General features: G+C 49.5%; 1 protein-coding gene across 1 annotated transcript; it reads left to right on the top strand.

The window, feature by feature from the left end:
- The first annotated feature begins 14,079 nt into the window (after positions 1–14,079).
- On the top strand, positions 14,080–47,878 carry LRRC38 (leucine rich repeat containing 38). The gene is made up of 2 exons (XM_027108298.1): positions 14,080–14,722; positions 47,581–47,878. The coding sequence occupies exons 1-2, from the start codon at positions 14,080–14,082 to the stop codon at positions 47,832–47,834; spliced, it is 897 nt and encodes a 298-aa protein (XP_026964099.1). The 3' UTR covers positions 47,835–47,878.
- Positions 47,879–71,614: the final 23,736 nt, after the last annotated feature.

A 71,614-nucleotide genomic window follows, 5' to 3' on the forward strand; every position in this document is an offset into this window, starting at 1 on the left:
TAAAGCCCCAGCTTGGAGGTGCACAGATCCCAGGGGAGAGCAAGGGGAGGGGCTGGGTTAGCCAGACTCAGCTTCTCCAAGCTGCTCTTCTTCCTCTGTGAGGGATGGGTGAACCCACTGAGGACAGCTCCCTCCAGGTCGCAGGAGACAGTGCCTACCATCAGCCACCGAGGGCTGTGGCCACTATGGCCTTGGCTGGTGTGCGTGTTGCATGGCCCCTTTCTTAGCCAGCCGTGAATCTGCGGCTCACCTGTCACGTGACAATGGGCATTCCAGCAGCTGGAACTGGAAAGGAGAAAGTCCCTTCCCACCTGCACAGCCCAGGAGCCGAGGAATGATTGTGTATTCACTTCTCAGCCCTTCCTCTCCATCTGCTTGGGAGGGTTCTGTCCTTTCTGTCTTTTCTGGGCTTTTGAGATATCAAATTGGGACCATGAGTAGAGACAAGCAAGAGACAGGACGGGAAAGGACAGGAAAAGCGAGCGGGCCGAGGCTTCAGAGTGCGTGGAGAGTGAGGGATTTGGAGGGTGGAGCGTTCTGCAACAGCTGTGCGGATTTTTGCTTATATGTGGAATCTAAAAAAAAAAATGGTACAAATGAACCTATTTACAAAACAGAAATAGAGTCACAGATGTAGAAAAGAAACTTATGGTTACCAAGGGGGAAAGGGGGGGAGGGGATAAATTGGGAAATTGGGATTGACATATACACACTACTATATATAAAATAGTTAACTAATAAAAACCTACTGTATAGCACAGGGAAGTCTACTCAATACTATGTAATGACCTACATGGGAAAAGAATATAAAAAAGAGTGGATATATGTATATGTATAACTGATTCAACTTGCTGTACAGCAGAAACTAATACAACATTGTAAATCAACTATACTCCAATAAAAATTAATTTAAAAAAAAAAGAGAGAGAGAGTTGGGGAGAAGAGAACCAGGGAGAGATTTCTAAAGAGTTGCCCTGGCTTGTTACTTAGATCCCTTTAGTGTCACTGGAGAAGCAGCAGCAAGGACTGAACCTGTACTGTAATTACTTTCAGGGACAAGATGGTGCTTCTTTGAATTTGACACCATAGAGACTCTTTACTCGTATTCCTGGCTTATAACTAAGGTGCCCTAGATAATAAAACGACAGGCCTCTACGTGCCAGGAGCTGATGGTTAGGATGAGTCTTGGAATCTCTCCTTACAAAGCTCATGGTTTCATGCGAGAGACAGACAGGTGAGCAAATAATAATTGTAACTCAGTGAGGCTAGAGTTGCATCTGAGGATTTACCAAGGGCCAGGAGGACACAGGTGAGGGAAGGAGCCATTCTATCCTGGGGAGCAGTGCAGGTCGAAGGGGGCCCTAGGAAGGAGGTGATACAGAGCAAGGAAGAGCATTCAGCATGGAGACAATAGCGGGATAGAGGCACAGAGGGCCAGTGACCAGTGTGTTTAGAAGCAGGAGGGAGGGTGGCTGGAGATTAGGGTGGAAAGACCCCCCAGGATGAGGTCACATCTGAACACTGAAAGCCTCGACATGTGCTCAGACTTTCTCTAAAGACAAAGGTAAGCCATCAAAATTTTTATTTTGATTTCAATACCCTTTTCCTCATTATAAAATGCCAGTTAGAGATAAATGGTTTTATTTTATTCTTTTTTCTCTGTGTGCATGTCTGTAAAACAAAATTGGGACATAACGTTTTGTAAACTGCTATGTTCACTTAATATTTTCCATGTCACTGAACAGTCTTCTAAAATAAGATTTCTAAGAGCTGCATAGCATTTCGTTAGGTGGACATTTATGTAACGAATCTTCTATTGTTGGATATTTGCCATGGTCTGAATGGTCCCCCATCAAATCATATGTTGAAATCCTAATCTCCAAGGAGATGGCCTTAGGGGGTGGGACCACTGGGAGGTGATTGGGTCATGAGGGTGGAGCCCTCATGAATAGGATTAGTGCCCTTATAAATGGTCCCACAGAGCTCCCAGCCCCTTCCACCATGTGAGGACATAGCGAGAAGAATGCCATTTAAGAACTGGGAAGCTGGTCCTCCCCAGCTATGGAACTTGACCCTGTGGGCACCCTGATCTCAGACATTTCCTCCAGAAATGTGAGAAATAACTTTTGTTGTTTATAACACTGCCCTCCCACTGCCCACTGCCCCGGTCTCTTGTATTTTGTTATAGCATCCCAAATGGACTAAGACAATATTTCAGGTTGTTTCTAAAAAATTTATGTCATTATAAATAACAATGTAATGAACGTCTTTGTGCATATCTCTTGTCACCAGAAGGCTATAGGCAAAAGTCAGCTCTCTTTTGAAAGATCACAGCGATAGGAATGTCAAGTGTGATTTAGGTTGAGGCAAAGCCTGGAGACAAGAAACCAGTTAGAAGAAGAAATGTTTTCCAACCACCGAGAACGTGAGGGCAACATTCCCAGACCAGGACTGTGGTCAGCTGGGAAGTAAAAGGATACAAGGAAAATATGAAGCAAATCTCCAGGACTTGGTGTTAATGGACATGGGAGAAGCAGCAGCAGCCAGGGATATAATAGTGAAAATGGTGGAGACAATAATAATAATAATACAACTCATACTTATCAAGGGTTGCTCTAAGCTTATAGTATTTCTTTCCATCCTCACACAACCCTCTGAGGGAGGTACTATGATTCCCATTTTACAAATGAGGAGAACGAGGTACAGACTGTTTAAATAATGAGCCAAGATCACACAGTTAGTTATCGACAGCCTGGGACTCAAATGCAGGCAGGTTGACTGCACAAAATGCCAACCTAGCCCTGTGCTCACTGTCCCCACCCGGCCGTCCCAGCCTGGACCACACATGATGGAAGTGGTCCAGCCTGGACCACACATGATGGAAGTGGTCCGGCTAGCACGAGAGAGGAGGCATGGGGAAGAGCAGGCCTGCAGGCATTTTACCCCAAAATGGAGCACAAAGTCTCCGTGGCCCTGAACCAGCTTGTAAGATACCTGTTCACCCCACCGAGGGCAGAGCCTAGTACCTGGTTTACAGAGCAGGTATTAGGTAAAGATTTGTCTGACGAGTGCATGACCAAGTGACCAATGATGGGCTCTGCCCAGAAACCAGGTGTTGCTGGAAGAAGACAACTCCTGACTGGGACCAGCTGGGCTGCAGGCTGGGTCTGCAGGGGTCCAAGTGTATCTGCAGAACCACATTCACAGAGCGCCACGGGACCAGAAGACTCAGGATGCAGCGGTGGGCAGCTGTCCCAGGGCTGTGGCTCTCACCGTGACGGCGGCTGGGATGAGATGCCGCAGAGGGAAAATGCCATCAGCCAAGCAGCTGACAGGTAACTTCCAGCATCTCCCTGCATCTTTGTCTTCCTTTTCTGCCCCTACCTCCTGCCGGGGAGTGGGGGTCAGCCATAGGTACAGGTGAAGTAGGCAGTCACTGGAAATGCAGTGACCTCCAGGGACACCCAGGAGCTTCCAGCCCCCAATCCCCCCACCCCCTCATCACTGTTCCATCTTCATCTTCCACTGGCTCAGATTCTGCTCTTTCCAGCTCCACTGGGCAGCTAGAGGGCTGCTTCCCAAAGTTCCTGCTGTCCTCACCAGTGTCAATATTGGCCATTTCCTTCTATGTGCTTAACCGTTTTCCTTACGTAAACTCACACTTTTAAACCCGATTACCGACTTCTGCTTTGTGGTAAACAGTAAGATCTGTGAAATGCCTAACTTGCCTAACTAAGTTGTGGCGTGTGGGTTTTCTCTCTCTAGTTGTGGCGCGTGGGCTTAGTTGTCCTGCGGCATGTGGGATCTTAGTTCCCCGACCAGGGATCGAACCCGCGTGCCCTGCATTGGAAAGCGGATTCTTTACCATTGGACCACCAGGGAAGTCCCCCCGTTTGCCTTTTTATCCCAGTTTCTTGGCACAAAGGAGTTCAATGTAGTATGTTTTCTAACTGAACTCATCATTCTCAAGTCTCAAGCTCCCCCATTGTCAAAGGAGGATGACAGTACCTGCCCTAAGTACCTTAAAGGCCTTTTAAAAAGAGAGTAAGATGACTGATAAACAAAAATACCTCAGTAAAAGGCATGAGGGACTCTATGAAGGTCAAATCCAGTCACCTCTTGCTTAGCCAGAGCCCCTGGTTTCTCAGCTGGACGTGAATTGACTTTATTTGGTTCAGGGAGTGCTTGAAGCTCTCCTAAGCCTAACCCTCACTGCGAGCACGGGTGTTTGTTAAGGAGAGCGATGAAGAGCTCATGACGGTCTAAAAACATGACCCTCCAGCCCCTTCCCCTGTTTTGTTTTTCTTCACTGTGCTCATCACTCTCTGACATTATCCAGTAGAGTCCTTTGCTTGGTGGGTGTGGTTCCGCGCAAAGGCAGACGGTTGCCCACCCAGATGCATCCTCTCCTCCTCCTTGGTCCCCGGCCAGACCCTGATCCCTAGCCCCTCTTGAAGTTGGATGTGGCCAGGGGCTAGGCTTTCACTCCCAGAGAGGAAACGGGAGCGATGGCTACCTTCCCCTCCCACACCCCCAGCCTGGGCTTTAGCTGGGGTGGCCCCTGCATGTTCCCTTCCACCCTCCTTGACAGCTACACAGACGTGGCAGCAGCCCAGCTCCACTGAAGCAGGAGAGGACAGTATCGTAGGTGCTTGGCAGAGCAAGGACTTGGAAGGAACCTGGGCTCTCCCCAGTGACCAGGTGGAGCAGGGCTGCCCACCAGCCTGGGACACACATCTTAAATTACTACTGCTTGAGAGAGATTTACTTCTTTGTTCTTTAATTTTTTTCTTTTTTTAACTTTTTGGCTGCATCCCACGGCTAGCAGGATCTTAGTTTCCCGGCCAGGAATTGCACCCAGGCCCCAGCAGTGAGAGCACCGAGTCCCAACCACTGGACCGCCAGGGAATTCCTTCTTTGTTCTTTAATTTAACGAACGTTGGGGTCTTTTTGTTCAGCAATCCAACCTCACCCTAACTAACATATCCTGATGCTTTCTAACAGCTGGGCTTTGTCTTCTTTGTTCACTGCAGTGTTCCCAGTGCCTAGAATAATACCTGGCTCGTAGGAGGTGCTCAAACTAATATTTGCTACAGAAACGAACCGAGCCAGACTGCCCGTGCTTGAGTCACTAACAAGACATTTGACCTTAACCCCATGGAACTCAGTCTCCTCACCTGTAAAATGGGGATAGTTATTGGACCTTTTTGATTACTGAGATTAATATATTTAGAGCTCATAGAGCCGTGCTTCAGACACAGGAAGCACTCAGTATGTGTTAGATATTGTTAGCATGATTATTGCATAAATGTTGTGTTTTCCTTTGAGGTCTTCAGCAATTCTGAAAACAATTTCATGTTAAATTAGAAGAAACTTCAGGGATAAAGAAGCCGTGGCAGCTTGGATAGTAGATGTGTCCATATCTGCCATTGGCTGGCACAGATGAAGTGGATTTACCCATTAATTGTTCATTTCATGAACTCCGTGTGATGGCTTTGGGAAATGCATGCAGGTATGTATGCAAATTACATGCAAATCCACATAAAAGTAGCCTGCTTTGTGCCTCTGCATTTACTAGCAAGAATGCTGGTGGCTTTATACTCTGTTCGGGTTATGTCACGTTCCGTTCCTCATGTGCACTCTCAGGAAGACACACCTGGCTGGAAGGAGGGAGGCGTGTGCAGGTGGATGTATGCCTGTGGGGCTGTGTGCACGTCTGTGGGATGGAGGGCAGAGGTGGCTAGTGAGGGCAGCTGAAATACTGCTCTGCAATCAGATATATGTGGCTGGTCCAAACTAAACGTTAAAATGCCAGGCTCTGAGGCCCTGTATCCAATCAGTCAGCAGCCATCCTACCACCACCCGTTATTATTAAACAGCTCCCTCTAGACCACAAGAGCTGCAAAAGGAGCACAGGAAACTTGTTCCTGGAGCGGGAATGTCAAATATCCTTAGAGTTCCCCAGCCGTGCAAGCTGAGTAATCAGTGAGCCATCTGAGGCTCAGTTTCTGTAAAATGGACACAATGACGCACGGCCTGCGTACCTGACAATTGCTTTGAGGATCAGCTGGGATTATGGGTGTAAAGGGGCTTTGCAGTCCTGTGAATGGTTAATGAGAGGGCTTGGGGTCACCATCATTGTTACTGGGGAAGGGGGAGGGTTTGCAAGGAGCAGCTGCCACGGGGCCACAGAACAGCGTTTAGTATTTGTGGGGCTGAATGAACGGTTTTGTAGTATAATTCCAGAGACTCATACCTCTTGAGCTTTCCAAAGCAATTCAGACTTCAAACAGTCTTCGCCCGCTTATCATTCCACACGGCAGAGTCATTCATTCATACAGGCATGTACTCATTTGTTCATCTAGCAAAGACATTGAGCATCTGCCCTGGGCAGAGTCCTGTGCTGGGTTCCAAGATTAAAAGATGGAAAAGACACGATCTTTGCTCACAAGGACATTTTCCTGCTGTCCTTGCTCCTAAGGACCTTTTTTCTTACACCAGAGCTCACGAACCATCCAGCAGGGGAGACAAACATGTCATCAATAAATGCCACACCACATGCAAGGGACAGTGACAGAAGCCTGGGGAGCAAGAGAGGTGAAGGGGGCTGCACTTCAGAAGGTCAAGGCCACCTGGAGAAATGCATGGTGTCTTGAAGGGCAATCAGGCGCCTGCCAGGTGGACCAGCGGAGGGAACGCTGCGTATGCCAGGGTACAGAGCATGAAGCCACATGGCCACATGCTCCGAAATCAGATTTGGAAAATATGGTTCATGGTGTCAAGAGGTACATTTTCCAGTCACACCAGTCCAGGCATCCCTGACTCCTCCAAATGCCTGTGACATTTATAAACTCCTAAGTCTTGTTGGCAGTCATCGTACACAGTGAGTCCTTGAATTGTCTGCCCTCTGCTGCTGCTGTGTGTCCCATCTCTTCAGAGAGATTGTGAGTCAGCTGACAATGAGACTTTCTATTCTATCTTTAGCTCCCAAGAACCCAGGTCAATGCCTTTCTTGTGAATATTAAGCAGGCAAAAGATGTTTGTTGCAGGAGGCAGCCGAACGGATGACAGCACCGGGATGCTGCTACTTTTGAGCACCCACCTGGATGTTGTGCTACATGCTAATTTGTACACTATCTCATTTAATCCTCGCAGTAACCCTAAGAGGTGGATACTATGAGTGTCTATTTTACAGATGAAGCAACTGAGGCTGTGAGAGATTACTTGCAGAAGAGGTGCAGTCTAGAAGTGATGGAAGTAGGATTTGAATGCAGGTTGACTGGCCCAAGGGCTGCTTTTAGCTCTGACTCTAGCCAAATTTACTGCCCCTATTTCAGTGTGCTTAATAAAGCAGTGTGAATTGGAGTTTTCAGGCTGACGGGTAAGTCCTGAGCTCTAACCAAATTGGGATTACCTCTTCCTATGGCTGCCGCCTAAGCCAGGCGCTCCTTGAGCATGGGGCTGTGCTTGCTTCATCCTTGTACCCCCATACCTAGCATAGCATCTATTCTCCTAGGATGGATAATAAGGGGACCAGGAATTTGTTCAGAGCAACTCTGGAAGACTCCCTGGAGGAAGCCAAGTTTCCGTGAGCCAAACTTGGAACATAGTGAGAGGCAAGCTGGAAAGAGAGTGCGTGTGAAGGCTTGAGGGTGGATGTGTTAAAGCGATTTATGGGTTGCTGTGGGCTTTGATGGAGTAGAGAGAAGCTAGAAATGTGTTGGGGGGAGCCCCAAACACCCAAGCTACTTCAAGGGTACAGCTGGCACACTTTGTGCTCCACACATGAATCCCTCCCCCTCCATGGGCCCAGAGCCAAGACCACCTTTGGAGGGATGAAGGTCCTTGCTCCCCTTAGGAGGTAGATAGGCATCTCCAGGTGAGATACCACTGGAAGCTGTTGGGAAACTGGTGGCCTAGTTGAGAAGCATCATTTGTAGGCGGCAATTAATTAATTAAACATTTTTCAAATGCCTATTATATTTTTGGGGCGATTCTAGCAACTGGGACAATGTAATGGTTCTCATAGAAGTTCTATTTTAGTGCCAGGAAGTAAAGCAAGTAAGTAAACTAACAAGCAAGCTAGATAATATCAGGTGGTAACAAATGTTCTGAAGAAAATAAAACAAGGCGGTAGCACAGAAGTGATGGCGGGGAGAGGGAGGTCAGTGGAGGCCAGTCAGAGGAGGTGACATTTGGGCTGAGAAGACCTGAATGACCAAATGGCACCAAACATGCCAAAAACTGGGGGAAGTGGGGGCGGGAAGTATTCCAGCCAGAGGGCACAGCACAGGCAAAGGTCCTGGGGTTGGCACAAACGTGATGAATTAGATGTATGAAAAGACCAGAGTGGCTGGAGGGTGGTGAGCCAAGGGGAGAGGGGTCCAAAATGGGGTGAGAGAAGCATGTGGGGCCAGAGGGTGCAGGGTCTGGTGGGATGATTTTATTCCAAGTGCCGAGGTGTATTAGCTAGCTGTTGCTACGTAACAAATTCCCCAGAAATTTAGCAGCTTAAACAAAACACATTTTCAATCTCACAGTTTCTGTGGGCCAGGGGTCTGACTGGTCTTTGCTGGGTCCTCTGCTTAGGGTCTCTCACAGGTTGCAACCAAAATGTTTGCTGGTCTTATGTGGTTGTTGGCAGGACACAGTTTCTCATGGGCTATAGATTGGAGGCCACCTTCAGTTCCTCACCATGAAGGCCACTCCACACGGCGGCTTGCTTCATCAAAGCACACAAGCCAAAGAGGCAGCAGAGTGAGTCTGATAGCAAGATGGAAGTCACCGTCTCTTGTAACCTAATCATAGAAATGGCATCTGTCACCTTCGCTAAATATGTTAGAAGCAAGTTATGGGTCCTGCCCTCACTCAGGGAGTACCAAGAGGTGGGGATCATTGGGGGTCATCTTAGAAGTCTGCCTACCACTCACAGGAAGCCACTGGGGGTGTCTGAACTGGGAGGTAACATATTTTCAAAGGCTCACTTTGGCTTTCTTGAGTATTGGGAGCGTGAGTGGGGAGCATGAGTGTTCCCTTGTTGGGAACAAGGCTGGAAGCAGGAAGGCCAGTGGGACTTCTGTAAAGGACGATGCCAGTTTGGACTAAGGAGATCCCAGTGGAGGTAGAGACATAGCACCAAAGGGCCTTGCTAGTGGACAGGAGGTGGGTGTGAGGGAAGAGGAAGCAGGGATGAGTCCCGAACTCACTGGAGATCATGTGCCTCCTGCCTGTGGGATGGCGGTGCCCTTGGCTGTTGGGACGTGTGCTCTGCGTTTTTCTCCTGGGAGAGACGGGGTGGCAGTATCCCCATCCTCCTTACCCAAGGTCACTCATTTGCTGGCTGGCTGGCCAGCACTAGGAGCACCGGCTGTGAGCAGAGAACAGATGTCTCCTTGTGCCAGGCTGAGGGAATGACCCCATGTCCTTGGTCTCATTGGTCTGCCCACGCTCAGGCCAACCAAGCCAGGATGCTGGAAGCTGTGCTCACAAAGTCAGCCAGAGCTGGAGGGGGCTAAAGGGTGGGGATGTGTGTGTGTGTGTGTCTGAGAAATGCTACATTTGGAATAAGGTTCAGGGCAGAGAAAGTTACTAAACCCAATCCTAGAATGTAGGCCATCCCTAGAAAATACATTCCAGATAAACACTTTAATTATTTACCTAAAGAATACCACTTCCATTAAATATTTACCTGCTATATGTGAAAAAACAAAGAAATAAATAATTATGATGTCAAGACTCACTGCTAAGCACTTGATAGATCTCATTTAATCCTCATAACAACCCAGTGAAATAGGCACTAGTATTATCCCATTTCATTGATGGGAAAACTGAGGCTTAGAGAAATTAAGCAACTTGCTCAAGGTGACAGAGCCAAGGAACAAGAGAACCAGGTTCGTCCCAGGTCTGTCCGACTCCAAACCCATGTTCTTAAGCACGACTACCACTCTGCCTCCATTGAGGCTGGTTAAGGATTCGTTTCCTAGTACCAGAGGTGAAACAGGGGCAGGAGCTTTTCTTCTAAAAAGTGGGTCCAGCCTTGCCAGAGGAGAGCAAAACAAAAGCAAGTTTTATGGGAGGAGACAGAGCTGCTGCCTTGAGAGAGGAAGGGTTCAGCTCTCACCAGTACAAGCGGCGGATGGTGCCCCCTGGTGGTGGTGGTGGAGAAGGGCAGTGGGTGGGAACAAATTGGAGCTTGGGGTTTGCCAGTTAGTGAGGGGACCGATACAGAGCAGTGTCGTCCTCGGAGCAGAGAGCTGGTTCCACTGAGTCATCCTGCCCCCAGGCAAAGGGCCAGAGCACGTCTCCCTTCCTGGGGCCCACGGGGTGCCAGGTCAGCCAGGCACTCATCACAGGTGACACAGGCCAGTAACCCAAATGACATCACCAAATGCCATCCACCGTCTTATCCTTCAAACCTAGCCTCTGCACCTAAATTCAGATTCCTGCACATACCACACTGGCATCATCTTGTTTACAATTTAGGGCCTAGGATTTGGGCTAATTTAGAGGCAACCAAAGGGGAAGCCCTCACGCCCGGTTTGCTTTTGCTTAGGGACCAGCCACCACGTGGGGGATTTCCTGCGGACCCCAACCACGTAGCTCCCCAAGGCCCAGCCTCAGGGGGAGTCAGACAGCGGCCGCTTACAAGATAAGATAGGAAGTGCTCTGTAGCTCGGGGAGCATAGAAGAGGGGTGAGGGATTCTGCTTGGCGATTTGGGGAAGGTTCTGAAAACATCAGGATACCTCCGGTATTTGTCCCACCCCTGTTTTGAACCTCTTGATCAGGCATCACAAAGTGTGTTGACTCTGGGAATAAATACAGAAATGGAGCCGATAAACTGAGTCTCTGAAGGTGTCTCTCCACATCACCTGCAGTGTTTTTCCTCAATCTGTAAGAGGCCCCCTTCCCAGGGAGGCAGCACGGTGAGTGGGGTGGCAGGGGAGTCAGGATGCCTGCGTTCTATTTCCAGCAGCTACCACTGACTCACGGTGTGACCTTGCTGAGGTCACAGCTATGTTTTCCTTGCTGGGGGAAAATCAGAGGTGGCAAAGCTTGCATTTTCCCAAGGCATGGGAGTCTTGGAATATGGGGGGCCTGTCTGCTCCCCACGAGCCCCAGCCATGTCTGCTCCTTCTGCTATTCACAAAAAAAGCCTTTCGATTTGGATTCAAGGCACTTTGGGGGACACAAAGCAAGAAGCAAGGCGTTCCTGCCACAGCAAGACTTACCGCCACTTTTATATGCAGTGTCTCTCCAAACACTTTTCAGCTCACGTTCCAAACCAATATTTCCCCACGTTGCCTTCACAGTGGCTGTGGAAGGGGAGAGGGAAGGTATTTTCCCTCTAGTTTCAGGATGAGGCAGTCAAGGCCCAGAGTGTCATTTCTCAACATTTTCATTACCGGGGACCCTTTGATTCTTTTACAACCGTGCAACCCCCTGTTTTGCAGGCCCTTGCTAAATGCTCTGAACTTATTAGGTAGAAATTCATCTGTTTCCATGAATCAAAGTCACCAGTTTCTGCTCAACACAGAAGAATTAGGGCTATCACTGAGTTCATTGCCAAGAACTGCGGCATTTGCTCTGGGTGACCTCCTTACAGGAAAAGGCCCAATTTTCACCAGAGTTTTTGAAATTCTGAAAAGAGTTGATCCTCAGGGGGCCCAAGGATCCCCGACTGGGAAGTATTTCCCTAGAGAGGTCGAGTGGCCTGTGAAAGGTTTTGTGGCTAAGGGTAGGGCCAGGACCAGGTCCAGGGGCCTGACACTCCGGCCAGGGCTCCAGCCTACCAGACCACTTGGCAGGCAGGTAGGTGCTCTCAGACACACAGGCCCAGGGGGGCACGTGTGTAGGATGGCAGCCCAGCCAAACGCAGATGCCCCGAGCAACGATGCTAGGGGCTCAGACGGGTAAGGAATAGGTTCCCCTCAGTGCTAGAGTGAGGGACCAGAGCCAAGCCTGAGGCTGGAGGGGTGGAGGGTGTAACCGATCGTTCCAGGGTGTTCCTGGAGAGTTGTAATGGGGGGACCCGTTTGTTCTGCCACCTGCCTTTGCCTTGACACGGCAATAATGCATTATTTATGCAGCCTGGGGTGTTCACCCACTCTGGGACGATTCAGACGTTTCCCCCAGACCTGCCTCATCAAAGGGATGAGACCAGAATGGGGGCTGAGCCCTTGCAGCGGGGGATGACCAAGACAAACTGGGGACCCTGGGAGAGTGGGGACACAGACAGGAGACTCAGGAGGTCTGGTGTGGAGGCCTGGGGTGTAGGCAGGCCCCCAAGTGCCTCAGAGCTTCCCTCAGGGCTCTGTACCCCTCCTCACCCAAGGCTCTGTTGAGCCTGTGGCTGTGTCCCAGAGGCTGAGGCTTTGATCCATCGGAAGGCGTCAAGCTGTGTGTACCTTTGGAAAAAGGCCAGGGCTTAGCTTTGTGGCTTCAGAATTCAAGGCTCCATCAATCCGCATGGGGCCAGGGGCCAGGGCACGGGCTCTGGGGGCCTGCTGCCCAACAGCTGTTCCTGGGTTATTTTGGTCCAGGGGGAGCTTATCAATTCCAGGACACTTGGACCAAAATAGCCAACAGCAGGACAATCTCTTGGTGGCTCTGTGGGGACTTCTCCTTAGAAAAGTTTCTAAATGGGGTTGGGAAGGGAAAGGAGTTTGACTTGGGGGCTGGTGAAGGCTCTGAGGCTACACATGCCATTCCTTGCTGTCCTTCCAGCCTTGGCACCGCCCTGACCACCTTCCTTGGGGACCAAAGCTGGGGGCTGGTTGAGGATGGAGTAGAAATTAAGAGGGAAAAGATCATTTTTATTTATTTTTTATTATTTATTTTTTTGCGGTACGCGGGCCTCTCACTGTTGTGGCCTCTTCCGCTGCGGAGCACAGGCTCCGGACGCACAGGCTCAGCGGCCATGGCTCACGGGCCCAGCCGCTCCGCGGCACGCGGGATCTTCCCGGACCAGGGCACGAACCCGCGTCCCCCGCATCGACAGGCGGATTCTCAACCACTGCGCCACCAGGGAAGCCCGAAAAGATCATTTTTAAACTCTGTTTCTTGACTCTGTGTTCCTCCCCCAAAGCTGGTGTCATGCATATTACCTTTTCCCATCTTACAGATGGGGCACACGGGGTCCAGAGTGTGGAAGCACTGGAACTGAGGCCACACAGCTGGGAACCCTGGCCTCTGAGGCCTCTGAGGGAGCCTCTCGGCTGGGACTTGGTTAGATCAGCAGCAGATCCGCGCCCAGGTGGCTGCCAGTTCCCCGACAAACTCAGGGCCAGCGTGGAAACTGCTGACTGGCCCCTGGCTTTCCTTCGGGCCACAGCGGGGGCCCTGGCAGCGCCTACTGGTTGACTCCGCCTGTCTCACTGAGATGGGTTAAGTGCCGGTGGAGGAAAGGTGGAAGGAGGACCAGCCACCCTGGAGCTCCCTGGAGCCCTCTGGAGCCCCGCCCAACTCCGGATCAACAGCCCCTGGCGCGGCCCACGAGAGCCCGCCGGGAATGCCCTGGCGCAGAGCCAGAGGGACCCAGGTCGCGCTCCCTTTTGCAAGGGGTGGCGCGCGGGGAGCGCGCTTTGGCACCAGGCGGGCGCGGGGGTGCGGGGCGCACGACCGTGACACGCCCTCTGAAATCCACTGGGGCTGGGGGCGCTTGGTCACTGAACTTGGTCGTCGAGTGTTCCGCGCCAAGTCCGCAAGACAGGTCTTATTGCCCGGTGTCGGAAATAAGCTGCCCGGGCGGGGCCGCGTATGGGACGGCCACTCCGCCACCCCTGCCGCTCCCGCCTCTCTCCCGGGATTTTCCAGCGGGTTAATTTCCTGTTCGGGTAAATCCTTCGCGAGGCCCTCGGCTCTCCCTCCCCGGAGCTGCCCCCTCCGCCCGAGCCTCCCGGGCTCCCCTGGTCGGTCCGCGCTGCGCTCCATCGCCCCGCGCGCCCGGGCGCAAGCCCTCCCCGCCCCGGCAGCCCTCCGGCTCCCAGCGTCTGGCCGCCGGAACCCCGCGCGCCGCCCCGCGCCAGGGCTCGGCCCCAGAGCCGCGTCCGCGTCGCCGCCGCTCGCGCGGGTCCCGGCTATGCGCCCCCGCGCCGCGCCCCGCGCCCCCGCCGGCGCCGGCGCCGCGCTGGGGCTCTGCAGCCTCCTGCTGCTGCTCCCGCCAGGACCCGCGTGCCCCGCGGGCTGCGCCTGCACCGATCCGCACACCGTGGACTGCCGCGACCGCGGGCTGCCCAGCGTGCCCGACCCCTTCCCCCTGGACGTGCGCAAGCTTCTGGTGGCCGGTAACCGCATCCAGCACATCCCCGAGGGCTTCTTCATCTTCTACGGCGACCTGGTCTACCTGGACTTCAGGAACAACTCTCTGCGCTCTCTGGAGGAGGGCACGTTCAGCGGCTCGGCCAAGCTCGCCTTCCTCGACCTCAGCTACAACAACCTGACCCAGCTGGGCGCCGGCGCCTTCCGCTCGGCCGGGAGGCTGGTCAAGCTGAGCCTGGCCAACAACAACCTGGCGGGCGTGCACGAGGCCGCCTTCGAAACCCTGGAGTCGCTGCAGGTGCTGGAGCTCAACGACAACAACCTGCGCAGCCTCAACGTGGCCGCCCTGGCCGCGCTGCCTGCGCTGCGCACCCTGCGCCTGGACGGGAACCCCTGGCTCTGCGACTGCGACTTCGCCCACCTCTTCTCCTGGATCCAGGAGAACGTGTCCAAGCTGCCCAAAGGTGAGCCTGCCGGCCGGACCGGGAAGCGGAAAGGAGTGAGGCAGAGCGCGCGGGGAGAGCCTAGGGCAGCGGCCTCGCTGGAAGGGGAGGCCTGGGCGCCCATGGCCACTGTCCTGGATGACAGTTGCTCCCGGTGTAACCCTCCCAGGTTCCCAGAACTTTCCCTGGGACTCTGCTAGGGAAGGGGAGTGGGGAGGGACACATCTGGGATTCTCTGGAGATTCTGGGCCTGGTTGCCCTGCTTTCCCCCCTGTTTCTCCAGTAGTGTTTGGGACCTGGATTTCCGAGATCATCCTGTGGGGCTTTGGGTCCTAGTACTGGTGGGTGTGGGTTATTTCTGGGCCCCTCCTAAGTGGAAGACACCCTACTCCGTGGGTAGCATTTCAGCACCCATCTCACTACACTGAACATGGGGAGGGAGCCCACCAGGTCTAAGAGCTCTCCAAGGGCTTCTGTAACCTGAGTAGGTCTTCCTTTCTCAGCTCCCAGTTTGCTCTTCTGTCTAAAAGGAGTGAGGAATATTCCTGGTGAGGAAAAGCAGCAGCTTGCTAAGAGCCAGTCATGCAGTAAAGATTGGCCGTTCAGTAGCTTTTCAGCCCAGACGTGAAATTGCTGAACAGTCTTGTGGGCTGGGGCACCCTTTGCTTGCCTCGTGCACTTTTCTGGCAGTGACATGGACATACGTCCCCACCTGGCAGACAGGAACATAAGGGAACAGCAGGTAAGAGAGCCTGTGAAGGCCAGTGGGAAGGAAGCAAAGGCAGAGCTGAGGAGAGGGGACTCCAGCATACATAAGAATGAGCCCCATGACAGGGAGCGGGTGAAATGCCCTTCTTTTCAGTGGATTCCAGGCTTCCCCTGGTGAGCATGTGAGCAGCGACCTCTCAGAGCCAGACTCCACCTCCCACCTTGACCCCGAGGGTTTGTCAGAACAGGAACCAGAGCTGAAAGACCCACAGTATAAAAGGTGACATAGATGTGGATTTATCGTGGGTACATATATATTTTTTCCATTTATTGAGAATTCAGAAATGCTGCTCATCTGTGTCCGGAATTCCTGTGCTCGCTTATTCATTCTGTACTGTCACTAGCACAAATCCCAGGTATTAGGGGCCGTCACTTCTCTGCAGACACGGGCCCCTGAGCTGGAACTTTAAGCCCAGGCTGGCTCTCCCACATGAGCAAGTCCTAAAAAGATCTGACCTGCAAGGTACAGAGTCGCCTGACTTTAAACTTTGCCTTCACTCACTCCCCAGACCCTCCCCACCAGAAGACAGGAAGGTCCAGATGCAGACGTCACTGTTGAACGGCGGTTCCCCTTGGTTCTCATGGCATCTGCCTTTGCTTCTTGGTAGAGTTGGCATCATGAACCCCAGCTGTCAGTTGAGGTGCTGTCATTGGCTCCCACCATCATTCACTCGAGGGCTAGGGGTGACGGGTCAGGAGCTGTGGATTTCAGTCTCAGTTGTGCCGTGGCTGGCTGTGACCTTGACCGGGACAGGTATCCTGTCTGGGCTTCGGTTTCGTCATCTTTACAGTACTTTGGTTGCCCTCTGAGGCCTCTACTGGAGTCCTGGCTTAAAAACTGGGTGACTCTGGGAAAGTTCTTTGAACCTCCTCTTCCTCCTGTGTGAAATTGGGACACAGTGGTGCTGACCAATCCATCTGACCAGTGATTGTCAAGATAAAGCGGGTAAATTAAAGAGCAAAGAATATAAAATGTTATCCTTCCTACTGTCTGTAATGTAGGAAAGCGAAGAGCCATCAGATGAGGATGTGTGGCTGGGGGTAAGGATGGACGGGTCCAGAGCAAGCAACAGTGTCCAGGCCCTGGGGAAGAGTTGGTCTCATTCAGGCGGGGAGAGGATGGAGACAGCAGCATGGCAGCATGGGGGCTTCCGGCATCTCCTGGGGTGAAGCACTGAAAGCAGCTCTGACCTCACTGCCCATGTTCTGTGGCCAGAGCAGCGTCCCGAGCTCTGTGAACCGGAAGTGGGGCGGTTGCGAAGCACCTAGCCCAGGCCTTGACGTGGGAGAGCTGAGCTCCCACGTAGACTCAGATTATGACCCTAGACAAGCCCCTGACCTTCTTTGTGCCTCCGTTTCCCTGCCTCTGACTTCACACTGAAGATCAAAATCCTACAGCGTGTTTGCGGCGAGGGTTGCGCGAAGTCGGCTCTGTCGAGGGTGTGGTAATCTTAGCAAGGAGTAGATGATCTAGGTGATCGCTAGGTGTCAGTCACCCCCTTCCCTCCTCCTCCTGCATTTGGGCCTCTCATGTTTTCACCGGTGCAGCAGGCAAGGGGGCCAAGTGCCCAGACTCTGGCACAGAGCTGCTTAGTTCAAATCCTGCCTCTACTTCTCACTAGTTCGGAGGATTGAAAGGGTATTATCTATAAAGTACTTAGAGCAGTGCCTGACACACAGTATGTACTAACAAGCATTAGTGCTGTTACTATTACCCCGTTTTCTCTGGAAGGCCCAGAGAGGTGATGCGAGTGACTTGCCCAAGGTCACACAGAGAGTTAGAAGCAGCTGGGAGTGCACCAGGGCCTCCTGGCTCCCCGCCCCCCGCCCCTGGCCACGCTGACTACCCACTTCCCACCAAGGAAAGCCAGGCACCATGGGGCACAAGCTCCAAGGCTTTCTAGGCAGGCACCCAGGGGAGGGAATTCAGAGGAAGGAGCAGAGGAGACCCACCCTCATTGTCTTTCCTTCACCTCCCCTGTCCCTCCTCCCCCAGAGAAGCAAATTGAACAAGTGACCTTGAGCAAGTGACCTTGACTAGCCCTGACAGCACAAAAAATGTGATCGGGGCTTCCCTGGTGGCGCAGTGGTTGAGAGTCCGCCTGCCGATGCAGGGGACACGGGTTCGTGCCCCGGTCCGGGAAGATCCCACATGCTGCGGAGCGGCTGGGCCCGTGAGCCATGGCCGCTGAGCCTGCGCGTCCGGAGCCTGCGCTCCGCAACGGGAGAGGCCACAACAGTGAGAGGCCCGCGTACTGTAAAAAAAAAAAAAATGTGATCGTCTGCCAGTGAGCCTCCTTGCTGATGGGAGCGCTCAGCCACCCGTCGGGGCAGCCGGTCCCCTCTGTGCAGGCTCCTCAGGGCTTGATGGGGAAGCGGGGCACGGAGGCATCTGGGTCTGAGGACTCAGGGGGAGCCGGCCTGCCGGTGCTGGGTCTGAAGCAAGAGAGCAAGGGGACGCCTGCCAGAATGCCCACTGGCCACCTTAGCAACAGCAAACAAGCAAACCAACCCCAAACAAGCAAACAAACGAGCAAAACTCCAGGATGCCCAATTCACTCTGAATTTCAGATCAACGCGGCCTAATATTTTAGTATCAGTGTGTCCCGTGCCACGTTGGGATATTCTCACACACAGGATTACTTGCTGTTCTTCTGAAATTCACGTCACTGGCCGTCCTGTGTTTTGCCCGGTGGCCCTGCCTTATGGCGGTGGTTTGTGGTTTATAAGTGCCGTCTCTTTTAATACAATACCTGCGCCTGGCAAGTACCTTTACCCACAACTTCCCCAACAACAAGCAAACGAGGTGCAAAGGTCACATCGTTAGTGACTGAGAAGAGCTTGCACTCAGGAGCGTCTGACCCCACCCCTGTTGCTTTCTGGAGGGTGAGAATAGCCCCAGCACTGTCCTACCATCCCCGACTCTCATGGGTGACAGCTGACCTTCCAGCCCCAGATTCTGCACCTGGTCTGTTGGTTCTCCCAGTAGATAGTAGGTCCTGGGCCAAGTGGGACAGTATACCATCAAGGGAACAGTGACCATCCCTCTTTCAGTAGAAGGGCTCCAGACCTGGAAGCAAGAGACCTGGGAAATCGCTCAAGTGACCAGCAGGATAGAGAGGGAGAGATGGGGAAGGTGTGGGGAGACAGGGAAGCATGAGCACCTTCTCAGCAGACAGTGATCTTTAAGAAGCCCTCCAGCCCCTCCCATTGCCTTCCCATTACAGCAGCCCAGTGAGGTGGGTAGGGAATGAAAACACACGGGTGATGAGAAACCTGTGTGCTAATCACCTAGGGAGCTTGTTTGACATGCAGATTCCTGGGGCCCCAGACCTACTGGATGTGTGCCTGGGGGGTGAGGCCCAGGGATCTGCATTTTAATTCCCCCCACCCCCAGCCCCTGAAAGGGGCTTGCAGTGCACACTCACTAAAGCTTGAAAACCGTGTTGGAGGGGGAAGTCATTTTGCTGCAGCTGTGGAAATGCTGTGTGACGTTATACGACTTTCCTGTCTCTCTGTGTCTCAGATTTTTCTTTGGTAAACAAAGGAGTATGGGTAGGAGGATTTTAAGGTTCCTTCCAACTCTAAAGTTCTATGGTTTCAAGGGAAGGGAAGACTGTCTGTGTCTTAAAGTTTGGGAAGTTGAGGCCTGGGGAGACCAGGTCCCTCCAGAGACCCCTCTGTTGGAATCCAGGTGGCCGTAGTCTCTGTGCGGTGGGGAGGGGGCAGATCACTCAGGCAGCCCGGGGCTGTGGGCTCACAGGACATCTCATATGTCCCAGCCTTGAGCCTGGAGCCTCAGGCGGGAAAGGCCACTGGGTATGAGGAACCATAGCCGACAGGCAAGGGGCTGTCTCTGTGCTCAGAGGTGCATGGAGCCAGCAGGCTTCCCCGGGGACACAGACCGCACGGAGCCCTGAGTGTGTATTATGGGAGAAGCCCAAGCAGGAGCTGGGGCCTGGGGGTGAGGGGTGCTGAATAAATAGTGAGGCACCTTCTGTCACCTCCCTTTGCAGCCGTGGCTTCGTGTGGCCTGCAGGACACAGCCCACAGCCCCAGGGGAGAGATCTGAGCTGCAACTGGGACCTTGACAAGGGAGGCTGTGGGGAGGCAAGGGCTGGGAGAAGCGGGGACTGGGGGGAAATTAAACACGGCTGCATGTCATGCCTTGAGTCTGTTCACCCTGGCCCCTTGGGTGGGTACAAGCCTCCGAGACAAGGTCCACTGTAGTGCCTGGAGCACCCGGGCATTCTGTGGTGTGGCTCAGCCCCTGCAGGGTGGACCCTGCAGGCAGAGTCCTGTCGAGGAGGGGGTTCATGGCAAGTGGGGTGCTCACCAGTTATATCACTAACCCTGCCTGCTTAGCAGACCAGACTCGTGGCCTTCTGGGGGAGCCCGCCCCCCATCTCCCAGTAACTCCACCTCCCTTTCCTGATGTCAGATGCCGTGAGGGCCTGATTTGGTCAGATGAGTGGGGACTTGTTGTCATACTGACAGAAGAAACAGTAATTCAGCCAAAGGAGCACGAGCTGATGCTTGCCTGGAGGTCACACAGGTCCTTTTCGCCCAGGTGACTCCAAGGTGACTCGTTTTCTTTGAAAATAAAAGCATTTTATTTTTCTGATTATAAAATAACAGGTCCTTTGTAGACTTGGGAAATGTAGATAAATATCATGAAGAGAATAAAAACCACGCAGAATCCCACTGCTACGAAAGTTTTACTGTGTTTAGTTCTGGTTTTATTCTTATGCACATATATATATTTTAAACAAATTGATATTATACTATATATCTTATTACTGACTCTTTTCCTCTTACTGAGTTGTGAGAGTTACCTGTCATTATAGCTCTTTGAAAATTTAACATTTTACGGTCATGTAAGAGGTCATTTTATGTCTAGTCATTGAACCTGTCTCCTGTTGTTAGAAATGTGCATTGTTTTTTTTTTCTGTTTTGTATATACACGGTGCTGAACTGAACATCCTCATTCATGTAAATTCGTGGACATCTCCGCTTATTTCTCTGGGGTGGATTCTTTGAGGTGGAATCACCAGGTCAGAGTCTATGGTTATGTTAAATCCCTGGATACCTTTTTGCCTAATTGCACCCCAGACAGCAGGCTCTGTTGGCAAATGGAAAGTACCTGTCTCACCGTGCCTCTCCCAGGTTTATGTATTATTATTATTTTTTTATTTTTTGCGGTACGCGAGCCTCTCACCGCCGTGGCCTCTCCCGTTGCGGAGCACAGGCTCCGGACACGCAGGCCCAGCGGCCATGGCTCACGGGCCCAGCCCCTCCGCGGCATGTGGGATCTTCCCGGACCGGGGCACGAACCCGCATCCCCTGCATCAGCAGGCGGACTCCCAACCACTGCGCCACCAGGGAAGCCCTGTATTATTATTTTTAAACATGCTTTCGAATTTAATAGACAGAACAATGACATCCCCTTATTGCTATAATTTGCATGATTTGCTCGCCAGCGGAGTGGACCGCTCCCTTGTGTTTTACACTTAAGAGAACCACGTTGCTGGCAGGGGTTGACTGAGGTCTTGCTCGCTCTTGCAAGGGGCTTCCTCCTGTGGTTCACAGGCCTGTACATCTCCTGGTGTCATAGGCTCATGTGTTTTTAACTTATGTCTTAATTAGAGTTGATTCCCCGGTGTCACCTTTCTCACCATCCCCGGGGTCCCAGTCGGGTGTCAGCTTCTACAGACACCACGATCTGGAGTCCGGGGGAGAGTCAACTGCAAACATGACCTGAGACAGCCCTGCCCTGTCTCTCTTCTCCCTGGAGAGCCCCACCCGGTCCCGCTACTCTGTCCCAAACGTTGGATCTTTCTGGAAATGTCACCTCCATCCTGCTGTTCTATCAATTAACTCAAAGGGCGACCTCATTGCCGGGCTAGCAGACAGAGGACCCGCCTTCCTTCCCAGCTAGGACAGCCCCGGGGGAGCACAGGCAGTTGGGGATTTGCTCTGGAGAGGTCAGTGTCACTGTTACCTGAAGCTGACAGGCTGCCATCTGACTCAGATACCCAAAGGCGTAGGCCTTTCAGCCAAGTGGCCGTCCAGTGCCCGCTGTCCCAGAACCCCGTGGTCTCCGAGGTAGCTGGGAGTGAGGTGCTTGGCAGGCCTTGTCCTTCGGGCTGGCAGTGTGATGATGGCCCAGAAGGGCCTCCTCGTGGGTGGGTTGTCGTGAGGACCGGAATTGGGTGTGTTCACGGTTATGTGAGCCAAACCGTATCCTGAACTTGGTCACTGTAGGAGAACAGCAGAGTGTGTCAGTCCAGTCCTGGGAGTGTCCTGGGCTCCTGCCCTCGGGTCTTTGCCCAAACAGTGCCAGCCAGGTCCCCGATTCTTCCCTCCTGCCCTTCCCCACCTCTGCTTCTCTGCCCTTCTGGTTTTGACTTGGCCTTCCAGCCTCCAACCCTCTGGGCCTCAAGGCCGGGTTGGGAGTCTGGCCTGTGTGACCTCATTGGATGCTGTGTTATCTCTATGGCCACTACTTGAGCTTGCCAGTTCACAGGTCTGGCCTGTTTTGAGGACACAAACCGCGTCTTTTTCTCCTTGAGTCCCCAGCAGCTGGTGCAGTATATGGCATGTTTGGAAACCTTTTGTTGGCTTCCATTGCACTTAGGACAAGCCAGCTCCCTCCTAGGTCCCACGAGGCTCCTCTGTCCCGTGAACACGCCAGGTGCCAGTGACCAACCAGGACCTCCTAACTTACGGCTCCCTCTCCTGCTAAGACGTTTCCCAACCCAAATGGCTGCGTCTTCCTCATCATCACGTCCCCAGGAGATGTCCCCTCCTCAGAGAGGCCTTCCCTGACCACCCCGCCCAAGCAGTCCTGTCGCCACCCTCTCCTCGTCATATCTGCTTGTTGTGTCTGTGGCGTCTCGCTCACTGAGTCCACATTATCTCGTTCACAAGTCTTGTCCCTCTAGAAACAGGAGCGCCAGATCAGCACGCTCCCTGCTGTGTCCCTAGCGCCTGGGGCCATGCCCAGCGTAGAAGGGGCTCCGTGGGGCAGTAGGCATGTGTGAGTGAGTGGACGAATGCACACTCCCGAGGGCTGCGTCACAAGGGCCATTGGGGGGACAGGCCGACATCACTGGCCTTGGCTTTTGTCCCCACCAAATACCCCCTCTCCGACCTCGGTCGGCCAAGGATATCCAGATCACCCTTTAGCAAAGACAGAGCCCAGAGAGGGGTTCTCTAGCTCCTTCAGCAGATTCTGTGTGATCCTGGTCAAGTCCTGAGGCTCAGGCTCTCCACTGCGAAGGCGGGAGGGAGCTAGCTGTGCCCGCCCCATCTGTTGGAGCAGTGCTGGCAAGACGGCGGGGCGGCCATTCACTCTGGGAGTCTGTTAGCCTCTGCTCTGCGAGGTGCAGTGAGAATGGCTGGTGGGGGGAATTCAGGACACTGAGGCCGCCGATCTCAGTTTACCCCGATGAATGGGAAACCAGCTGCCTCTGACATAAGCAGACAGAAGGGTGTCTTGTAAGCATGTGGGTGTCACCAGGAACCCAAGTCCTGAACAGTCAGGCCTCCAGGAGCTCGTGGCTGAGACCCGAGAGGCTGCAGGGAACACAGCGCCTCCTTTTTTCACCCTCTGCTTCTCACACTTTTTTTACCCCCCTTCACATACTGATGGACTTTCTGTATTTTTCCATCCATGTGGCCAAAAATACGCTGCTCCGTTCACGAGACCAGCTGAGGCTGCGCGAGACTGTGCTGTCTTGGTCCCAATTTCCAGGTCCGGGGAGGAGGCTCTGGCGGGCAGAGCTTAGGGATGGGGGCTGGGCACGCCATGCACTAGACATCCAGCTAGGCAGCCGTGACCGTGGCCGAGCGTCCAGTGAACTGTCTGACGGCAGATAAATCCCCCGACATTCCTGGGCCCTGGTGTTCCCTCTGTCAAATGCAGGTGATAGCACCTGCCCTTTGACCTCGAGTGATGTCACGTGAAGATGCTCAGAGTACAGCTTCCGCCAGCACTGCACGTAGAAGCTGTTCTTTTCTTCCTTATCCAATTCATAGAAATGTGCAAACAGGCTTACAAATCTCACCGGATTTAAGCCTTTCCTGTCAAATCCCAGATGTCTACAATCCCCGGAGACGGGCATTATCTGTGTGTTCACAGCCCATCCTCCCAGTGGCTCTCAGCCTGGCCCCTCTGCTTCAGAGTCTGCCCATCAAGGAGCCCCCGGGTGCCTCATCTCTTCCATCCTCTGGGCTGGTCATGGGATAAATGCCAAGGGCAGAAGTCAGGACCTTGAGGGAGCTGCGGGTCACTCGGGACCCAGAGAGCTAGGAATCGGGGTCCCTGTCCCCACTTCCTTGTTAGCCAGCAGTCGACCTGTGTCATGTCCTCTTTCTCAGTTGCTCTAGATCATGAGTGGTGACCCCAGACGCCCCTGGGGGCTGTAGGTGGGAGTCATCAGAGAGGGAGGGGCAGGAGGGGAACCACATGCACACGAGAAACAACCTAGGGCACCGTGCTGGCCGAATCCCCCGGAACACGGTGGTGGCTGCGCTCCTCTCCCCAGCCACACGCGTTAGACCCTGGGGCTAGATGACCTCGAAGGCCTCTTCTGTCTCTGACTTTGGCTTGGTCTGTGCCCTCCCCAGCCAGCCTCCTCTGGGTCGCGGGATGAGAGGGTCTGGAAGCCGCTCGCCCCCAGCTCCCAGCACAGGTTTCCTGGGTGGGTTCCCTTGGCATATAGGCCCCATCACCCCAGTATCTCTCTTTCAAATCAGCAGGTGCAAAAGTATGTTCCTCTCTTCTCCCTGGTCATGTGAAGAAAAGGCCCTCCCCTCACATTATTAGAAAGAATGGCATTGCTTTTGCACAAGACACCAACGAGATGATGTCCCTTTTTAAACATAACCAACATAAATGATCGTCTGCATCAGAAATGAAGATGCCACATGGTCCCGTTGAGGGGCTGAGAGCTTAGAGCTGACAGTCAGGACACCCTGGACCTGCTGCCACCTCCTTGACCTGGGCAGGTCACCTGACTTGTCTGGGCTGTGGTTCCCTCATCTGTTACCCCGAGGTTTATTTGAAAGATCAGGGAAATACTGATGTCAAAGAGTTTTAGAAGAAACTGGGGGCATGCAGAATAATTGTCTTTTTTTTTTATATATATATAAGCTTAATTTATCACAAGAATTTAATGCTTAGGGGAGATTTTTTTAAAATTTATTTATTTATTTTTGGCTGTGTTGGGTCTTCGTTTCTGTGCGACGGCTTTCTCTAGTTGCGGCAAGTAGGGTACACTCTTCATCGCGGTGTGCGGGCCTCTCACTATCGCGGCCTGTCTTGTTGCGGAGCACAGGCTCCAGACACACAGGCTCAGTAGTTGTGGCTCACGGGCCCAGCTGCTCTGCGGCATGTGGGATCTTCCCAGACCAGGGCTGGAACCCGTGTCCCCTGCATTGGCAGGCAGATTCTCAACCACTGCGCCACCAGGGAAGCCCCAGAATAACTGTCTTGAAGGATGAAGTTTTCTACTCACACATCTCTAGAAATAGGAAGAGTGGAAGCCATGCAGGGCCACATGGGGAAGCACTAGGGATGGTCAGGAGACAGAAGGAATGAAAGGAAAAACAGGTGAGAGTCTTTATTGTGGTTTTTGCAGGAAGGAATGGGCACGGCAGGGTAAGCAGAGGAGGCAGGTTAAAGGTTGGCTAGTTTGAATAATTTCAGGAGGCTCTGGCTAAAAGGGTGATCCTTAGCTGTCGTGTACCTGGCCCTGTGGTGATTTAGGGCAGGGAGATAGTGTCTCGGACTGCAAGAACCTGATAAAAGGAGGTGGGTGCGGTATGGACTTGGGTTGATAGCTTTGCATGTCAAGGGTGTGCTCACTGGTGAGGGTTTACTGTCTCTAGGAGCTGGCCAACCCCGGGAGGGACAGTCCATCCCCGGTGGCAAGGCCCCAAGATGCCAAAGCTATATAAAATATAGAATGTAAAAATCATGATTAATACAAGGGTCATTGCAGATATAATTGAGTAGGATGAGATCGTTAGGGTGCACCCTAATCCAGTATGACTGGTGTCCTTAGAAAAAAGAGGAGGTTTGAACACAGATGGGCGCAGAAAAAAACACCAGATGAAGGTGAAGGTTGAGCTCAGTGATGCCTTTACAAGCCAAGGAACGCCAAAAATTGCAAACAAACCACCAGATGCTAGGAGAGGGGAAGCAGCCTCTCTCACAGCGCTCAGCAGGAAGCAGCCCTGCCCACACCTCGGTCTCAGACCTCTAGACTTCAGAGCTATGAGACAATACATTTCTGTTGTAAAGCCCCCAGTCTGTGGTGCTGTGTTACGGCAGCCCTGGGACGATACTGCAGGGGATAACGATAAACACCCTCCTTGCCAGAGGCAGGGGGATGGATTCGGTAGCCTCCAAAATGGCATCCAGCCCTTGGATTTTATGACGTCAAGAACCAGTTGCTTCACTTCCTTTGCATGTGGGAAAATAAGGTTCTAAAGGAACAAATCGGGCACTTGTCTATGTGGCTGAGGGCTGTCCCTGCTTCCTGCCCTGAGCAGGCTTCTCCCATTGGCTCCATTTATTGCGTGTCTACTATGTTCCAGGCACTGAACTAAGCACTCTAGGGCAGCTCCACCCAGTAGGAATAGGATTCAAAGCACGTCTAGAATTTTAAACTTGCTAGTAGCCACATTTAAGTAAATCAAACGAGTAGGTGAAATGAATTTCAGTATTTTATTTAATCCAGCGCATCCAAAATGCTATTCTTTCAACTTATCAATAGAAAACTCATTCATGAGATACTTTTCCATTCTTTGTTTTGTACAAAGTCTTCAAAATCTGGGTGTGTTTTATACTCACAGCACATCTAAGTCCAGAATGGCCGTGATCAAGTTCTCAACATGTGGCTGGTGGCTACTGTAGTGGACAGTGTAGCTCTAAGTCTATGGGTGTCTTCCAAAGAGGTCAGTGCCAGGCGCACCCCATTTTACAGGTGAGAACTCCAAGGCACAGACAGGTTAATGTAACTTGGCCAAGGTCACCAGCCAAGAAGTGATAGAGGGAGGGATGAGCCAGGGCCTTTGTCACCAATCATTGCATGGCTTCTTAAATATCATGTCAGAACCAGGTCCTTTATCCGCAAGCCCACCCTCTCAGGTCCACAGCTCCTGCTTTAGGTGCAGAACGAAACTTAGTGAGTCTTGCCAACTCAGAACCTTGACTTGGAGGAAATCAAAGCTGACGAACATATTAGTGGAAACCAGAGTAGACTAAACACCTGTTGAAAGCAAGTTCAGCTCCTACTTTCTGCTCTTCTGAGAGCTTTATCTGGAACAATGACCCCTCCCTGCTTGCCAGAAAGATATCAATCACGTCCTTCCTCTGCTCAGAACTCTTCAGTAACTCCCATGTCACTGAGATTAGAAGCCAAGGTTCTTCCAGGGGCTTCTAAGCAGCCCCCACCCCCATGATCTGACCTCCTCCTTTCTTTCTGGCCTAATTTCCTACGACTCCCCTTTCATTCACTCTGATCCAGGCACCCAGACCCCTTATTGTTCCCCAAACACACCAGGCATATTTCAACCCCAGGGCCTTTGCACTTGCTGCTCCCTCCACCTGGAGCACCCTTTCCTGATGTCGACATGACTTTCTCCCTCATTCCTTTTAGCCGCTTGCTCAAATACCATTTTCTCACCAAGCCTTTCCTCCCAGCCCCACTGAATCCTGCGACCCGCCGCTTCCAGCTCTCCTTCCCTCCGCACTTTGCTTCTCTTTCTCCATAACACCTGTCACCATCTGCTGCATAATACATATTACTGATTTACTCGTGGTCTGTCTGGTTCCCCTCACTAAATTGTAGTCACAAATGATTTTTTCACTGTTTTTACCCCAGAGCTGGCCTATATTAGGTGCTCAATATGTGTTTGTTGACTGAATGAATGACTCAGTGATGGATGCTAACACAAGGCAAAGGGGAGAAGGGCAGAGTCGAGGTGGCCTCCAGAACCATCCCCCTTGCTTAGAGAAAACAGTTTGGTAAACTAACTCTCAGCAAAGTGGTAGTGACTTGAGGGCTAACCAGGAATAATACAGTAAAGGCAGAAGGAAGGGACCGCTGCTCACTGTGGAGGCACAGTCTGTGTAGAATTTCAGATGCGGGGAGGCCTGGAGGGAAGGTCGGAGCCCCCAGGCCTCACCAAACTGCAGCCTGTAAGCAGTTACCTGGGCTTCCTGTCTGTTGGAAATTGCCAGAGACTCTTTGTATTTGGAGAATAAGACCATATTGACATAGGAAAATGGATGTTTAACAAAGGACAGACGTGGAAGGACATAGCCCCTGTCTCCTGATGTCTGAGGAGCTGTCACTGAATGTGAGCAACTTGTTTTGGCCTCTGAAGATGGACCCATGGTTACGAACTACAAAGACACTGATTGTGACACTCTATGAGGAGGGACGGCCAGCTGTTGGGCTCCGTGAATGGCCCCGAATTATTCTGATCTCTGTTTCCATCCTTACACCTCCTCTCTGACTCTGACCTTCCTCCCTCTTATAAGGACCCTTGTGACTACATTGGAGCCACCTGGACAGTCCATACCCTGAACTTAATCATATCTTCAAATGTAACATTTTCTCAGATTCCAGGAATTAGGACTTGGTCATTTGGGGGGCATTTTTCTGTCACCACGGGGAAGTAACTTCACTTCTCCAGGCCAGTTTCTCCACCTGTGAAAGGAGAGGGTCAGATAAGGATGCATCCTCTCCACCTGCACACGTTGTTTCTAACGACCCCCCCCCAAACGCCGTACCCTGAAGTCACTTCCCAACAGCCCACAACTCTGGCCCCAGTGACAGCAGTTGCCACAGTACCAGGGCCCGCTGAAAACTGCAGGGTGAAGGTGTCCGCCACCGGGATCCTGGGGCTCCCCCTGGTCCCCGCTGCCAGAGGAAGCGTAAATCTAAAAAAAAAAAAAAAAACAGCCTGGTTCCTGACTTCCCAGAAAAATCAGAATTTCTGTGTTGGTAAATTGTTTCGGAGCCATCCGGGGCATAGAGAGAGCTTTATGGGTTGAGAGGGAAGTACCAGCACTCGTGGGAAGACGTCCTGGAGTGGTCGTCACGGGCAGCACAGATGGGGCAGCCACCAGGTCACTCCAGAGAGAGGCAGGTAAGTGAAGTCCAACCCATGACCCATATGTGAGTGAGCCTGACCAAGACTGAGGACACCGTGGTGTCGTGGAGAGAGGATGGGCTGTGATGACAGCCAGGCCTGCCCTTAAGTCCAGACCCTCCCAGACGACTTGTATGACTTCAGGTGAGTCACACGGCTTCTTAGAGCCCTGGTCTCTGCATCTAAAACCTACCCCACATTTGCACCCATGTTCGTAGCAGCACTATTCACAATAGCCAGAAGGTGAGAGCAACACAAGTGTCCATCGATGGATGAATGATAAACAAAATGTGGTCCATCCATACAACAGAATATTGTTTAGCCTGAAAAGGAGGGAAATTCTGACACACACTACAACATGGATGAACCTGAGAACATGATGCTAAGTGAAAGGGGCCAGTCATAAGAGGACAAATACTGTATGATCCCACTTATCTGAGGCACCTTGGAAGAGGCAAATTCATAGACACAGAACTGTGGTTGCCAGCGTCTGGGAGGACGGAAGAATGGAGGGTTAGTGTTTAATGGGAACAGGGATTTAGTTCTGCAGAATGAAAAGAGCTCTAGAGATGGACGGTGGTGATAGTGGCACAACAATGTGAATGTACTTTATGCCACAGAACTGCACGCTGAAAAATGGTTAAGATGGCAAATTCTACCACAAAATTTAAATTAGAAAAATGGGGCTACAAAAAAAATACTCCAAAGCAGGCATCCCAGCCTCGGCATCATGGGCAGTATGGGCTGGCTAATTCTTCGCCTTGGGGGTCACCCTGGCACTGTTGGGTGGTTAGTAACATCCCTTCTTCTACCCAGTAGATGCCAGTAGCACTCCACCTAGTGTGAGAACCAAAGATATCTCCAGACATCGTCAAATGCCCACTGAGGGGCAAGATCACCCCCAGATGAGAACCACTCTTCAAAAGGGCTGTGGAGAAAGAGGATTAAATGACACGGTAATGGGGAAGTACTTATCATAGTTCCTGGCAAATGATGAGTTTCAGTAAATATGACTTCCCCATAGAACGTCATCTCCACAGTGAAATCTGAGCGGGCCTGCTTAACACACACACCCCTCCTCACCCCCGGGACCGCTTCCTCCAGCTGGCCAGTGAGTCCACTGACAGAGATTAACTTGGGACACTGGGTGCTCAGCGGGGCAGGTCTAAGGAGGGAGGCCCAGTGGGGGACTCTGAGCAGTATAGAGCATCAATCCCCATGAGTAGTGGGAGGTACCAGGCTCAAGAGGCCAGTCTTAGACTTCCTCATGCTGGCCTTGCCGGAAGGTTCTAACCAGTTCATCAGTTATAATAACTAGACACAGGTTGGTATCCTCAGCCCAGGGCCCAACTTGTAACAAATGTCTGTGATGGATGATGGAGGTGGCAGCCCTGGTGGTGATGGTGGTAGAAATACTGGAGGTGGGCATCAGGGTGGAGATGGCGGACGTGGGGAGGTGGGCATCAGGGTGGAGATGGTGGACATGGGGCGGTAGAGAAGGTGGACATGGGGAGGTGGGCATCAGGGTGGAGATGGCGGACGTGGGGAGGTGGGCATCAGGGTGGACGTGGTGGACATGGGTGAGGTAGAGAAGGTGGACATGGGGAGGTGGTCATGGGGAGGTGGTCCTCAGGGTGGAGGTGGAGGACATGGGGGAGTGGGCATCATTTTGGAAATGGTGGACTTGGCCAAGGTGGGCATCACGACAGAGATGGTGGATATAGCAATGGTGGTGGTCAAGTTGATGGCAGTGGTGGTGAGAGTGGAAATGCTTGCCAGCTTCCCAGAGAATAAAAGTGTAAGCTGTCAGGATCATCTCTGCTCATTTCTTACCGGGGGAGGACAGTCTGGGCAAACCGCATTGTGAGTCAGTCAGTTTTCCATGCTTGTGTGTGTGACTAATGTCAGGGTCCTGAGGTTCGGGGTGGGAGTCAGGCTGGAGTGGAGGACAGCAGACACAAGTCTCAACCCTGGTGCAGGATCCACTCTTCCGTGCTGCTCCTTCTACAGGACATGCTCTGCGGAGCGAGAACCAAGCAGGAGCCCTTGACCCAAAACTGCAGCTGCATCTTCCTCTAGTAGAAATCAGCTGATTACTTAATCTGATGAAGTGTCTGCCGGCTGATACGGTGAGAAGTGGGAATTTTCCCCTATGTGGTGATACTTAATGAAGGTGGTGGTAGGGAGCAAAGGTCAGCACTGTGAAACATGAGAGCTGGTGTTCCCTGGCATCGTGCTCCCCAGAAGCATGAGCAAGCCCTGCCTGCCCTCTGCGATGCCCCCTCGTGCAGTCTTCCCGTGTAACACGCAGTGGCTGCAGCAGGGGCCACAGCACATGCAACTCCAGGTGCTTGTAGTGAGCTAAGAACCTGATGCCTCAAAAGAGTACTAAACGGGGAGTCAGGAGACCTGGGTTCTGTCCAGACTCCATGTGACCTTAGACAAGTTGCCCAACTTCTCTGGGCCTCTCATCTGTAAAGTAAAGGAGAGAGGTTGGGGAGGGGCACCTTCAAGTCTAACTCTGTATGATGCTGTGACGTCAGGAGGCTGAAAGTCTGGCTGTGCATGTAAAAGAACCAAAGCTGCTGCTTTTTCCTGGTCCTTTGGGTTTGGGTTCTGGAAGGCTGGCAGGGAGGGCCTGGCTGGGTGTTTCACCAGCCCAGGCCGAGCCCTCTTACTCCAACGAGCAGAAGAGGAGAGTGGAAGAGGCAGTGGAGAACTCTGGCCAAGGCCAATGGGACCGACAGCAGTGGTCCTGGACAATGTCCTTCCTCCCGGCTGTGGGACAGGGAACCCCCTTCCCTGGGAGCTGTAGCGCCAGCAGTGAGCTGGGTGGAGGGGATCAGCCTGACTCTCTCGCCAGTGTTTCTTCTCATCAGGGCCTTCTCGTACCTTGGTAAGCCTTGCGAAGGTCTTAGCACAGGTCTTGGGCAGGCACTTTACAGAAAAACAACTCCAAGTGGGTGGTGAGCACACCATACAATGGTCAGCTCTCCTGGTAATCAGAGAAATGCAAATCCAATCACCAGTGTGCACTTTTATGGCTTATCAGGTTGGCAAAGATGAAAAAGTGACAAAATCCATTGTGGGCGTGAGTTCGGGGACTCTCACACAACCTCCAACTTGGCAGAATGTGTCTTGGGGAAATAATTTAAAACGTGTACGTGCTACTCATAGCAGCTTTGCTTCTAGTAAGAAAAAAACTGGAAACATTCGGTGATTGGGCAAGTAAATCATGGCTCATCTGCACAATAAAATACGCTGTAGCCATTACAAATGATGTTTGATAATTATATTGGTGGAATGAAAGATGTTCCCAGAATGGTTATCCACCAGAGTGGCGGAGTGTATTTCTACTCTGGGGAGTACGTGCACACACAGAAGAAAAAAATCTAGCAAGGTGTAAGCCAGTGTGTTAAACATGTATTTGTGAGTTCTTTTATCCCGCTTCTTTTTGTTTACTTCTATTGTTTCGGTGTATACAGAGGCTTTGCATAATAAGTGGAATTAGGAAAGCAAAAATATATTTTTAATGACAAAAAGCATTTAGTGGCAGTTCCCGAGAGGCCAGATCAGGGGAAAGGCCTGGCTGCAGGCCTGTTTGCTGGCATGGGCGAGAGATAAATCTTACTCTGCCTTCTGCTGTGTCACCATCTATTTCGGGAGAGTGGCAGCAATTCACGCTCTCCGGCTCAGGTGTCAGCTGCTGGGGAGATGTCATCAGTCAAGGGCAGAGGACCAGGAAGGGCGGCAGCAGGCAGGGAGCCAAGCCACCCTGCACGAGGAATGGCCCATCTCTTCAGAGTGTGCCTGGTGGAAAGAAGGAGGTGCTTCTGAAGCAAAGGAGCAGTGAACCACATTCCGCCTGGACCCAAACGAGCCAGAGCCCACTTTGTTTTAGTGGAAGGTCAATCTGTGTTGAAGGAAGACCCCTAACAAGACAGAAGGTAGGAACTCAGCTTCCCATCAGTCGTGCCTATTCCCCGAGTTGTCTCCCTAGGAGGGGAGATGGGTTGCACAGAATCAATTGCACTTCCTCCAGAGCCTGGAACCGCCAAACACGTGGTTTTGTGGGACAGCAGGGCAGAGTGAGATGATTTGTGACTGTGGAACAGGGGCTGACCTGACTCTGTTTTCATATAATCCATTGGTTAATTGGGCCTCTTGACTGTAAACAACAGAAGCCAACTCTGGTTAATGTAAGCAAGAAAAGGACTCATTGCAGGTATGTCAGGTAATTCACAGAACTGAAGAGAAAGCTGGGGAAGCAGGCTCAGAAAAGAATGAGGCAGCCCTGGGAGTCTGGAAAGGAAAAACCAGTTGAGGAGTTCTCCAGGGCGGGGCTGCTGGATTGAACGGGCTCTGGCCATACTTTTTGGTCAGTCCACTCAAGTTTCAGTGTATTGGGACAGAGAGACTCTGGTGAGGGGCCATGCATTTGAAGAAAGTCTCACTAAGATGTACCCATGGGGTGAGAGGTGATTGCCCAAAATGAAATCTGGGAGCAGACTCCAAATGAGGAGAGATGGAGGTGAGAAGCTGAAGGATGACAAATGACTGTTACACATAAGACACCTGGACTGGGTTGAATTGCATCCTTCAAAGGGATATGTCCAAGCCCTAATGCCTGGAACCTATGAAGGTGACCTTATTTGGAAAAAGAGTCTGTCCATATAACTGAGTTAAGGATCTCGAGGTGAGATCATCCTGGATTTAGGATGGGCCCTAAATCCAATGACAGGTGTGCTTGTAAGAGAAAGAGAGATGTGAAAGAGATACAGAGCAGAAAGCCACATGACGACAGAGGCAGAGATCGGAGTGATGCTCCCACAAGCCAAGGGATGCCACGAGCCAACAGGAGCTGGAAGAGGCCAGGAAGGACTCTCCCCTCGAGCCCTCAGAGGGAGCCTGGCCCTCGGGCACTTTAATTTTAGACTTCCGGCCTCAGCAACTACGAGAGAACGAATTTGTCTCAAGCCACCTGTTTTGTGATAATTTGTTACCGCAGTCCTAGGAAATGCGACAACACCCAGACCCTTTAGAATGACCTCTGCCCGCGGAGTACTCTGGGCTTGGGCCACCACTGGAAGTGACGTGGGTTCCAAACTGGGTTTACAAGTTTCCTGTGCAGGTTTGGCTTAAGTCTGTGACTCACTGGGTCTCAGTATCCCCACAATAACTCGTGCAAGCATTTTTAAGACAATAGGGGAGGGTAATGGCTAACAGCATAGGCTCTGGAGTCAGACCGCCTGACTCCAAATCCTGGCTCCATCATTTCTCAGCTGGAGAACCGGAAGCAGGTAACAGAAGTAGCATTCAGCTTCTTTGTCTGCTGACCGGGGTCACTATAGTACTAGCCACAGAGCTTGTTTTATGGATTAGAGGAGTGTAGACAGTGCAATGCTTAGAAGACTATCCAGCATGTGGTAAGGCTGCAGGGGGTTATAGCTGATTTGCCCTCACTGTTTGCAGAGTTACTTTGTTCTAATCCATCTGTGTCCAAAGAGCAGTGAATGTTTCCACCTCCCAAGAGGGAAAAGCATGGGAGAAATACATACAGCTTCTTCTTCCTCCTAGTGAGCTGCAAGGTACATGGCGATGAATTTAGGGTAAAGGACTTCTGTCCTGCAAGGGAGGGACCTGTGCTTGTCCAGCACCATCAGCCATTAGGTGGGATGGACTGTCTGTTTGGGGAGGTAGTCTAGGAACCCCTCTGTGGCCGCGCAGCTAAGCCCCACTCTCCAATCCTGTCTTTATTCATACATCATTCAAAAATACTTTTGAAAGTTCTAGGTACTGGGAATACAGCAGGGAACAAAACCAAAAGCCCGACCTCCCAGAGCTGACAATTGAGTGGAGAGGGGCAGGGAAGCAGGAAATAAACAGATAGATACACATATACCATGTCAGGTGGTCCCATAGAGAAAAATAAAGCCAGGTACAGGGGATGGGGAGTGATCGTGGGGCTGGGGAGAGCATCTCTGATAAAGTGACATCATCGCTGATAAAGTGACATCTGAACAGAGACCTTAAGGAAGTGGAGTGAGCCAGGCAGAGGGAACAGGTGCAAAGGCCCTGAGGTAGGCCTGTGCATGGGGTGTCTGAGGAATGGCAAGCAAGGTGGAGTGAGGGGTTTGCGGGAACAGTGATAGGGATCGTGGATTTCACTTTGGGAAACATGAGGAGCCTTAGTGGCGGTGGTGGTGGGAGGTGTTGAGCAGGAGAATGATGGGATATAAGTTTTTCTGTAAAAGTCTCATTCTGGCTGCTGAAGGGAGAATTGGGGCAGCCAGTAGGGTAGACACCGGAAGACAGCATAGACTCCTGCAGTTTTATCAGTAACAAAACTGATGTTCTCACCTATTTCCCCTGAGTCCTGTGTCTCTCAATCATTCAGTTCCAAACTCAGGGCGGGAACTGAGTTATCTATTGAACCCACCAGCTATTACTAGTATTATTTCAGAAATCACGTGTAATAAATAGGAAGAGGTCTCCGCATCTCGGATGCACTTCACTGAAGAAGACAGAGAAATCACAAAAGTTGATAGCTCCCAGCATTTTTGCCAGTAAAGAACCTATTGTATTAATGTTTCCAGACCCTGAGTTTGAAAGATTTTGTCTACCAAATTGCATGTTCGAGTAAATAGCCCCTGAGGCCTTCTCACAAACAAGTGACTGATTGGCCTTTTGACAACTAGTCCTTGCTTACAGAACCCCAGCCCACCTGCAGGACCCCGGCTGGGAACCATGCACGAGGATCCTTCTCACCCAGATATTTCTGAGTTGTTTTAGATTTTCCCAGTTTTCCTGATGTTCGTGTGCTGTGTGCCAGGCCCTGAGCTGGCAGCTGTGTCTGCAGACGTGAGAGACACAGGCCGCCCCGTGGAAGAGTTGACTTTTGTGGAGGAGGTGTGGGGGGCCAGGAAGGGAGGGGTCTGATTCAGGGGAAGGGGGAACACAGGAAGCATTCAGGGCAGGCTTCCCAGAGGAGGTGTTTCCTGGGTTGAGTTTTGAACAGGAGTTGGCAAACTTTCTATTAAGGGCTGGATAGTAAATATTTTAGGCCTCGTGAGCCATAGAATCTCTTGCAACTACTCAAACTTGCCATTGTAGCTCGAAAGCAGCCTTAGCTAATGTGTAAACCAGGGGGTCTAGCTTTGTTCCAGTAAGACTTTATTTACAAATACATGTGGGAGAGGGAAGGAAGGGCAATTTGGGCCTGGAGCTGTAGTTTGCAGGTGTACCTCTGGTCTTGAAGAATAAGGAAGTGGTCCCCGGGCTCTTGTTCCAGGTGGGATAGAGAGTACGGAATATGACGATGCTTCCCAAATGTGGCCTTTTATCAGTGGTCACTTTTTTCCAGGCAAAATGAGAGCAATGAGGGCACTGTGGTGAGTGTTTTTTAAGGCCAGTGTATTAACTGATTTGCTGTTATCCTCCCTTTCTTAACTTTAATGGTGTACCAATGTTCTCTCTTTTATAAGATGATGATGGCATGTGTGTTTAATGTCCTGAGAAGAATTATCAGCTGCAGCCCTGTGTCAGTCTCCTCTATTTCTTATTTTTATTTATTTATTTATTTATTATTTTTTGCGGTACGCGGGCCTCTCACTGTTGTGGCCTCTCCCGCTGCGGAGCACAGGCTCCGGACGCGCAGGCTCAGTGGCCATGGCTCACGGGCCCAGCTGCTCTGTGGCATGTGGGATCTTCCCGGACCCAGGCACGAACCTGTGTCTCCTGCATCGGCAGGTGGACTCTCAACCACTGCGCCACCAGGGAAGCCCTATTTCTTATTTTAAAAAAAATTTGTACCATTATGTAAAAGTCAAAAGCCGGAGGATCATAGCTGTAGACTCTAGGCTTCTGAGAGATCTTAGTCACAGGCGGGTGGTCTTACCCTAAACTTATGACCATGCCTTGCAGTCCCTGGCTGCCTCTGGGATGCAGGACAGGCAGAAACCCACTGCCCCAGGGGGGTACAAACGCACATGCCTGCACAGGGGCCAGCAGGTGACATGAATGAGTGAGCAGGCTCACAGCATGTGTCCTGTCGCATTAGGGCAGCCTGACAGTGGTCTCCATGTGACAACATTGCCTTATCTGCTGATTTGAATGTTTTTTTAGATTCTTAAGATAAAAGACCACTATTGTTGCTTTGACAAAAAAAAAAAAAATCTTTTGCAATCTGAGCCTGGCTCAGCGTTGCCATCCTTTAATCTTTTAATCCAGATTCTCAGATCCTGGCCATGACGCGCTCCATCGACTCCACACGCAGCCACTGGACATCAGCCTGTGGCAGCCATTTGGGAAGATATTGTATTTGAGGGTCGCTATCCTAGCCCAGGAGGGCGCCTCTAATGTCATTCTCACCCACACTTCCAGATTCCATCCGGGCCTCTTGCCTGCAATGCCTTTCTCATTCCTCCCCAGGAATCCCCTGAACTCAAAGGTATGTGTTCATTCCATAAATACGGATGAGTATTACCAGACCTTCCACACACTCTGGCTCTTCATTCTCTGAATCTGTAAAGCCCAAAGTCGAGTCTCAACCATATATTGTCTTCCTTCCCCATTGCTTGATGTACTTTAGTTTGGGCTCCTCTGTCAGATTATAAACTTCCTGAGGCTGAGGATGTCACTTTCTTCAGCGTTACAGACAACATAGAGTGACGGGAAAAACACAGGCTTTGGAGTAAAACAAAGTGAGAGGATAGTTTGAATTTGGGCTTCCCTATTTAACAGTACGTGAATTGCCAAAGATTTCTAAGACCCGCTTCCTCAGCTATGAATTGATGCCGCTCACCTCCCAGTAGGAGGTCAACTATAAATGACGTGTGTTAAGGGGTGTGCACTGCATCAGAACATAACAGGTGCTCAGTAAATACTACCCACCCCCTGCACACACACATTCTTCCCAGTTTAGGGCGTGGATGAAGGCGCAGGAAGTAGTAGGTGAATGATACTGGATTGAGAGATATGCCTAGTCTTCCTTTTCAGAAATCTGCCCAGTGTGCCTCTGGGTCCCCCCCCAGGGTTTCTCAGCCCTGTTTTCTACCCAGGTTTGACTTACCTGGGACCAACCTTTTGCAACATGGCTGCTAATCCTTGATGAAATGCCCCATGCAGGCTGTTTAGGAGACTATGGCCTTCATTTAAAAAGAAGGAGCAGGCCAATAAACACATGAAAAGATGCTGGATATCACTAGTCAGTAGAGAAATGCAAATCAAAACCACCAGGAAAATGAATACTACTTCACTTCCATTAGGATGGCCAATTTTTAAAATGTAAAATAACACGTGTGGGCAAGGATATAGAGAAATTGGAACCCTTGTGCACTGTTTTTGTTTTTTTTAATATTTATTTATTTATTTATTTTTATTTGGTTGTGCCAGGTCTTAGTTGTGGCAGACGGGCTCCCTAGTTGCAGCTCCAGGGCTCCTTAGTTGCGGCTCACCAGCTCCTTAGTTGCAGCACATGGGCTCCTTAGTTGCGGCAGGTGGGCTCCTTAACTGCAGCTCGTGAGCTCCTTAGATGCAGCTCGCCAGCTCCTTAGTTGCGGCACACAGGCTCCTTAGTTGTGACATGCAAACTCTTAGTTGCGGCATCTAGTTCCCTGACCAGGGATCGAACCCGGGCCCCCTGCATTGGGAGTGCAGAGTCTCATCCACTGCACTATCAAGGAAGGCCCCTCTTGTGCACTGTTTATGGGAGTATAAACTGTGTAGCCATAGCGGAAATCACTATGGTCGTTCATCAAAAAATTAAATGTAGAATTACAATCTGATCCCTCAATTCCACTTCTCAGTTATGTACCTAAAAGAATTGAAAGCAGAGACTTCAACAAGTCTATTGTATGCCAAGGTTTATAGCAGCATTATTTACAATAGCCAAAAGGTGGAGACAACCCAAGTGCCCATCAGTAATGAATGGATAAACAAAATGTGGTGTCACCATACAATGGAATATTATTCAGCCTTAAGAAAGAAGGAACTTCTGGGGCTTCCCTGGTGGCGCAGTGGTTGAGAGTCTGCCTGCCGATGCAGGGGACACGGGTTCGTGCCCCGGTTCGGGAAGATCCCACATGCCGTGGAGCGGCTGGGCCCATGAGCCATGGCCACTGAGCCTGCGCGTCGTCTGGAGCCTGTGCTCTGCAACGGGAGAGGCCACGACAGTGAGAGGCCTGCATACCGCAAAAAAAAAAAAAAAAAAAAAAAAAAGAAGGAATTTCTGATACATGCTACAACATGGCTGGACCTCGCAGACATTATGCTAGGTGAAATAAGCCAGTCACAAAATGACAAATACTGTATGATTCCACTTATATGATTAGGCAATTCATGGAGACAGAAAGTAGGGAGTGGTCGCCAAGGGCTGGGAATGAGGCAAGGGGAGTTACTGTTTAATGGGTACAGAGTATGGGGGATGACAAAGTTTTGGAAATAAATAGTGGTGATGGTCATACATCATGGTATATGTACTTAATGCCAATGAATTTATACACTTAAAAATAGTTAAAATGATAACCATATGTTATGCATATTTTACCAAAATTTTAAAAATACAAAGAATAAGACAGAGAAGGAAAGGAAAGGGAGGAGGAGGAGGGAGGAGACGGAGGAAGAGCAGAGAAGGAGGCTCCACTGGCTCTGTAGTCAGGATGACTCTGGACATGCAGATCTTTCTGGCATTAAGGATCCTTAACGAGTTCCACCTCCCTATCTCAGATGTCTTGAGCAAGTAGAGGAAAGGAGAGTTTCATTTAAATTTCTGCCTCATCCTAATGTAATTAGAGAAGCATCTCTCCTGCTGCTGCTGAAAGTGTAGAGAGCACTGTGATGGCCGATTTTATGTGTCAACTTGACTGGGTCGTGGGTGCCCTGTTATTTGGTCAGACATTATTCTGGGTGTGTCTGTGAGGGTGTTTGGGGATGAAATTAACACTTGAATCAGTAGACTGAGTAAAGCAGATGACCCTTCCTAATGTGGGTGGACCTCATCCAATCAGTTAAAGGCCTGATTACAGCAAAAAGGCTGACCCTCCTTCGAGTAGGGGGGAACCCCTCCTGCATGACTGCCTAGGGCTGGGACATCAGTTCCTTCTTGCCTTCGGATAGAACGGTAACACTGACCCTCCCTGGGTCCTGAGCCAGTGGGCATTCGTACTGTAACTATACCACCAGCTTTCCTGGGTCTCCAGCTTCCCGACTGCAGATCTTGGGACTTGTCAGCTCCATAGTTCCATGAGCCAATTCCTTATAAGTATCTCCACGTATACTCATCCTGTTGGTTCTGTTTCTTTGGAGAACCCTGACTAACAAAGCCACCCTCATCAGATACCTGGAGTCAGGCCTGCTCACAATTTGAAACCTTGAAAATCTGAATGATACTAACAGTGGCTTTTTCAAGCTTGAATCGTGGCCAGGCACCCTGGTAAGAGCTTTTCAGATATCCCCTCATTACATGCTCAGAGCATCATCACAAGGCAGTGCTTGGGGAGACAGGGCCTGGGCCAGGATCATAGGATATCAGGAGGTAGAGCCAGGGCCCCCCCCGGGGGTCTGTTCGAACACTCACAGTATGGTCTCCCTCCACATCTGCACTTCACAGTACCCACGGAGCACTTCTCCTGACCAGGGAGAGGCTATGCCAGCACCTTGACCTTTCCAGATCAGGGCCTGGGGACCAGGAGGGTTGCTGGAGAGTTCCAGAACATCTCTTTAAAAGACGATTGCAACAAAAAGAATAAAATACCTAGGAATAAACCTACCTAAGGAGACAAAAATCTGTATACAGAAAATTATAAGACACTGATGAAAGAAATTAAAGATGATACAAACAGATGGAGAGATATACCATGTTCTTGGATTGGAAGAATCAACATTGTGAAAATGACTGTACTACCCAAAGCAATCTACAGATTCAGTGCTATCCCTATCAAACTACCAATGGCATTTTTCACAGAACTAGAACAAAAAATTGCACAATTTGTATGGAAACACAAAAGATCCCAAATAGCCAAAGAAATCTTGAGAAAGAAAAACGGAGCTGGAGGAATCAGGCTCCTGGACTTCAGAATATACTACAAAGCTACAGTAATCAAGACAGTATGGTACTGGCACAAAAACAGAAATATAGATCAATGGAATAGGATAGAAAGCTCAGAGGTAAACCCGTGCACATATGGTCACCTTATTTTGATAAAGGACGCAAGAATATACAATGGAGAAAAGACACCCTCTTCAATAAGTGGTGCTGGGAAAACTGGACAGCTACATGTAAAAGAATGAAAATAGAACACTCCCTAACATCATACACAAAAATAAACTCCAAATGGATTAAAGACCTAAATATAAGGCCAGACACTATAAAACTCTTAGAGGAGAACATAGGTAGAAAACTCTATGACATAAATCACACCAAGATCCTTTTTGACCCACCTCCTAGAGAAATGGAAATAAAAATAAACAAATGGGACCTAATGAAACTTAAAAGCTTTTGCACAGCAAAGGAAACCATAAACAAGACGAAAAAACAACCCTCAGAATGGGAGAAAATATTTGCAAATGAAGCAACTGACAAAGGATTAATCTCCAAAACTTATAAGCAGCTTATGCAGCTCAATATCAAAAAAAAAAACAACCCAATCCAAAAATGGGCAGAAGACCTAAATAGGCATTTCTCCAAAGAAGATATACAGATTGCCTACAAACACATGAAAGCATGCTCAACATCACTAATCATTAGAGAAATGCAAGTCAAAACTACAGTGAGGTATCACCTCACACCCATCAGAGTGGCCATCATGAAAAAATCTACAAACAGTAAATGCTGGAGAGGGTGTGGAGAAAAGGGAACCCCTTGCACTGTTGGTGGGAATGTAAACTGATACAGCCACTATGGAGAACAGTATGGAGGTTCCTTAAAAAACTAAAAATAGAACTACCATACGACCCAGCAATCCCACTACTGGGCATATACCCTGAGAAAACCATAATTCAAAAAGAGTCATGCACGATGTTCATTGCAGCTCTATTTACAATAGCCTGGACATGGAAGCAGCATAAGTGTCCATCGGCAGATGAATGGATAAAGAAGATGTGGCACATATATACAGGGGAATATTACTCAGCCATAAAAAGAAACGAAATTGAGTTATTTGTAGTGAGGTGAATGGACCTAGAGTCTGTCATACAGAGTGAAGTAAGTCAGAAAGAGAAAAACAAATACCATATGCTAACACATATATATGGAATCTAAAAAAAAAAAAATGGTCATGAAGAACCTAGGGGCAGGACAGGAATAAAGACATAGACCTACTAGAGAATGGACTTGAGGACACGCGAAGGGGAAGGGTAAGCTGGGACAAAGTGAGAGAGTGGCATGGACATACATACACTACCAAATGTAAAATAGATAGCTAGTGGGAAGCAGCCAGATAGCACAGGGCGATCAGCTCAGAGCTTTGTGACTACCTAGAGGGGTGGGATAGGGAGGGTGTGAGGGAGACGCAAGGGGGAGGAGATATGGGGATATATATATGTATAGCTGACTCACTTTGTTATAAAGCAGAAACTAACACACCATTGTAAAGCAATTATACTCCAATAAAGATGTTAAAAAAGAAAGAAAGAAAGAAAGAAAGGAATGCTCTACACCATAAAAAAAAAGAAAAATAGACGCTGCCTGGAGGAGGGAACTTGTTCTGAGGCCCTGGGTGGGGCTGGTGCAGCCTTAGGTCTCCCTGCCTGGGAAAGTGGGTGGGACCGCATAGTGGCTGGTGTCAGTCTAGGCTCTGTCTGTTTCCTGGCGGTGTGGCCTTGGGCAAGTCACTTGACTTCTCTGTGTCTCACTTTGAACACCTGTAAAGTGGGGATGACTAGAGGCTCCTCTTTGGGTTGGCCTGAGGATTCAGTGAGCTAATGTGTATAAAGCCCTAAGAGCAGGGCCTGGCACACATGAAGTGCCCCATAAATACTGGTTCTTGTTTACTATTCTTAACTCAGACAGCTGAGGAGGTGGGCTCAGAAAAGGAGGGAGGGGCTTCCCTGGTGGTGCAGTGGTTGAGAGTCCGCCTGCCGATGCAGGGGACACGGGTTTGTGCCCCGGTCCAGGAAGATCCCACATGCCGTGGAGCGGCTGGGCCTGTGAGCCATGGCCGCTGAGCCTGCGCGCCTGGAGCCTGTGCTCCGCAACGGGAGAGGCCACAACAGTGAGAGGCCCGCGTGCCTCAGAAAAAAAAAAAAAAAGAAAAGAAAAAGAGGGAGAACATTCCAAATCGAGTAGGGACATCACATGGACTCCCCTCCTCCCCTCCACAGCTCATGACCAGCCATCCTCCCTCTGTCCCTCCGGGCCTCCCCCAGAGACCCCTACCCCGCACTCTCCTCGCAACTTCTCTCCAGCTTTCACTGGACCTCTTGTGCGACTTCTCACTCTCTCTCCTAAAATATCACTATTTATGCTTGTGTCCTGCTGCCCCTTTTAGACCTAAGTTCCTTGAGGCCAGGACTGCGTCTTCCTCTTTTTCTCTCCTCCCTCTTTCCCTCCCTTCCTCCCTCCCTCCCCCTGCTTCCTGACTTCTTTCTTTTGTCCTTTCTTTCTCTCTCTCCTTTCTTTTCTTTTCTTTTTTTGGTATCTAACATTAAGCTTTACCCATTTTGTTTAATGCATGAATTAAAAAGCCATTTAACAACTAAATGTCTGCCTAGTAGCCAAGAGCAGCCCTGCCTTAGAAGCTTACCTACTTAGCTGAGCATTTCAGTCTAAAGCAGCAGTTCTCAACCAGGGGATTCTGTCTCCTTCCCCGACCTCCTCCTGGGGACATGTGGCACTGTCTGGAGACATTATTGATTGTCACACTGGGTGGGGATGCTACTGGCATCTCGTGGGTAGAGGACAGGGATAATGATAAACATCCTGCAGTATATAGGACAGCCTCCTACCTCAAAGAATTATCCAGGCCCGAATGTTGGTAGTGCTGAGGTTGAGAAACCCTGGTCTAGAGTAGCTCCGGCAGGAGAGAAGAGGGGACCCCAAAGTCAGATTACTCCAACTCCTGAGTTCTGCAGTTGGCCTTGACTGTGTCCTTACAGCAGCCGGCAGTGGTGCCCTGCCCCCCTCTGCTGGGTCCTGCTGACTCTCTTTTCTCTGCCCTTTGTGAGCTACGGAAACCCATTAAGTCAGTGTATCTTGTGATGGCTCCATTGAGCGTGGGTCCAGAGCCTCCCACTCCTGGTGGGCTTGTGTGGGGGGTTTTTCAAGCAAGCCTGCTTCCTCTAGCCACAGAGAAATGTGATATGACAGTTTGTAAAAGTGTCGCTTTGTAAAAATGCCAGGCGTAATCTCAAGGCACAAAGAACACCGTAGAAATCAGAATCGACTTGAGGAGTCGTGGCCAGCAAAGGTTGGAATTAAATGGCAGGCTCTGTGGGCTCGTGTTGTTTTGTTGGGGTGTTTGCCAGTTAATACAGCTCATTGAAAAAATGACTTCTAGACCTTTTCTCTCTTTAATAATGACCTGTTACGGGTTTGAAAATGGCAAATATTATCTTCGTTTTAGAAACTGCCTGAGCTTCATGTGGTCCAATGGTGTCCATCTTTTTTATTTTTGTAACATCTTTGGCTGGTGGGGAGGGGTGGGGTGGATGTTAAGAAGAGGCAGGTCAATTGATTTTCCTGCTTTTCCATTGAAAAAAATAATGTCTGCAAGGGAACCCCACAATAACTCTTCATAAAGCTCTCCTGTTCTGTTCAAATGCATTTAAAATGCTCAGAAGTAAACAAAAGCTTGGCTTAAGAAAAGAAATAGTCAAAAACGTAGTCAAGTGTAAACTGGAGAAACCTGCAGAGCTTTGGTCCAGCTAATTCCTTGGATATCTAAGGTAGGCATCCATTCAGGGAGAGGAGGGAACGTGAGTATGGTTGCTGAGCAACAGTTCCCATGGGGAGAAGAGCATCAGTGGGTTGGCTATAGACTGCATAAAAGATGGGTCAGGACAGAAGGAAGGAGGAAGCTCAGTCATTCTTCCTCCACCTTCTGTTTCTGAGCTAGAAGGGAAGATACACAATAAAGACCCAAAGGGTGGTGGCAGGATTGCTGTGCAATTAGCAGGGCTGCTCTTTGCAGAACAGAAACCAGCTAATTATTGAGGTGAGGAATCATTCTGACTTTCAGATTATGCTAGATATGGGTTGAAGGCAGCTTTCTGAAACCAGGAAGCACTGAAAAAGAGAATAATTGAAGGTTTCCTGAGTACTGAAAGGATGCCAAAGATACACAGAAATTGCAGGCAGGTGAGCTTAATGTCAAAACGGTGTCTTCATATCCCTGTGAAGCTGTGTTGCTGAAGGCAAGGTGTGTAAATTCTCTGTGCTTCAGTTTTCTCATTCATAAAATGGGTGTAATAATAGTTGTGAGAATTAAGAGTTAATATAGAACTTAGAACAGTGTTTGCATGTAGTAAGTGCAATATGAATATTAGGTACTATTACTTTATTTTTCTCTCCTCTTCCAGAACAAAGACAGGTCTGACCTTTTTATGCATTTTAATATCATGCATTTTCTTATATTCGAAGTTCGTGAAATTATGACAGTAACTTGACTTTGTATGTAGTTCATATTGTATATCCATCAGGATGTGCAGATTATGCTTGATAACGAACAGTCTTTAGAGCTTAATACTAACACAAGTCTGTATCTTTTGTTCTTGTCCAGTGAGGATTGTTTTTAGTCTACTAGGGTTGCCATAACAAAATACCACAGATTGGGTGGCTTAAACAACAGAAATTTATTTTATCACAGTTCCAGAGGCTAGAAGTCCAAGACCAAGGTGTGTGCAGGCTTGGTTTCTGCTGAGGCCTGTTTTCCTGGCTTGCAGATGGCCACCTTCTCGATGTTTCTTCACATGGCCCTTCCTCTGTGCACACACAGAGAGAAAGAGAGAGCTCTCTGTTATCTCTTCCTCTTCTTATAAAGACACCAATCCTATTGATCAGGGCCCCACCCTTATGACCCCATTTAACCTTAATTACCTCCCTAGAGACCCTATGTCCAAATATAGTCACATTGGAGGTTAGGTCTTCAACATATGAATTTGGGGTGGGGGGAGATACAATCTAGTCCATAACAGGATTGGGGGTGGAGGTGGGCCTTTCTTCATAGTATTTATTTGAAGACCCCGGTTCTCAGGGGCTTCATCTCAGCACATGCCCATCTCTCCCGCCCCAGCTCATGCTGAATGAACTCACTTTGATGCCCCAGCTGCACAGTTCCCCGAACTCTGAGTTCTTTGCCAGCTTCCTTCTTCTCTACCTGGACTGTTCTTCCATAACTGCTTCCATCTCATCCTTTAGACCTTAGTCGACACCCTATCTACAGATGGTCCTTTGTCCCAGGCAAGCCTCAGCTTTAGGCTCCTACGAGTAAGTAGAAGGGGTAAAATTCACCAGCCTGCAGTTCTTGTAGCTGCCCTACCATTTCACTTGATGGTAGATGGGGTACCCTGAGGGGAACCGCTAACTGATAGAGGAGCAGTCATACAGCGGTATCTCTAAAATGCCATGAATCCATTACACTAGGAACATGTCCCTCACCCCCAGGTGACCGACAACTGCTGTCACCACCACTCCTCTTGGTGGCAGCCATGAGAAGACAGTGTTGGCTTCCTGTGCCCCGGCCCCTCTCTTCCTGGCTTTCCTCTCCAGCCCCACACCTGCTTTCTGTTCCTTTTGGAGGCACAGTGGCTGCAGGCCAGGTCTCTGGAGGCAATGGTTTGAGTTAGAGTCCAAGCTAGGCCACTTACTAGCTGTGCCACTTTGGACAAGTTACTTTACCTCTCTGAGCCTGTTTCCTCATCTGTAAAATGGGGATGATGGCAGGACCTATCTCACAGAGTTGTGAGGATTAAACTATTTCTGATGTGTGAAGTGCTTAGAACAGTGCCTGGCCCATGGTAAGCTCTAGATTGCATTTATTGCTGTTGCTATGAAGCACTGTCTCAGCACATACCCAGATGTAACATTTGCTTTGAACTGTGGATTTGAAACTTCTTTTTAAATTAGCCAAACACTTTTCAAGTGAGATCTTAAAGGGAACCCCAATATATAAAACAGAGTTTACAAGGGCTCTTCTGGTTGTAGCGGGGTGGGTGTCCCAGGAACTCTCTCTCAAACCCCTCAGTCTCTCTCACCAACTAGAAGATAATGTTTCTCACGTGTGCCTCGTGGACCAGCGGCATCAGAATCACCTGGATTTTAAAAATGCAGAGGCTGGGGTCCCAGTGCAGCCTGCTGAATTGGATTCTCCAGGGGGCGGAGCCTGGGAATCTGGATTTCGGTATAGTCTTCAGGTGATTCTGAAGCACAGAGGAGCTCATGCAAGCATCATAACTACATATTTATTTTCCCCACTCCTGCCAAGGGAAAACCCTTCTAGGGTAGTGAGTGGAGTTTCTACAGCGCTACACTGATCCTCTGTTCAATTTCTCCTGGGTGGCAGTGGAAAGGAGGCTGGCATTCTTCTTGGGAAGCTGCCTTACACACTGGAGGGTACTGCCATTGGTTGGCACCGCCCCTCCGCATCTCACAGCCTTGCCCTGCCCTCTGCCCCGAGGGCGCTGGGTATTACCAGATCTGGATTACGGTCTACAGAGCTTCTAAACCCTAAAAAGATTATGCTCCCTTCCATCACCACCTTGAGTGATTCAAAATCAAAATTGCCACACCTTAAAGAAAGGGAGACCAGCACATTCTGGTTTCTTCCATGTGATTCCCCTGAGGCCTTTTGAAAACGTTTAAATTGCATTCAAGTCAACTTTTCCCCCCTTTTGTGTTTGGGGGCACGCGCCTGCTTTGCACCTGGTAAGCACTCACCTTGCTAACTTGTAGGCAATCCTGGGCTGCAGCCTAAACCTCTCTCTCGTTCTGCCTGCCTTTCTCACAGGGCTTGACGAAATCCAATGCTCCCTGCCCATGGAGAACAGGAGGATATTCCTGCAAGAGCTGTCGGAGGCCAGCTTCAGCGAGTGCAAGTTCAGCCTCTCGCTCACAGACCTGTTCATCATCATCTTCTCTGGCGTGGCTGTGTCCATCGCCGCCATCATCTCCAGCTTTTTTCTGGCCACCGTGGTGCAGTGCTTCCAGAGGTGCGCCCCCAACAAAGACACTGAGGACGAAGATGAGGATGAGGACGACTGAACCACCTGCACCCCCTCCTCGCTCTCCAGACCCCCAGCAGGTGGCGCTCCTCCGAGGGAAATGCTGAAAACGGAGAAGAATTGACCATCAGTGACCAGAGCAGCGCCTGCTCTGAGCCTTGCCCCCTGGGCGCACCCGCTGAGACCGCTGATCTCAGAGTTTAGAATCCGCAGAGCGAAGGAGCCCAGGAAGGATTCCCCGAGGAGAGCCTGCCTCTCGGCTTGAGGTGCGTGTGGGCAGAAGATGACCGAGTCAGGTTTCAGAGGTGACAGCTGAAAACAGCACGGGGGATGTGAAGACTGGCAGCTCTCACCTGCAAAGGTGACTTTGTGCCGTCCATTTCTCTGACCTGGACCGCAGAACCAGGCAGCTTCTCCTTCCTGCTGAGAGGCAGCAGCCTAGACAGTGGGGATTGGAGTTCAGGTCCGTCTCCACAGGAGTGGGACTTCTGCCCCTTCTGGAATGGGCTTCGGCCACCTTAGGGTGTTATGCAGAGAACAACCCCACGTCTGGCTAAAGTGGCACCGAGGAAGAAGCTAAGACCTGGCCGAAGGGTGTCTGTTGTTGTATTTTGGTGAGCAGGTCAGGAAAATATTTGTTGACAGAACTCAAACCCCGATCCTTATCCTAAGAGGTGGCAACTGGTAAAGGAAGAACAGTCGTTTCTGTACACTTGTGATGGCCTCTGCTGAGAGTCACTCTTCCCTCTGAAGCACAGCAGTTGTTTCCATCTTGCCCCGCCATTTCCTTCAGCCTTGAGTCCCGCCTTGACTGAATAACGCCTGTTCATTCTCTGTGCTGGCACCGTTCCAGACTTGTCATCTCCAGAACTTGCGATAAACTTTCCTGGAGGCCAGGATTCCAAAAAGCAGGTTATATCGGACCAATAAAATGTTAAAAAAAAAAAACAAAAAACCTGGGACTTGGCTTCTGTAGAACCTCCATCAGTGGCCTTAGGGTGTGTGTGACATTCTTTGGAGCATAGGCTGTGACAGGCAGTGTTTTCCAGGATGCGGACTGCAGCACTTTGGTTCAGAGACAGTAGGAAACAATGCCATGCACCCAGCAGGTTGATGCAAGATGATGGGTATCGGCAGCGTCGGACCTTGCTGGGGACTGACACTTAGACGAGGGGCTGGTGAGAAGCTCCTGGGATATTTGGGGAAGCATCTTTCCATTGTTTCCCATAATATATTCCTTATATTTCTTCCTCATTGCTCTCTTGCATCTTTGCCTCCACAAAGAATTACTGAGTGCTTGCTAAGTGCCCTGGTCCAGGAATTGTGGGTACACCTTCCAGAAGGAAGGTGGGGCCCCAGCTCGCTTGGGCCTCAATAATCTTATGGGTAGAATATGAAACAAACAAGTAAACAAAACTATAATTGTAGGTAGTGATAAGCACCATGAAGGAAAGAAATGAGACCTTGTGACAGAGAGTAAGTGGGAGGAACCGGTCAAGGGTGGATGGATGGGTGTATTAGGCAGGGCTCTCTAGAGAAACAGGATCAACAGGAGCTCTGTCTGTCTATCCATCTATCTGCATTACAAGGAATTGGCTCAGGCAGTTATGGGAACTGAGAAGTCCCACAGTCTGCAGCCAGCCAGCTGGAGACCCAAGGAATGCTGGTGGTGCACTTCTGGTCTGAGTCCAAAGGCCTGATAGCCAGGAGAGGCAATGGTTAAGTTCTAGTTTGAGGGCCGGAGAAAACTCAGCTCAAGTAGTCAGGCAGAGGGAGAGGAAGGGGGGAGGGAGAGGGAGGGAGAGATGGAGAGGGAGATGGAGATGGAGAGAGAGCGAGAGAGGGAGAGAGGGGAGAGAGGGGAGAGAGAGAGAGAGAGAGAGAGAGGGAGAGAGAGAAATTCCTCCTTTCTCCGCCTTTTTGTTCTATTCAGATCCCGATTGATTCGGTGCTGCCCACCCACTTTGGGGAGGGGCATCTGCTTTACTCAGTCTACAGATTCAAATCCTAATCTCATCCAGAAACACCCTCACAGACACACCCAGAAAGAATGTTTAACCAAATAACTGGGTACCCTATGACCCAGTCAAATTGATGCATAAAATCAGCCGTCACTCGGGGGCCACTGATTGGGTCGTTTTGAGCTGAATCCTGCCTCCTTCTCCCACCTCCTTGCTTCCCTCTCCCCTTCTCTCCTTTCCTCCTCTTCCACTCTCTGTCTCTACTCTTCTTTCTCCTCTTCACCCTCGAGGAGACTCCTGGTCACCTTTCTAGCCCCCAGCATTGTTGGCTCCAGTGGAGAAGACCCCTGGTTCAGAGGGGCTGTCTTCTCAGAGTCGCTGGGCAAATGGAGAAGTGGGCCAGCATCTTCCCAGACTCCATGGCAACCTCCGTGGGCCCCACCCTCAGTGCAGGTAACGCTTCCATTGAGGAAACAATATAGGCAAACAAATGGTCATCACGAACCGTTAGGTGCTGCTCGAATTCCTGTCGAAAGGTTCCAGCCATCATTTGTACCTTATTGTGAATGAAGGTTCCTGGAGACAGTTTTCAGTCAGGAGAGAGAACTGCACTGATGGGCCATCATAGGGGAGATAGAAAAGACCATGGAGTAGGGGGCCGAGGGCTCAGAGGACACGAAACAATCTAACACCAGCACCTCCCCAGCCTGGCCACAGACTCAGCTGGGACTTGTGTGGGGTTGGAATTACGGTCTGTCATCACAGTCTCCAATCGCCATTCCCAGGAGCATCCTACCAGGGACACAACTAAAGGCCCTGGATCCAACTGGGCCCCCACCAAAGGCACACTGTGTTTTTCCCAGAATCCTAGGGAGGTGATACCCCAAGTTGTGGAAACTGCACTAGACCCTTGTTATAATAGGTTCTGATAGATGAATTCCCTCTTAATAAGTCTATTTTAATCCTTCAGTCCACTTCAAGTGGTTCATTGTGGTCAGCAGGCTCAGCTCTTTGCTCGGAAGACACACACCCTGCAGAGTGTAGGGGCCGGTGGTCATTTACTGAATGGATGAGTGAGCAAGGGAGGGGCCCCAAGGCTTGCTGGGTGCCAATTAACCATCATTTCTGCGGACTGCAACCTAGAGGTTTGAAAAGAACATGATTTGGGGGAAAAAGAAGAGTTTTCAAGTATTGGCAGTTGAAACAGTCATCTCCTGGATATAAAGTTCCCGTGAAACACTGGGGACATGGGGACATTAGGGACATCTGTGGTCAAATCCAAGGAAATATACTGACCAGGAGCCACAGCTCAACTGGGGAAACGCCTTTGAGAAGTGACATTGCACAAGCAGCAGGTGATGATTTAGTGCTCTCTGTTGCATCTCAAGTTATCATTAACAACCATGGTAATGCTGCATACCAGTTGAGGGCCTCCTCTGCGCCGGACATCCCCCGCGCAGATCTCCCAGATCTCCACTAGTGTCATTTGGGTCTCAAGTGTCACCTCCTCAGAGCCACTCTCATCACGCCATCCTGTATTATCTTTTGCACAGCGTGTACCACCTCTTTGTTTACATGTTCATTGTCTACCTTTTCTGAACTAGAACATGAGCTCCCCAAGGGCAGGAACTCAGGCCCTTTGTGTCTCCAGCATTTGAACAGTAGTGGCACAACCAGTATGCATGTGGGGTGAAAAAGCAAACAAATGAATTCCAGGCACAGTACTAGAAACTCTAAAAACCTGAGCTCTACTTAAGCATACTCACAACTCAGGTGGAGAGCTGCTATCATCCTCATTTTGTCGACTGAAAAAAACTGCACAACCTAAAAACTGAGAGTTATGTTTTATGCGGTGGGAAGTTTTAGGACTTCAAGCCGGGGAGGGAGCATCTCCAGTAGCCCTGAGAACTGCTCCAAGGAGGCAACAGTGGGCAGCTAGGATATATAGGAATTTTGCAACAAAGGGTAGGTAGTCTGAACGTCAAAAGATTATTGTTAATTAAAGAAAGCCAGACCTCTGAAGGAATTTAGTGCTCTTCTATATATGGGAAGGTGCAAGAGTCTGGGCTTACTGAAATTATTCCTTTGATATGCACCTCACCTATCTGGGGCCAGTATCCTGTGTTTTCATATCCTGAGTTTCCTCGGGGCTCACCGAGGGGGAGTGGCTGCAGTCTGATGGCTGCTAGATAGCAGGTATTCTTTTCCTTCTTGAGTTCCCTCAGGGCTCACCAGATCGCCATGGCCGTGGCTACAATCACTGATGACTGTGATCCTTTGTTTACTGACATGGCAGGCAATATTCCATTTCTCAGTTTCATAGGTGAGCAAACCAAAGCTCAGAGAAGGTGGTGGATGACAGGACACGACAGAGCCAGAACAGATTTGTGGCTGTAGGACTCCAAAGCTGTGCTCTCGGTTATAATAGTTCATGTGTATCGAGAGCACTGTCCATGCTAGGTGCTGAACCAAGCCCTTTGTACAACTCACCCCTGTAAAGGCAGTATATTTGTCAGGGTTCTCCAATAGGATGTGTGTATATATATATATATATATATATACATATAAATATATATATATATATATATATATATATGATTTATTTTAAGGAATTCGCTCATGTGATGTGGAGGCTCACAAGTCCACAATCTGCAGGACGGGCCAGCAGGCTGGAGACCCAAGGAAGAGCCAATGTAGCAGTTCAAGTCTGGAGGCATCTGCTGCACACACCCTCTTGCCCAGGGGCGGTCAGTCTTTTATTCTATTAAGGCCTTCAACTTATTAGATGAGGCCCACCCACATTATGGAGGGCAATCTGCTTTACTCAAAGTCCACTGATTGCAATGTTAATTTAATCTAAAAACACCCTCATAGAAACATCCGGAATAATGTTTGACCTCACGTCTGGGCACCGTGGCCCAGCCAACTTGACATGTAAAATAAACCATTACAGGCAGGTACCATTATTGTCTCACCTTTATGGATCCATCACCTCCATGTGGTCATTGAGAGATCTGATTTGGTCTTGGGAATAACTTACCTGGTGGGATAAATCTAGTTAGTGTTGGAGTAGGCTTTGTGCTCTGACCACTGCATGCCCTCTCTACGCCCAACTGCATATTCCCTTCTCAGGTCAGCAGAAGCTGGCCTGGCAGGAACAGCACAGAATGGCACATTTCCTGGGGTTGTATGCTAGACTCCAGGAAAAGCAACCTGCACTTGCTAGGTGCACCCAGAATGAGTTTATTTTAAGCCTCAAGTTCAACATCTCAGACCCATTCAGGAGAATCAAAACCACCAAAGTATCTTGTCTTACCATCTTGCTCTCCTTAAGATCTGATGACCAGAAGGTTCTGGCAGCATCACAAATGAATTCCTCTCATCGTGAACACAGCAGGAACCACCAGTGTGGCCCTTGGACCTGGGCAATGGGCCCCTATTTGGGCCCAGTGCTTTGGAGGGCCCTGTTCCAGCTCTCCTCCAGTTGTCCTCTTCCTCTGGGGTAAAGAATCTGTGAGGCCAAGGGTGCACTCCCACCCAGCACCAGTGCCCTATTTTAGCACATCCTCAGGATCCCAGAATTCTCTGCACAAATGACCCCAAGCTCGGGGGTGGGCCCCTTCCCAGCATCCCTCCTCCAGGGTGAACTGAGCGACCAGGCAGTGGATGTTGGCTGGGCATGTGAACAGAGGCTGGGTGTGTAGGCTGAGGTATCCACATATGGGTACCCAAGACCCTTAGAGGCTCAGGATGGAGCCAGGGCTGGGAAGAGAGAGGGGAAGGTCATACGGCTCAGCTCTCCCCACACTGCCATATTCTGGGGCAGATTTCCAGGAATTCAAGAATCATCATTTAAACCTGGTCTTCCAAGTCATTAGGAAGGTATTTTTGTCAAGGTAGCTGGGTGGAACGTTTTCTTAGCAGTTTATCTTTATGACTTATGAATGTTTAGATATGGGTGTGTGGAGGGTATTTGTACTCTGGTTCTGGCTTCACAGATGGTACAGGTAGGCCTGGGTACCACAGTAGAGACCAAAGGGTGGCCACACACCCTGGCTCTGGCCCTAGAACTGAATATTGCTTCTTCCCTATGGGGCTGGTCCACAGGAACCTTTATACAGAAAGGCTGAAAAATGCATGCACACTGATTGCTTTCCCCAGTGATGGAGAGATTTGCACTGAACATCCATGCGTCCCCCTCCCCATCCGCCAATCCTCCTCCTTCTCCCCCTCTCCCTCCCCCCTCTCCTTTCCTTCTCCTCCGCCCACCAATGCTATAGGCTTGAACTCTAGGTGCAGTCAGTGGCTGGAGACAGGTGGTTTTTACACCCTTATTACACTTAACTGGACCCTGGAACACATCAAGGCTCTATTTCCTTAACATCTCACCACCACCGACTGAGCCAGCTGCAGGCCCTGGACCTTGGCCATAAAATTCTTTTTAGTGGTCTCTAATGACCTTGAAGGTTAAGTGATTTATTATTTGCAAAGTGGTCTACTCTCACCAAACCTCCCCAAAGCAGACCCCTGTGGATTTCATTTGCCTGCAACCAACAAGGTAGCCTTGTTCTTTAAGACTCCAGGCTAATGAACACACATCCAAACTTATTATTTTTCCACGTAAAAGAATTTTTCAAAACAGAAAGGAACATTGTTCTCTGTTGTTTGCAAACGTGATCCATTTTCTGAAAACATGTCTTTCCAGGGTATAAGTGAGACAGCCTTGGAAAACATACAATGTGCTTTTCTGGTAAAACGTCACGTGCATGCTCAGGACGTTAGTCATGAACTCAATTGCTCTCTGGAGATCTTTGGTACCAGCGCTGGGAGTGCTTTTCCAGTACAGATCCACAATCCCCAAGTGAGCCCCTGACTGTGAATAATCAGAGTGGGGCAACCGCACGTCAACCAGCCTCAAAAGGAGCCCTCGGGGGTGGAGGGTCAGTCTCCAGTGGAATGTCCACCTATCCTCATACCTGATGCCCTGGGCTGTGCCAGGGACCCTCTGGGAGCCTCAAGCCCTCCCCTGTGAGCAGAGAAACACTGACTGGTTGGCAGAGTTGATGAGAATACAGTGGAACGGTGGGAGGGACACCTTCCCTCCTCTTCCAGAATCTTCCTCCAGAATCCTTAAGCATTCATAGAAGAGGGTGCTGTCGAAAGAGAACAGTAGGATCAGAGCTCGAACCCCAGCATCAGGTAACAGGAGCCGAGTTCCAGCAGGTATCACAGGAGCTCAGTTCTCATTTCTACATGTTGTAATCAGCCCCCAGCCCCGCTGCCAGTGACCTAACAGTCCCAGCTGCATCTGGGGCTCACGAGCCTGCATAAATGTCAGAGGCCACTTTTGCTCGCATGTCCCCAGGGTCCACTCACCAGGAATACACATGAGGCCACATCAATACTCAGATTATGTTGTCCTGGTGGATCCTGCCAGCCTGACTGCAAGTCAGCAGAAGTACCATCACCCCAGGCTATCCCCCAGCCCACAGACACTATGTATTTATGGGAATGGAGAGCCTCTCTCAGCCTCGAAATCCAGCATGAACTGGCATCCGCCAAGCATCCATCACATCTGCTGAGGGTTGACACTTGCTTTGGGCAGTGTGGCCTCCACCAGCCATGCGGTGGCTCCTTGGGGGGCCCCTCCCCACACCATCCCTGCCCTGTCCAGGTTTTTAATCCCAGACTTCCATCCCTCACTCACCCTGCAGAACCACATTGTATTACCCATGGAAATGGGGACAATGCCCCAGGTGTGGGGTCAGACTAGACCATAGGCCAGGCTTAGAACCAGACCCCCTAAGAGCCTCCCAGTTTCCCCGTCTCTCCAGCCTCCTCCCTCAGGTTTCCACTCAGGTTTATCAACATAAGCAAATAGATTCCCTGGGAAGGGCTGCCACCACCTGCAGCCACGGCAACCAGCCAGCTTCCAAACCAGAGAAGGCTCAGGTAGGACGGGGATATGGACATCAAAGCCAATCAGCACCTGCGTTCCTTCCTGATTGATGGGGGAGGCTGCAGATTCTGCTGAGATTGGGGGAAGCGCTGGGCTCTCCACACCCTAGGAGCTGCCTGAGAAGGTAAGAAATGCAGGGGCAGTTTAAGAAAATTGAAATTGTATCAAGTATCTTTTCTGACCACAACGCTATGAGACTAGATATCAATTACTGGAAAAATCTGTAAAAACTACAAACACCTGGAGGCTAAACAATACACTACTTAATAACGAAGAGATCACTGAAGAAATCAAAGAGGAAATCAAAAAATACCAAGAAAAAATGACAGTGAAAACACAATGACCCAAAACCTATGGGATGCAGAAAAAGCAGTTCTAAGAGGGAAGTTTATAGCAATACAATCCTACCTCAAGAAACAAGAAACATCTCAAATAAACAACCTAACCTTACACCTAAAGCAATTAGAGAAAGAGGAACAAAAATACCTCAAAGTTAGCAGAAGGAAAGAAATCATAAAGATCAGATCAGAAATAAATGAAAAAGAAATGAAGGAAACAATAGCAAAGATCAATAAAAATAAAAGTTGATTCTTTGAGAAGATAAACAAATTGGTAAACCATTAGCCAGACTCATCAAGAAAAAAAGGGAGAAGACTCAAATCAACAGAATTAGAAATGAAAAAGGAGAAGTAACAACTGACACAGCAGAAATACAAAGGATCATGAGAGATTACTACAAGCAACTCTATGCCAATAAAATGGACAACCTGGAAGAAATGGACACATTCTTAGAAAAGCACAACCTTCTGAGACTGAACGAGGAAGAAATAGAAAATATAAACAGAAAAATCACAAGCACTGAAATTGATACTGTGATTAAAAATCTTCCAACAAACAGAAGCCCAGGACCAGATGACTTCACAGGCAAATTCTATCAAATATTTAGGGATGAGCTAACACCTATCCTTCTCAAACTCTTCCAAAATATAGCAGAGGGAGGTACTCTCCCCAACTTATCCTACAAGGCCACCATCGCCCTGATACCAAAACCAGACCAAGATGTCACAAAGAAAGAAAACTACAGGCCAATATCACTGATGAACATAGATGCAAAAATTCTCAACAAAATACTAGCAAACAGAATCCAACAGCACATTAAAAGGATCACACACATGATCAAGTGGGATTATACCAGGAACGCAAGGATTCTTCAATATACGCAAACCAATCAATGTGATAAACCATATTAACAAATTGAAGGAGAAAAATAATATGATCACCTCAATAGATGCTGAAAAAACTTTCGACAAAATTCAACACTGATTTATGATAAAAACCCTCCAGAAAGTAGACATAGAGGGAAACTTACCTCAACATAATAAAGGCCATATATGACAAACCCACAGCCAACATCGTCCTCAATGGTGAAAAACTGAAACCATTTCCACTAAGATCAGGAACAAGACAAGGTTGCCCACTCTCACCTCTATTATGCAACATAGTTTTGGAAGTTTTAGCCACAGCACTCAGAAAAGAAAAATAAATAAAAGGAATCCAAATTGGAAAAGAAGAAGTAAAATTGTCACTGTTTGCAGATGACATGATACTATACGTAGAGAATCCTAAAGACACTACCAGAAAACTACTAGAGCTAATCAATGAATTTGGTAAAGTAGCAGGATACAAAATTAATGCACAGAAATCTCTTGCATTCCTATACACTAATGATGAAAAATCTGAAAGAGAAATTAAGGAAACACTCCCATTTACCATTGCAACAAAAAGAATAGAATACCTAGGAATAAAACTACCTAAGGTGACAAAAGACCTGTATGCAGAAAACTATAAGACACTGATGAAAGAAACTAAAGATGATACAAACAGATGGAGAGATATACCATGTTCTTGGATTGGAAGAATCAACATTGTGAAAATGACTATACTACCCAAAGCAACTACAGATTCAATGCAATCCCTATCAAACTACCAACGGCATTTTTCACAGAACTAGAACAAAATATTTCACAATTTGTATGGAAACACAAAAGACCCTGAATAGCCAAAGCAATCTTGAGAAAGAAAAATGGAGCTGGAAGAATCAGGCTCCCTGACTTCAGACTATACTACAAAGCTACAGAAATCCAGACAGTATGGTACTGGCACAAAAACAGAAAGATAGATCAATGGAACAGGATAGAAAGCCCACAGATAAACCCACACACATACGGTCACCTTATTTTGATAAAGGAGGCAAGAATATACAATGGAGAAAAGACAGCCTCTTCAATACGTGGTGCTGGGAAAACTGGACAGCTACATGTAAAAGAATGAAATTAGAACACTCCCTAACACCATACACAAAAGTAAACTCAAAATGGATTAAAGACCTAAATGCAGGCCAGACACTACAAAACTCTTAGAGGAAAACATAGGCAGAACACTCTATGACATAAATCACACCAAGATCCTTTTTGACCCACCTCCTAGAGAAATGGAAATGAAAACAAAAATAAACAAATAAGACCTAATGAAACTTAAAAGCTTTTGCACAGCCAAGGAAACCATAAACAAGACGAAAAGACAACCCTCAGAATGGGAGAAAATATTTGCAAATGAAGCAACTGACAAAGGATTAATCTCCAAAATTCACAAGCAGCTCATGCAGCTCAATATCAAAAAACCAAACAACCCAATCCAAAAATGGGCAGAAGACCTGAATAGACATTTCTCCAAAGAAGAAATACAGATCGCCAACAAACACATGAAAGAATTTTCAACATTACTAATCATTAGAGAAATGCAAATCAAAGCTACAACGAGGTATCACCTCACACCCGTCGGAATGGCCATCATGAAAAAAATATATAAACCATGAATGCTGGAGAGGGTGTGGAGAAAAGGGAACCCTCTTGCACTGTTGGTGGGAATGTAAATTGATACAGCCTTTATGGAGAACAGTATGTAAGTTCCTTAAAAAACTAAAAATAGAACTACCATACGACCCAGCAATCCCACTACTGGGCATATACCCTGAGAAAACCATAATTCAAAAAGAGTCATGTACCACAATGTTCATTGCAGCTCTATTCATAATAGCCAGGACATGGAAGCAACCTAAGTGTCCATCAACAGGTGAATGGATAAAGAAGATATGGCATGTATATACAATGGAATATTACTCAGCCATAAAAAGAAATGAAATTGAGTTATTTGTAGTGAGGTGGATGGACCTAGAGTCTGTCATACAGAGTGAAGTAAGTCAGAAAGAGAAAAACAAATACTGTATGCTAACACATATATATGGAATCTGAAAAAAAAAAAGTGGTTCTCAGAACCTAGGGGCAGGACAGGAATAAAGGCACAGATGTAGAGAATGGACTTGAGGACACAGGGAGGGGGAAGGGTAAGCTGGGATGAAGTGGGAGAGTGGTATAGACTTATACATACTACCAAATGTAAAATGGGTAGCTAGTGGGTAGCAGCTACATAGCACAGGGAGATCAGCTCGGTGCTTTGTGACCACCTAGACGGGTGGGATAGGGAGGGTGGAGGGGAGACGCAAGGGAGAGGAGATATGGGGATATATGTATATGTATAGCTGATTCACTTTGTTATAAAGCAGAAACTAACACACCATTGTAAAGCAATTGTACTCCAATAAAGGTGCTAAAAAAAAAAGAAAGAAAGATAAAGAAAAAAAATGCAGGAGCAGGACATCCCCACCAGGTGGCTCTGAACTGGCACTGTGGATGTCTCCTCCTGCCCCATGGAATCCTCTGTACCCAGAGATGCTCCATGAGGTCAGAGCCAGTGGGTCACCATCACTGAACACCAACCCTTGACCAGGACTGGCAGAAAGGAGCCCTCAACTGTCGCATGAACAGGGAAACACACAGTATCCCATCTGAAGAGGGCCACACTATGTGGCCTCCCTCAAGGAAGGAAGTCCAAGAGGGTGAGGAGGTGGGATAGAGTCCAGGCTGGGGTCCAAGCCAGCTTATTGCAGTTGACCTACAGCCACTGAAATGGTCCAAACAGAGTATTTGGGAGGAGTATTACTGGAGCATTAAAATAGCAGAGTAATAAAAGTTTCTGGTATGTGAGTATCAGGGTATTCACATGAGTATTGGGAGGGCAAGCAAGCTGGCCCTCAGATTGTGTGGTGCTGCTGTGAGTGGTCCCTGAGTTTGCTGACTCCTCCCCTTCTCCCCACGCAGGTCCCCATCGCTCACTCTTTTCAGCCCCTTGGCTTCTTCAGTCAAGGGCCCTTGCAGTTGGCTGTCCCCTCATCCTGGGATGCTCTCCCCATAGATCTTTTCTCCTTCTTGTCATTTAGCTCAAAGGTCACTTTCTCAAAAAGTCCTTCCTGCCCATCCCAGCTGAAGAAACCCTTACCTGTCACCCTCTAACCCATTATCACCCTGTTTCATTCTCTTCACAGGACTCGTTGTGTGGGCTTCTCGGGTTTTGTTTGCTTGCTTGTGTACTGTTTCCTCCTCTCTGGATTGTGAAGTGCAAGATCAAGGTCCATGCTTGTCTTGTTTGTCTTGTAAGCCCAGAGCCTAGCCCTGTTGTGGGTTTGGCAGGAACCTGATAAATATCTGTGAAGTAGATGGATGAGGTGGGTGGATGGATGGATGGATGGATGGATGGATGGGTGGATGGATGGGACGGTGGATGGATGGGTGAGTAGGTGAACAGATGAATGGATGAGTGGGTGGATGGATGGATCAGTGGGTGGATGGATGGGTGAGTAGGTGAGCAGATGAATGGATCAGTGGGTGGATGGATGGATCAATTTCCACCATTTCTAAAGACTTGAAAGCCACACATAACGTGTGACGAATACAACAAAGGAAGGATTTACAAGACATGCTGAGTACGTTAAAGTGCTTCTTCACCTTGCAGAGGGCACAGTTCTGAGCCTTGGGCTGCAGTAATGTCAGGAACCACTTGTATTTCCTTCCTTAGCAGTTGCCCATCTTTGTTGTAGCTCTGAATCTTTCCCCTCTGCCCGGTGTGGGCTGCTGATTATGGATGCAAACCCCCAGACTTCACAGCTTGCCTTTAGTCTGAGAGCCGGGAGAACAAGCCCCCCTCAGATCACCACATCCTGTGGGGCGATGGTGGTGGCTGCCTCTTCTCCTCTTTGGACCCTCCCCCCCCACCCCCTCCATGTTCGCCTCTCCTTGGCATGACCAAGCTTGGCATTGGTGGCTGGGTACTGAAAGATTTCCATTCGTGACCACCCGACCCCTAATTACTTCTATTAAGTACTTGGACAGCTTTCCCTGCAAAAAGGACTTGCACCCAAGGAGGATAAGAAGACGATGTTTTTCACCTGTCCTTGCCCACCACCTGCCTCAAGAGGGAGGAGGCTGTGTACCACTCAGGTTACTCAGTTTTCCAGAGATTTGCTCTCAAAGGAGATCAGTCTGTCCCTTGGATGAGTTCTGTCTAAGAGCTTATTCTCTCACTAATTCTGCACCTTCTAAAGTGCTTGATAGCTTGTTGGGGAAACAAGTGTGATAGCAGGAGAGGGAGGGGAGAGCTGGTGCAATGTGGAATTAACTGACTCATTCATTTCTGGTCCCTGTTGTCACTCCCACATCCAGGGAAAGGCAGCATGGAGCTGCCCGACCCAGGACAGAAGTCCAGGTGGGGCATTAAATGCCTGCAGGTCCCATGCCCCTCAAACCATCATCTGACACATTTGTCAAACCTCGCTTCTCTCTGATTCTAAAGAGAGTGTAACAGGCTCCCAGGTTGTCTGACTTTTCACCTTCCCCTCATTTCCCCCAGTTTGTTCTGCCTAAATCCACCTTGTCTTAGATGCTTCTTACTTGGGACTCATTCATTCATTTAAACATTCATTAATTCATTCAACATTTCTTAAGTGCTTCCCCCTGGCCAGGCGCTAGACATACAGCAGCACAGGACAAACAGGCTCTCATCACAGGCAGTTTTCCATCAGAGGACACAAATAAAACAAGTGATCACAATAATGTGATAATTTACTCCAGGGAATGCCAGTGCCTGGGGAACCCAGAGCAGGGGCCAGCTCAGGGTGAGGGGCCAGGAAAAGGGTCCCTGGTGAGAACTAAGGACTCTGTCCAAATCCCTGCACTGGGAGAGGACCAAATCCTAGCAGGGCTTCTAGGAGCATAAGGCCTTGTCCCTAGGAAGACCCTAGCCCCCCATCAAATGCCTGCCTGGGCAAGCTCCAGGAGGCCAAGAAAATTTACTACTGTTCTAGCCAACACCTGAAGTCGACTCCAGTCTCCATTTCTTAGAGATCTACAACTGTTAATCCTTCCTCTGTCCCTTTGAGATGTATATGTACCTCCTACAACTCAGGGGTGCCTTCTCTAGGGCCTGGGGAAGATTCCTGTGAAAAGTAATTATCAGGAAGATAGGGCCTCTCTCCCACTCTCCGTGGGAGGATGGAATCCTGACTTCCACAGCTGTCAGCTAGCAGACACAGCTTTCCTAATTGCATGGACACCAACCAACCCAAGAAAACCAGACCTCTCAGGTTAATGAATTTAGCACTTTTCTATGTGCGGGAAGATGCAAGATCTGGGCTTACTGAAATTATTCCTTTGATATCCACCTTAATTATCTAGGGCCAGTATCCTGTTTTTCTCCATCCTGAATCCCCTCAGAGTGCACTGTTGGGGATGACTGCAGAGGCTGGTGGCTTGATGGCCTCAACATCTTTTGTTTACTGAAATGGCAGGTGACGTTCTTTGTTCACACCGACATTGCAATGGGTTGGGGAAGGACATCACCAGATGCAGTTTCGGGTTAGTTAGGCTTTGCCCATCCTTACGTTCCTGCTGGGGCTTCGCCTAACAGCTATAGCCTTCTCTAGTGCTTACAGTTGGACTGTTTCTTAAATTAATTAATTAATTTGGTTGCACCAGCTCTCAGTTGCGTCTTGCCAGCTCCTTAGTTGTGGCACGTTGAAGCCACCACCTGGGAGTCACACAGCCCTCCCCCCAGGGGTGTGCTAGAACAAGGGCTCACGGAAAAAAGTACTGGTTTGTAGCACTTGCCGATTTCCTCAGTGTAAATATTCCCCCCTTGGCCAATTTCAAGCTCCCAATGTGATGTCACTGAACTAGTGCAGTTGGTCTCACCAGCTGATAGGAGTTGAAAAGAGCACATCACTGCTTTCCTCCCCAGGGTCCCCCAGGCCAACAGCAGTGAGTGATGGAGAGAAGGTAGTCAGGGGTACAGAAGCCCCCCTCCTTTGCCTCAAGGTGGGAAGGGTCCTGGGGGCGCAGGTCGTGCTCCCTGAGGACATGCCATAGCTAAACTTCTGCTGAAACCAGACTTGTGTTCCTTCCCGTTACTACTTCTGCTTCCCTCACTCCCTTACTGGGTTCTTCCAAGGGCTCTCACTCGATAAATCACATGCCCACAGACTCTGGTCTCAGGCTCGGCTTCTAGGGGTCCCAGCCCATGACAGGCCTCTTTGCTAAGCAGTGGCCCAGACCAGGCTCTGTCCTGAGGTTGGCCGGGAGCTCTCCCCACCTGCATGCCGGTTTCTGAGAGTGGCAGGGAGGGAGGACAGGACCATCCCTGATATTTGTGAGGTGGTCAGAACAGCCCTGTACTAGGAAGCTGGAAATCTGGGTCCTGACTCCACTGCCGACCCTGGACAAGGTCCTTCCACTGGATCTTCTTATCTCTCACCAGGAGAAGGACGGGTGCTGACTCCATCATGCCAAGAAGCTTTGAAATTCTTTATTAGGCCCCATTAGTGGAAACTCGGGTTCCTTATGCCAGGTTGGGGTGCTTTCTTCTTTAACAAACACCTCTGGACAGTCTGTGATCAGGTGAGGGGGGAAACTGTTCTCGGGTAGGATTTCTCAGCCTTGGCACCACTGAAATTTGGGCTGGATCATTCTTTGTCGTGGAGGCTGTCCTGTGCCCTACAGGAGGTGCTAAGCAGTGTCCCTGGGCTGTACCCACTAGATGCCAGCGGCACCCTCCTCAGTGTGACAACCAAAAATACCTCCAGACTCTGCCAAGACAACCCCCGGGGGCCAAAATCATACCCGAAAATCTATGAACCTTGAACTGTCATGGCCACTTGTCAAACTATGGTAAGGAGACCCTATGGATTGAATTCCCCACAAACCTCTTTGCCCTGAAAAAAAAGTCTATTTATATTATACTTTCCAATTATATGTGTGTAGAAGTGTACAGATATATTTTCTCTTATTTTTCTTAAAGTTGTCATTACTATCATTATTATTTTAAGGGAAGGAAAGGAAAACTACATGGAATTCTTTATCTGGGGACCCATCAGTTTTGCTTTACCTCCCTCCCCTTCATAACTGTGTCCCCTCTCAAGCACTGTCTTTAGATGGAGGTAGTTCCCTCTGAATCACACTGTTTGTTCTCACTGCTATAAGCAGAAGCTCCTACAAGACCTAAGGGTGGGAGAAGCAAGCAGAAGTAGAGAAATGTGGGAGGGGGCAGCAGGTCACCATCCCTGGGGGGAGAGGCTCATAACCAAACCCATCAGTGGCACAGCACTTTCAGCAGGTCCTAGTTGAGTGGCAGGTTCCAAAGGGTCCTTTAACATGGGGGAACCCCAGAGCCAGAGTGCCTGGCAACCCTCAAAAGATGGCCCATTATAAGCAGTCACTTTACATCCCAAATAGAATCCCTGAAAGCCAGACAGAGGAGTTTGGGCTCATTATGTAATGCAGTAGGGAGTCATTGAAAGTTCTTCATCAAGGGCATGGTGACACCGGCTAACAGGCTCCAAAGCAGGAAGGATCCTGACATTCGCTGAATCTCTAGGCTTTCTGATGCCTCTACAGTTTACAGCAACCTTTCCTGACGGTAATGAGAGGGTAATTAGAGGAGGAAGAGCTCCCGGGCCACCCATCAACTAGACAGAAATGATCACGTAGTCAGTTCCTGGGAGTTTCCTGAACGTCACATTTGTATTGTAAAGTCCTTTCCCATCCAGGGCAGAGCCTAGGGGAGCAGGTGCTCTTAGCAATGGGGGTTCTAAGGGAGCAGGCAGCTTACTACAGGTGCAAGTGCCGATGGGCGCTCTTAGTCAGTGTCTGTCTGGACTGTGGCAGGCTGGCCGTTCCCCACTGTGAACAGCATCGGTTTTGTAACCCCGGCTCTGCCGTTCCAACCAGTGCCTTCCCAGCACTCTGATGCATGGGGCCCAGGGACTTTCTCTGTAAGGAGAGGATTTCCTCAGACTAACCAAAAGAGACAGGAATAAGTGGCACCCTGGATGAGGCTTTTGGGAGGATATCTCTGCCTTCCTGAGTCATAGTCTCAATTCTACTGGATCCTCCTGAGTGACAGGGAGGTTGCTTCAAACAACTACACACACACACACACCTTATTTAATCCTCACAATATTCCCATGAAGGAGGGATCATTAGGCTCCTTTGACAGAGGCGAAAACCAGCTCAGAGAGGTTAAGTGGCTCCTCCAAAGCTGCACAGCCAGAATTCACTTCTGTCCTGAATTCAACCCCAGTTTTCCCTCTTGCCCCATCCAGGCAGAATAGAGAGACAGTTGGAGTTAAGACGAAAACCAGGATGGAGGTGGCAGGGTAGAAAATTATGCTCAGAGAGGTCATGCATCCAGCTCTGCTGAGCAGAGGAGCCCAGAGCCCCCCCTCCTACCCTCTCTGGCTCCACAATCTGCCGAGGGGCCTCAGGAGAAGTGAGCAAGCCTGCTGCCCGCGGCCTCTAGGCTGAGCTGCAGAGTGGGTGGTCAGCATGGGGCTGGCTCCGCTGCGCGTGAACAGTTATATATAACCGAGGATTGATTGCCACTGTCTCCCTGCCCTCTGTCTGCCTCACTGAAGGCTGGCATCCTTCATCTTTACACAAATCCGGCAGCTGGCAGCCTCGCCCTACACCACTGCCCTAGGCCCCAGGTACTGGCCAGCGAGTCCCTTCACATGGTGAAGGGTGAAGGGTGCTGGCTACGGTAGAAGGAAGAGGAAGACATTCACCTTTGGAAAAATATAAGAACAGCAGACAGCAAAGGCAGAAAGAGCTTATGTTGTTTCACAGGGAAAAGAAAGACTTGGAGGAAACATTGAGATAGAAGCAAAATTAGCATAGCTGTGGGACCCTCAGAGCCAGCAGGTGGAAAATAAGAGCTTTAAATGATTCTAAGTATTTCTTATCATTGGTACTTTGCCCCCCCACGTAGAATGGGCTGCCTTGCCCGTTGGATTTCCCGTGGGGTTTGACCATCGATGCTTGGTGACGTGGCAGGGTCCCCGTTGGAGCATCAGTAGTAACATTTTGCAAGGCAACATCCATTCCACGTGGGCCCTGTTCTAATTGTCAGAAACCACTCTTGCTTGTAGGGAGAGGAAGGGGAGTCATGGACTAAGAATTCACATGGCTCAGATCCCTTCCAACCCTAGGATGCTTCAAGCAAAATGGCTACAAAGGTATGTCCTAGGGTGACGCTGGCCCTGAATGGAGAGGATGAAAAGAATAATGATAATAATTACCTTTTGAGCTCTTACCACGTGCCAGGTACTTTCCATACATTTTTCAAATCTCTGTGACAGACAGGTCACATTATCTGTGACATAGATATTATTGTGTTTTTCCCTTGGGGACATTGATGCTCAGACGGAAAGCCACGTGCCCAGTGAGATGCCAGAGTCAGTGGCCATGTCTTTCCCATTATGCTGCCCCACCACCAAAATCAAGAACCATCCAGAAGTTCATAGCTCTGGAAGGGATGGGCAGGGAGACATAATTCCTCTGTAACAGTGAGTTCTTCATTAGAAACAATTCCTTGGGCTTCTTGGGATGAAAGGGGGACCTTGTCATCTCTACCAATGATTTTCAACTGTATTTAGTTTTAGCAAAAAAAAATAATAATAAAAATATTTTTTTTAATCTTCAAATAGAACCTGACACAGAACCCTCGATGCAAGTGGGCTGTGAAGAAGCCCAGCAGCGTGGGATGCCCTGTGATGGGCTGCCCAGCACATCCTTGTCTCCTGGCAGGTGTGTTCATCACCGTTTGCTCCCTGATATTGAAGAAATCAGCAGTATTACCCATGAATGGTCCTGGTGGGGCTCTTTTGTGTACCTACTACCTCCCTAGCACAAGCTCCCCCTTCTGGGCACCTGGCTGACTAGGGCCACCTCTTACCAGTTCTCCTGCCTCCTCTCTCCTCCCACCTCCTGTTTCCCCAGGTCCTGTCCCCAGAATGCCATTTGTCAAGCACAGAGAGGCACACAAGAACCTCCTAAGACTCTTTCTGTAAAGGGTCAGGCTTTTCCAGCCACTTGCTGCCTCTGTTGTATAACTTTCTTGTTTTTGTTCCTTTTGTTTTTACAACTCTTCCGAAATGTAAAAACCATCATCAGTCCACAGGCCAGGCCTGAGAACAAGTGTGGGCTAGATTTGGGTTGTAAGCCATAGTTTGTTGACCCCTGGCTTAGAGAATAAATTACAGTTTGAGCTTGGCATTCAAGGCCTCCTGTGATCTTCTTCAAGCCCTTTTCTGAGCCTTATCCCATATTACTGCCCTTCCCTTTCCTACACACCAGCCAAACTAGGGCGCTCACACTGAACCACACAAGCACTCCCACCTCTGTAGTGCTCCCTTACATCTTCTACCTGGAAATCCATCCACCAATCTCTTCCACCCATCGAAATCCTACATCTCAAACGCTATCTCCTCCATGAAGTTTTCTGGATCCTCCTCCACAAGGCGTGTTGCATATGTGAATGTCAGCCCCCAGAGTTGTACAGTGTACAACCTGGGCAACCAAATGTAGTAGCCTGTCCTGCCCCCAGATGCAAATTACTTCTCCTTTCTCTGAACTTAAAAAAATATACTTTTATTTTATGAAGTATTGTTTCTACCTAGATTCAGAGTTTTCCACACAGGGGTGTTCAGATCTCTAGCTCTTCTGTCTTTTACTACACTATTCTCTTACTGAGTTTACCTCCTAAGAGAAAAAAGTACCTGGGACGTGTCCACTTCTCTCTTCTCCACTTTCCATGTGGCTGATGGCCGTTTCTGAAGATGGCTGCAATGACATCTCCCACCTTATATGGCCTTCTGCAATGTGACTTTGTCATGCTTCCATCACGCGGTGGGGTCCCTCAAGAATGTGAGGGACCTTGAGAGCTCTGAGGAATAGACTATGGGGAAGTCATGCCGGGCTAGTTCCTGGAGAGGAACTTAACTGGTCTGGCAGGTTCTGCTTCCTGCCTCTGTTGAAGTAAGCATCATATAGAAGTTCAAATTGCCTAGGACCACCAAGCGGTAGGAGGCCCAGCCATGGGGGGAGGAACTGGTGGGTCACATGGAGAGGGAGAGGAAGAGGCCAGGAGCACCAAGGAGCCACACAGGGGAAACAAGGAACCATCTGGACATTCCAGCACCATGGACACCTCATGGCGATACTAGGCCACAGACACTTGGTCCCAGTTGAGCTGATCAAAGCTCCCCAGATGAGACGCGGGGAAGCAGAGACGGTGGTTCCTGCTCTACCCGCCTGAATTCCTGAATAATGAGCACCAAAGAAATGGCTGTTGATTTGACATGACTGAGCTTTAGTTTGTACACAACCAGAGCCACCTGGCACATCCCCCATCCTAACCTGCACCAGCATCATCTTCTGGCCTCCAGAGCCAATTAACTGGGCTCCCCTCCAATCTGTCTTCCACTGAGGCGCCAGAGCCATCTTAATAATTGGATCACACTGCTTCCTGCTTAGAAACCTCAAAACCTTTCAAAGCTTTTGCATTAGTCTTAGAGCAAATCTGAACCCTTTACCATGGCCTCTGCCTCTCCAACTCACCTCTCTTGTGCCAAGAACTGCCCCAGCCACATTCTATCAGGTCCTGGAATATGCTGGGGTTTTCCTGCTCCAGGGTTTCAGTACAAGCTCTTCTCCTGGCCTGGACTGCTCTCCCCAGATGCTGAGAGGGCTGGCTTCTCATCAGTCAGCTTGAGCAGCACGTCCCCAGAGAGGTCTTCCCTGGCCACCGGCTCCAAAAGGAACAGCATTTGTCTTGACCACTTGCAGCCCGAGTTCTGGACACAATGCTGGTCAAGGAGTGGATGCTCAGTTTGCAGAATAAATGAATGAATGAATGCCAATCCTCAAGGCCTGGCTCAGGCCCAACGCATCTCTGGAATCCTGCAGGGCTTAGCCGGTACCTGACTCTCAGCAGATATTTGCTGAACAGACGTGGTGATGCCCTCATATAGATTCTACATGTGCCCCCTTTTGTGGGAGCTGGGTGTGCAGAGGGGTGGGGAAGTGGAAGACAATCCTCATTTTCCCACCCCTTGGGGTAACCTGAGGGGGCATCTCAGTCTTCAGAAGGGTCCTAGGTGAGGGGACAGAGAGCTGAAAGTAGTGGTACACCTCCATTCAGTGAAACCTGGGGGAAAAGAATGAGTGATGCGATCAGCCTAGGCTACTCTTGAAACCCACATTATGACATGAGTAAGACAGACAAAGGCTTCCGGCCCCAGGTCCCACACCAGAGAGATCCATAAAGAATTACTGAATTACTATTTACAGTAGCCAAGACATGGAAGCAACCTAAGTGCCCAACAGCAGATGCATGGATAAAGAAGATGTGCTACATATATACAATGGAACATTACTCAGCCATAAAAAAGAATGAAATAATGCCATTTGCAGCAACAGGGATGGACCTAGAGATTAGTGAAGTAAGTCAGAAAGAGAGACAAATACCACGTGACATCACTTATATGTGGAATCTAAAATATGACACAAATGAAAAAGAAACAGACTCACAGATAAAAGGAACAGACTTGTGGTTGCCAAGCAGGAGGAGAGATGGGGGAAGCATGGAGTGGGAGTTTGGGATTAGCAGATGCAAACTAGTATACATAGAATGGTACTACTGTATAGCACAAGGAACTATATTCAATATCTTGTGATAAACCATAATAGAAAAGAAAAAAGAGGCTTCCCCGGTGGCGCAGTGGTTGAAAGTCCGCCTGCCGATGCAGGGGACACGGGTTCGTGCCCTGGTCCGGGAAGATCCCACATGCCGCGGAGCGGCTGGGCCTGTGAGCCATGGCCACGGAGCCTGTGCGTCCGGAGCCTGTGCTCCGCAACGGGAGAGGCCACAACAGTGAGAGGTCCGTGTACCGCAAAAAAAAAAAAAAAAAAAGAAAGAAAGAAAGAATTGCTGAGTTGAAGGTTCTCAAATCATCATGTGTTTGGCCACTTGATCAAGGTTGACAGGAGAGAGCCCAGAAGTGGGAAGACTACCCTCTCCTAGATCCTCAGGTTTCCTGGAGGAGGACATTGGCTCGCCACACCTTTGGCCCACGCTTCCTCCCCTTTCTCCTCCCTCCTCTACCTCCCTTCTTTTCCTTGCCCTCCCCCTCCATCACCTCCACCCTCATCCTCAAAGCCTGCAACTCAGTTTGCGTGGGTCAGTTCAAGTGGAGAGGGTGGCCTGGAGTGCCCGTCTGGCCATAGAGCCAAGCCACAGTCTCTGCTCATAGTGTTATCAGAACAAAGCCAACATTGGGACCTGCAGTCTCCTAGCTCCTGCATCAGCTCACTCAGTTCTGCATATGGGGATAGGGGGAAGAGGCATGACCCCTCGAGTTATTACCCCTCAAGTCTCAACAACAACAGCAGCAGCAATATGTATTGAGCATCTACGTGGGCCAGACACGGGGTCACTGCTGGGTCAGCGTTGATGGATAAGATGGGTGAGGTCTTATGCCCTCCTGGAGCTGGCCTTCCAGAAGAAACAAGAATGCACATCATTTCACATTGTGCTATGTTTGTTCTGTGGAGGAAACCAATAGGGAGAGTGATGGGAACAGCAGAGGTGCTCAGGGAAGGCTTCTTTGAGGAGGTGACATTGAAGCTGAGACCTGGAGGATGAGAAGGAGCAGGTCTAGTAAAAGGGGAAGGGGGTGGGGGAGGTGTAGGAGAGGATTCCAGACAGAGAGGAGAGGTCTCCTGCCTGTCTCCTTCCACTGCCCCCACCTGCCAGAGACAAGGTTATGCAGTCCATTGAAGCTCCTGCACCAACTCCCACCCAGCCGCCAGCAGTGGGAGATTTTACCCAGAGACAGAAAGGCCACCTCTGTCTTGTTTGGAGGTGAGTTAATGTCCCCTACGATGTGCCGCGGAAGAAGGTGACAGCTCTTTGATTTATCTCTCACTGACATTCCTCCCAATGGGTGACAAGGCAGCACCTAAATAGAGCTGAAGTGCATTCGGAGAAGCCCACTTGCATACGTATTTACTCAGGAAGCAGAAACTGCTCCGGACAAAGAAGAAACGATGCGACAGCAAAATGAATTGTTGAGAAGCTGAAAGGGTTTGGCCAAATCCACGGACAGAGGATGGATGCAGGACAAGCTGCCAGTTTGATTACTTATTTATCACATGACTAGATTCTCTTCAAGACAGCCTCAGTGAATAATAATATGGAAGATCAATTTTGAGCTTCTCTGCAAAACAAAAACAAAAGAAAAAAACCCCACCACCTTTAATTGGTATTTTATAAATAATGTTCCTTGATTATACCAGAATACAGATTTGAACCTCCAGTGCTATCTGAATTAGGAAAAATTAAATGTTTTTTTAATGCTTGTTTATACGGAGCACTAGGGTAACATTCTAAAGTGCCTTCAATTTTTATCTTTCCCTCTGACCTTGGAAATTGCATTTGTTTCCTCAAAGCTAACTTTTCCCTTTGACTTTCCTGCATGACCCCGGCAGATAAAATCGCTTTATACCTTCTCTTTCCCTTCTTTGTCTTGCTCACTACCTTGGATTTACTTCTTTGTCCCAAATAGAGGCCATCACAAGAAAAACTGAAGGACTCCTACCAGACTTGGTGAATATG

This window comes from Aethalodelphis obliquidens, unplaced genomic scaffold (assembly GCF_003676395.1).
Source record: "Aethalodelphis obliquidens isolate GAN/ISIS:26980383/991018 unplaced genomic scaffold, ASM367639v1 scaffold9, whole genome shotgun sequence".
Taxonomy (NCBI): Eukaryota; Metazoa; Chordata; class Mammalia; order Artiodactyla; family Delphinidae; genus Aethalodelphis; species Aethalodelphis obliquidens.

Bases quoted from the DNA above. Each gene is read 5' to 3' on its own strand.
- LRRC38 (XM_027108298.1), top strand. From the start codon at position 14,080: ATGCGCCCCCGCGCCGCGCCCCGCGCCCCCGCCGGCGCCGGCGCCGCG. The intron at 14,723-47,580 runs GTGAGCCTGCCG...CCTTTCTCACAG, and splicing joins CGTGTCCAAGCTGCCCAAAG to GGCTTGACGAAATCCAATGC.